The sequence below is a fragment of the Brassica napus genome, chromosome A1 (genome assembly GCF_020379485.1).
Source record: "Brassica napus cultivar Da-Ae chromosome A1, Da-Ae, whole genome shotgun sequence".
Classification (NCBI taxonomy): domain Eukaryota; kingdom Viridiplantae; phylum Streptophyta; class Magnoliopsida; order Brassicales; family Brassicaceae; genus Brassica; species Brassica napus.
The window spans coordinates 12273884-12345151 of record NC_063434.1 but is presented as its reverse complement, the minus strand read 5'-3'; the positions used below and the strand labels follow the sequence as shown (position 1 = coordinate 12345151).

General features: G+C 32.9%; 9 protein-coding genes, 1 long non-coding RNA gene and 1 pseudogene across 14 annotated transcripts in view; 6 read left to right on the top strand and 5 right to left on the bottom strand.

Annotated features, from left to right (window-relative positions):
- LOC106441832 overlaps positions 1-2213 on the top strand; it is a 2743-nt gene extending 530 nt beyond the window's left edge. Inside the window, exons 1-2 of the mRNA XM_022691352.2 lie at positions 1-1215; positions 1469-2213. The exon at positions 1-1215 is cut by the window's left edge and continues 530 nt beyond it. Coding sequence (XP_022547073.2) covers positions 751-1215; positions 1469-2065 — 1062 coding nt within the window. The 5' untranslated portion in view covers positions 1-750 and the 3' untranslated portion in view covers positions 2066-2213. The remainder of the gene's footprint in view (positions 1216-1468) is intronic.
- LOC125606993 lies at positions 2131-3860 on the top strand. Its single transcript, XM_048776375.1, has 3 exons — positions 2131-2140; positions 2218-2639; positions 3156-3860. The coding sequence occupies exons 1-3, from the start codon at positions 2131-2133 to the stop codon at positions 3858-3860; spliced, it is 1137 nt and encodes a 378-aa protein (XP_048632332.1).
- Positions 3861-17866: 14006 nt separating this feature from the next.
- Positions 17867-21893, top strand: LOC106347578 (receptor-like protein 48). Its single transcript, XM_013787148.3, has one exon. It carries the CDS (start codon positions 18942-18944, stop codon positions 21528-21530), a length of 2589 nt encoding a protein of 862 aa, XP_013642602.1. The 5' UTR covers positions 17867-18941; the 3' UTR covers positions 21531-21893.
- Positions 21894-26175: 4282 nt separating this feature from the next.
- Positions 26176-29393, top strand: LOC106347579 (receptor-like protein 48). Of its 3 annotated transcripts, XM_022690322.2 has the most exons (3): positions 26176-28289; positions 28365-28945; positions 29072-29393. In XM_022690322.2, the coding sequence occupies exons 1-2, from the start codon at positions 26297-26299 to the stop codon at positions 28865-28867; spliced, it is 2496 nt and encodes an 831-aa protein (XP_022546043.1). In that variant the 5' UTR covers positions 26176-26296; the 3' UTR covers positions 28868-28945; positions 29072-29393. The 3 variants fall into 3 exon arrangements, with proteins under 3 accessions (XP_022546043.1, XP_048631724.1, XP_013642603.1); XM_048775767.1 differs by having other exon boundaries at positions 26176-28945; XM_013787149.3 differs by lacking the exon at positions 29072-29393 and having other exon boundaries at positions 26180-26687; positions 26823-29027.
- Positions 29394-37870: 8477 nt separating this feature from the next.
- LOC111211340 lies at positions 37871-39090 on the bottom strand (annotated as a pseudogene).
- A 150-nt stretch (positions 39091-39240) lies between these two features.
- On the bottom strand, positions 39241-40943 carry LOC106350198. The gene is made up of 2 exons (XM_013790113.3): positions 40905-40943; positions 39241-40332 (listed from the first exon to the last, which is right to left on the bottom strand). The coding sequence occupies exons 1-2, from the start codon at positions 40941-40943 to the stop codon at positions 39241-39243; spliced, it is 1131 nt and encodes a 376-aa protein (XP_013645567.2).
- Positions 40944-45997: 5054 nt separating this feature from the next.
- On the bottom strand, positions 45998-47027 carry LOC106350196 (putative nuclease HARBI1). Its single transcript, XM_048775762.1, has one exon. It carries the CDS (start codon positions 46747-46749, stop codon positions 46024-46026), a length of 726 nt encoding a protein of 241 aa, XP_048631719.1. The 5' UTR covers positions 46750-47027; the 3' UTR covers positions 45998-46023.
- Positions 47028-47591: 564 nt separating this feature from the next.
- On the bottom strand, positions 47592-49132 carry LOC106350195. The gene is made up of 3 exons (XM_013790111.1): positions 48899-49132; positions 48574-48710; positions 47592-48474 (listed from the first exon to the last, which is right to left on the bottom strand). Exons 1-3 carry the CDS (start codon positions 49130-49132, stop codon positions 47592-47594), a joined length of 1254 nt encoding a protein of 417 aa, XP_013645565.1.
- A 7745-nt stretch (positions 49133-56877) lies between these two features.
- LOC106347577 (transcription termination factor MTERF5, chloroplastic) lies at positions 56878-59009 on the top strand. Of its 2 annotated transcripts, none has more exons than XM_013787146.3 (4): positions 56878-57033; positions 57150-57258; positions 57392-57441; positions 57524-59009. In XM_013787146.3, exons 2-4 carry the CDS (start codon positions 57188-57190, stop codon positions 58873-58875), a joined length of 1473 nt encoding a protein of 490 aa, XP_013642600.1. In that variant the 5' UTR covers positions 56878-57033; positions 57150-57187; the 3' UTR covers positions 58876-59009. The 2 variants fall into 2 exon arrangements, with proteins under 2 accessions (XP_013642600.1, XP_013642599.1); XM_013787145.3 differs by having other exon boundaries at positions 56879-57033; positions 57383-57441.
- A 9129-nt stretch (positions 59010-68138) lies between these two features.
- On the bottom strand, positions 68139-69805 carry LOC106347576. The gene is made up of 3 exons (XM_013787144.3): positions 69136-69805; positions 68861-69050; positions 68139-68780 (listed from the first exon to the last, which is right to left on the bottom strand). Exons 1-3 carry the CDS (start codon positions 69499-69501, stop codon positions 68272-68274), a joined length of 1065 nt encoding a protein of 354 aa, XP_013642598.2. The 5' UTR covers positions 69502-69805; the 3' UTR covers positions 68139-68271.
- Positions 69454-70582, top strand: LOC125606851. Of its 2 annotated transcripts, none has more exons than XR_007338085.1 (2): positions 69454-69683; positions 69789-70582. It is a non-coding gene; the product is annotated as an uncharacterized LOC125606851 (long non-coding RNA). The 2 variants fall into 2 exon arrangements; XR_007338089.1 differs by having other exon boundaries at positions 69560-69683; positions 69772-70582.
- The last annotated feature ends 686 nt before the right edge of the window (positions 70583-71268 follow it).

Here is a 71268-nt window from a genome sequence, read left to right as displayed (position 1 = left end):
TTGATTCTTCTTTTCCCTTCGATTTGCAGATCTGTAACGGCTTGGGGCCACATCTTCTCCGACCATATCTTCTCGGACAATATATTCTCCAACTGTAAGTCATTCGTCTTTTGTTTAAAAGATTTTGAGATTGTTGTAGTCTTTTGCTGAAAGATTACTCAGACGACTTCCCGGAAGTGAGAAGACTACTTGGACGACTTCCTGGAAGTCGTCCAAGTAGTGTTCTCACTTCCTGGAAGTCGTCTGAGTAGTCTTCTCACTTCATGGAAGCCGTCTGCAAGTCTTCTATAGCATTTAGCATAGTGCGCAACCTATGTGTTTGAGATGGTTGTTTGAGATGGTTGTTTGTGATTATTTGCAGGCCTTAAAATGGATTTACCAGAATTCCCGCCGAGGATATTTACATTAGGAGAAGAGCCTGATGCAATCAGGAGCATTTCGTATCATTCTGATGACATGAAGTTGTTTAAATCTCTATGTGATTGTCTCACAGTTGACGAATATGAGGATCTGAAGGCGTCGAAGTTAGGAGTGTTCATCAAATTCAAGGAGCTTGACTTTGGTTGGACTTCAAGGCTGGTACATTTTATGCTCTCTTTCCAGCTAGACATCAAGAAGAAGTTTGAGCTCTAGAGTCTTGTCGTTTCACAACATGTGAGGTTTTCACTAATAGAGTTTGAACACCTCACTGGGCTGAACTGCGATTACATCAAGGACCTGGAAAATCCAAGGTGTGAGGTTACGACGGAGATGGCTGCTTTCTGGGAGAAGATGCGTGTTGATATCGATACTGGGCCAAATATTGAACAGATAACAGAAGCATTTTACAACTGCGACGAGTGGTCTCGGGATGATCGCATGCGGCTGGGATACCTTGCCATCTACGCAGGGTACATCGAAGGGAAAAAGTTCTCATCCGCTACATCAGCTAGTCTTGCAAGGCTAGTGATGGATTTAGAAAAATTTGAGAATTATCCATGGGGAAGAGTGGCGTTTAAGGTGCTGATGGATTCTCTGAAGGCAAAAGACTTGACGCAAACTGGTTACACTGTTGATGGGTTCATACAAGTGCTCCAAGTGTGGGCGTACTATGCTCTGCCAGAGTTGGGTGCTAATTATGGGTCTCCCATACCAAACAGACCGTCTCCACTGTTGCTGGCTTACAAGGGTGGCAAAAGACAACGCAAATTTTTTAAGGCTGCTATCAATAAACAGGTACTTAACTTCACTCCTAAGACTTCTCAGACGACTTAAAGTTAAGTCGTGTGGAAAGTCTTCCAACACAAAACCACTCAGACGACTTACTTTTAAGTCGTCTGTGTGGTCTTTTTGTTGGAAGACTTCCAGACGACTTAACTTTAAGTCGTCTGTGAACAAAATACTTCTCAGACGACTTAACTTTAAGTAGTCTGAGAACAAAATACTTCTCAGACGACTTAACTAAGTTTATATCTTTTATTTATTGCAGACTATCGTGAAGAACTTCGTTCAGAAGGCTTTTGATGAAATGTTTCCAAAATGGGACGGAGACGTAGATGACCCTGCCGCGGATAACATAATTAAAGTCATGTTTAATGATCCTGGATGGGAGTGGACCATGGAATGCTGGCCAGTCACCGGTACTCGTAAGGTTGTGAAGATGGAAGTGAGTCCAGTGAAGAATGAAGTGAGTCCCGTGAAGTCAGAGAGTGTTGTGAAGGAAGAAAGTAGCAGACCTCGGAAGAAAGCTCGTAAAAGGTCTTCTGTTTCTGCTGAGACACCTGCGGCGGGTAGTGAAGGGATGACGCATCAGCAGATTGAAAAGTCCTTGAAAGACATATCTGATGCCATTAATCTTGGCTTTGGGACGTGCCTTAAGGAGCTCAAGTTACTGGCGGATAGGATGGTAGCTGTGGAGAAGAAGGTGGGAATCACCAACAGAGGGGGTTTATCTGATGATCGTCAACTTACAACCACTTCAAATCCACCAAAACCTGTTGAAGAACCCGGGGTTAGTACCAAAACCTCTCCCAAAATTGCAGAGAAGAGAGTCACTAGGCAAAGTGTTAGGAAGAGTCAGGACTGATGTGCTTTGTTTCTTGTGTGCTTTGATGAACATGTGTGCTTTGTTTCTAGTGTGCTTTGATGAACATGAACCACTGTATGCCTTGATTCTGAACATGTGTGCTTTGTTTCTAGTGTGAATTTGATCTTTGCTGTAAGGGCTTTTGTTAATAGTTTTTAAACACACTGTGAACTCGAAATTGCAGAGTGAAAGTGTGAATGGGGCGAAAGCAGGACAGAATGAAGCCAAAGAACCGAGTCTTACTACAGAACCGAGTTCCTCGAGAGAGCTCTGTCTTGTGAGTCCTGCAGACAACTTACCGAGTGATGATCCTAGCCTTCTTATATTGGACAAACAAGTTTCCACCGCTTCAGATTTACTCGTTGAAGAAGCTAGAAGGCAGACAAAGAAGGAGACTGCTTTTGTGAATCTCCGTAAAAAAAGTGTGCGAGAAAGGAAGCTTGCTCCCACACAGCAAACTCCTTTTAAGGGAAACAGCACTGCCAAACAGATCATTCCAAACAAACAGGTTGGCGGAGGCTATGATCCTTTTGCACCCTATGACAAGATGAAGTCGAAGGAGCTCACTGCATGGGTGCAAAAAGATCCGTAAGTTGCTGTTAAAAATATGCTTATTTATATTTGATTAAAAAAAGCTTCCATTTGATTATTTACATTTTGTGTTTGCAGTTCTTATAAACTGCCTCTGAAAAAAAAACCACGTAGATGTCCAAGTCGATTTTATCAGGTCCTCTATAATGGCTGACCGACCATGTAAGTCTTCTGCTATTTTCTTACTCTTATATAAGTCGTCTGTGAGTCGTCTGTGAGTCGTCTATAAGTCGTTTGGTAGTTATCTTACGTAAGTCGTCTGTAACTCGTCTCTAAGTCTTCTCTAAGTCGTCTCTAAGTCGTCTGTAAGTTGTCTGGTAGTTATCTTACGTAAGTCGTCTGTAAGTCGTCTCTAAGTCTTCTCTAAGTCGTCTCTAAGTCGTCTCTAAGTCGTCTCTAAGTCGTCTGTAAGTTGTCTCTAAGTCGTCTGGTAGTTATCTTACGTAAGTCGTCTGTAAGTTGTCTGGTAGTTTTTTGACTTGTATTGTTTTATATGCAGCAAATGGATGCTTTTATTAATCTACTGAGGCAACGGTACCAAAACCATCCAGAACATTTCAGGAGCGACAGAATGTGCTTTCTTGATCATGTATTTTCTCGGCAGTGGAGGGCCTCCTACCCTGATTTTAAGAGCGACGCTCCTGATGCCAACGGTTTAGGAAGAAGACTCCCTGGTGGGGCGTGGAATTATCATGCAGGCTTGATACCTTCTTTTTGCCAATCTAAGAAGGTTTGGGGGGTGGATGTGGATGATATCTATGCACCTGTGAACTTCAAGAACCAGCATTGGATTGCTATATGGATATCGATCCCTAAGAGGCACATCGTCGTCTGGGACAGCATTGTCTCTCATATTAGCCCTGAAGAACTCGATGAGGTAATGGAGCCTTTTGTCACAATGGTCCCTTATCTGCTTGTTGAGTGTGCGCTCTCTGACGAACAAAAGGTTCAATACACATTGGAGCCATACACATATGCGAGACAAACCGTTGGAGTACCTCAGTGCCGAGCTGGTGATTGTGGCACCTTCACTCTGAAGTACATCGAATGTCATGCTCTTGGGATAGAATTTCCCACCGCGTTTGACAAAAAACACGGGAAGACCATCAGGGAGAAGATGGCGCTGGATATATTTCGAGAGCTTCCTATGTGCCATGAATGGGAAAACCAAGACAATGATGAGAACCTGGCAACGTATGATTAGATATTGGATGTGTTATTGTGTGCTGTTGCGATTGTATTTGAACTTGATGCTTTTGTGTACTGTTGTTAGGTAGATTAGGGGATGTTAACAGGGTCAGGATAGGATGATGTTTTTTGTAACCTATCCTCATACCAAACTAGAATTCCTTAGGAAATTAGTTTGGTAGTGCAGTAACCTTTCGGAATATGTAATGTTTAACTTGTCTTTTTTAAATTGCACTGTTGGAATTAGTTTGGACGATTTAACATAGAAGGTCTACAAAGAAAATTTCATAAAACATATAAATTCATAACATAGAGTCTACAGAGAAGTTCATAAAACATAGAAAATCATTGTGGACGACTACAGAGAAGTTCATAAAACATAGAAAATCATTGTGGACGACTTACTTAAAGGTCTTCTGGACGACTAACCAGAAGAAAATTCTAGTTAAGACGTTGGACGACTAACCAGAAGGTCTTCTGGATGACTTACTTAAAGGTCTTCTGGACGACTAACCAGAAGTTCTTCTGGACGACTTACTTAAAGGTCTTCTGGACGACTAACCAGAAGAAAATTCTAGTTAAGACGTTGGACGACTTACTTAAAGGTCTTCTGGACGACTTACTTAAAGGTCTTCCACGTCAGTTCTTACATTGTGGACGCTTATGGCCAGTTTCTTTGCAGACTGAGCACCTATAAACCTTGTGTTGCTTCCGGGGTTTGCGTCCTCTCATCCTGGATAGCTCCAACCAAGATTGACATCTTGATTTCTTCTGTCTCCCCGGACCACGCTTTACTTCCGGAGGAAAGCATGTGCGTGCCTCAACAAGTTGTCCAACACAAGGATCTATATTCTCTGAGTATCCTGCAAACAAAGTATCCTTTGAGTAGACCGGCCACACAAGTGTGGAGACATGCACACCAGCTGCTGTTCCAGCTGCTATAGCATGAGAGCAAGGTATTTTCTCGACTTGATAGACACCACAATCACACTTTTGAAGTTCCAGATCAACATTACAGTCCCTATTGCCACCTTTCACAAAGAACTTCCATCCATCAATTTGTTGGACTCTCAGAGTATACGCGTTCTCCTCTCGGACAGCAAGCAAGTGTTCAACACCCCGACTATGTTGAGTTGTAAGACTCAAAGCATCTCCTCTCCTTTTCCAGTACCACCTTCCTAGCTTCTCCCTTATGAACTCCAGCAGGAACTGAATAGGAAATCCTCTTGCTCGCTTCAGTGCGGAGTTAATTGATTCAGCGATATTGCTCGTTTTTAAGTTGTACCTGTCTCCCTGACAATGAACCCTAGACCATAGGGTCACATCGGCTTCCTCCAGATACTCAGCAAGATCCGGATTTGCACTCCGTATCTCATCCATGTACCGATCAAAATCGTAAAGTGTATGAGCATAAGCAGCACCTTTCACCAAGTACAAGAGATGCTTCCCTTTATACTTTTTGACAATATTCTCTTGAAGGTGATAATAACATATTCCTCGGGTTGCCCAAGGAAACACCTTTTCACACGCATTTATAATGGAGGCGTGCCTGTCGGAGACTATCACCAGAGGATACTCATCAGATACACAGCTCGCCAATTTTGTGAAAAACCATTCCCAAGATTCATCATTCTCACCATCTACGATCCCAAAAGCCATTGGATATATCTGAAAATTACCGTCTTGTGCGGCTGCAACCAACATAGTACCCCCATACTTCCCCCTTAGGTGAGTCCCATCTATCACAATGACCCTTCTCTGATACTTAAATCCTCTGATCGAAGCTCCAAAAGCAAGAAATAGATACTTAAATCTATTCAGAGAATCGAGTTCTATAGCTGTAATAGAACCCGGATTTGCTGCCTTGATTTGCTCTAAATATGAAGGCAGTCGCTCATACCCGTCTTCCGCTGATCCTCTAACTGTTTCTTGCGCATATAACAATGCTCTGTATGAAGTGGTGTAATCAAGTGTCATGCCAAACATGTTCTTCATTGTATCTTTGATATGCTGCGGATTCAACCCATCAATGATTCCAACTCGATCTATGAAAAGTCGACCAATGTACTTCGGAGTACAACGTTTCCGCTGAGCGATTCTGTCTGGGATGGAACATGTATGAGTTGCCAAATACTTGGTTACCCAAAACGTTTTAGTCCCATGTTTCACACTTGCTCGGACCTTCCATTGACAACCACTAACATGACATGTTGCCACAAACAGAGTTTTCGTTGACTTGAATATTCTGAAGGAGAACCTACGCCTCACCGCTGTCAACCGCAACTCTGAAAGCAGTGCATCCTTACTAGCAAAACTCTGGTTGACATAGATTCTGTCTGCAGATGATCCTTCTCCTTCACAACCATATGCCCCTTTGTAATCATCAAAACAGATTTCATCATCTTCTTCCTCATCCTCATCTTTAACCTTTCCATACTCACTATAATCCTCAGCATCAGCAACAACAGGGATGTCAGCATCCTCCTCCCCATCATGATCCTCAGCTTCATCCCCCTCTTCAGCTTCATGCCCCTCCTCAGCTTCATCCCCCTCCTCAGCTTCATCCCCCTCTTCATCTTCATCGCTCACATCAGCTTCATCCCCCTCCTCAGCTTCATCCCCCTCCTCAGCTTCATCCCCCACATGATCTTCATCCCTTTCCTCTGAAACCGTTCTCATCTTGCTAAAGCTTGATACACAAAGACGTACTTCATGCGTTTTAGTTATCTCGAGCAAGTTCCGAACTTGTCTATCACTTTTAACATGAATAGGAGGAAGGTCTGGAGCCATCTGTTGTAATGAGTAGGTTAGCTCCACAGACTCTGTGTTCATATCCAGGTTATAATCTTCTTGAGCCATTGCAACAAGATCAGCATGTGTCGAACTTTCATTCAAAAATAACATTCTCGCTTCTTTGAAATGATCAACCACAAAATTCCAACATCCATCTTTCAACAACCATTCTCCATACACTGCATGTAACTGACGCATCATCTGAAAAAGTCAAAATAAAACACATTAGCAAACTTAGAACAAAGAAAACAAAAGTTTATTAAAGATCGAAGCTGATTACTTCAATCTAAGTTGTCTAGACGACTAAACTATACGTCGTCTGGTCAACGCATAGGTTATTTTTGCAATTGACTTTGAAATCTGTTATTTTGGACGACTGAAAGTTAAGTCGTCTACTATTGTTTGGTTAAAAGAAAACTCCAAAAAAGCTAGACGACTTACATTTCAGTCGTCAGAGGTTAGTTTTGCATTTGACTGGATTATTTCAGAAGTTTGACTTTTTGGACGACTTACATTTCAGTCGTCTAGTGAAAATTAAAATAATAATATTTTATTAAAAGTAGACGACTTACAGTTAAGTCGTCATAGGTTAGTTTTGCAATTGAAAAAAAAAACTTCAAGATTTAATTATATACAGACGGCTTATAATTCAGTCGTCCACGAGACGACTGAAATGTAAGTCGTCCAGGATTTACCAGTTTGACCAGAATCTCGGAAAAAAATCCTGGACGACTTACAATTAAGTCGTCTGGTGGACGACTGAATTATAAGTCGTCTGTGTATAATTAAATCTTGAAGTTTATTTTTTCAATTGCAAAACTAACCTATGACTACTTAATTGTAAGTCGTTTACTTTTAAAAAAATATTATTATTTTAATTTTCGCCAGACGACTAAAATGTAAGTCGTCTGGGGAAGTCAAACTTCTGAAATTATCCAGTCAAATGCAAAACTAACCTATGATGACTGAAATGTAAGTCGTCTAGGTTCTTTGGAAAAAATTTTGAAACCAAACAATAGTATATGACTTAACTTTCAGTCGTCTCAGGTTACAGATTTCAAAGTCAATTGCAAAAATAACCTCTGCGTTGACCAAACGACTTCCAGGTAAGTCGTCTACAGCCAGACGACTTCCCAAGTAAGTCGTCTGACGAACAGATCTGTAAAAAAACTCGATGTCATACCTTAAATTGGTGAGATAAGTTCCTTAGCATACATAAGGCTTCTCCAAGCACACAGAATCACAAACGAAAGTAACCCACTCAGAATCGTTAGCTTATATGACTCTATGAACCATAAAAAATTTAGAATCAAAATCTTGGTTTTTTTTAGCTCATTGTGGAGAGAAAGTGAGAGATATGTTGTGTTTAGTTCACAAGAATGGAAAAAGAAGAAGGGTAAATCGATTTTGGGAGCATTAAGAGCTTCAAATTGGTTGTTCATGGTGGTTGTGGTATTGATGACAATGGCAATCTTGTAATTACTTGAAGATGATGAGGGTGAGAGAGTAAAAATGTCATTTTCGAAAAAAAAAAGAAAATTGATGCCATTTTCGTAAATTATATGAACTTGTGGGGTGAATAGGGCAAAACCAATTTTCAAAAAAAAAAAGGAGGTTAGTTTTGTGTTTGACTTTAAGTTGTAGGTCAATTTTGCAAAAAGCCCTTAAAAATAACTATAAATATTTAAACCAGATACTATTAACTATTATTAATGAATTAACAAAAGTTATAACCAATATCAAAAAAGGTAAGTTAAAAAAAGTAAAACATTATTAATAAATTATCTTAATATAGAAAATATTTTTCGAGTTTTAACATTAAAATAAAATACATAGTAATAATTAATTAAGACTTCAAGACTTTCAAAAAATTATAAGTAAATTAATTTAATTCATGATTTTCAAAGTTAGACTATATTCTAATGAAAATCTATATTATATAAAAAAAATTGAGGCTATTAGCCATTGGAAGCGTCCATATGATTTTAAACAACTTATTAAAATACCACAAATCAAAATTTAAATTTGTTATTTCTATAGAAGTTAGTATTTCAAAAAATATTAAAAACGAAACTAATATTACATACAAAATTTAAATAAACGAAATAAATATTAACATTTGAAAACTTATTTATAAATGCTAATTATGATAGTAAAATGGAAAATAAAGAAAATCAATATTAACAAAAACATCTTCTTAGGTGTAATAAATGAAAATACATTTTATACAAAATAAAATGGTAAATTAGTTTTAAAATAGTTGTACTAAAAAATGAAATATTAACATTTAAGAACTTACTTAGAAATGCTAACTATAAAGTAAAACTAGATTTTGACCCGCGATGTTGCGCGAGATTATTTATAATTATAGTTTATGTTTATAAAATATTTTATGATTGGTTAATATTTTATAACTTTTGGTTTGAATCTAGATTGTAATTTTTTTGTTTGCAATTTCGTTTCAATTTGGTTGTGGGTTTTTGTTTTTGATTCAAAAAATAAATTAATAGCTCAGTTATTTATAAATTTGAGTTTTGGTTCGTATTTTGTTATTTTGGTTTTTGGTTGAATTCAAATAACAATGGTAATAATCTGATAGAATTTCAAATTTAATCCGAAAATGTGCGTCTGAATAGGAATATCGAATTTTCCTAGATCCGGGAATCGCGATATGCAGTTACAACTTGTGAACTCAATGGAAGTGTTGGTTGCGGATCTTGGAGCTCTTTATAATCATATTTTCTTAAGTCTACGTTTTACTCTACAACCATTAACCCAATCAAGTTTTTAAAGAAAAAAAATCTAACTTAGAATGGCGATTGAACAAATGTACCAAAGAGAGAAACACATGGCATAGCTAATCAAAACCGAAGAAGAAAGAGAGTTAACGGCAGGAAGAATGCAATTACACTTAAAAATGTGATTACACGGCTTGAAAATAGAGTAGGATTACGCTTTACTTTAGCCTATGCCACCGATAAAGCATAATTAACCACCAGTTTACCGTCAAAGCCAAAGTTCTGCAAATGCCAAACCAGCTCCATGTAAGCAACTTTAGATTCTTGGTACACAAAATGGCTGCAAAAGGAAAACACATAAATTATATAGATCGTTTACGTATTCAATAATGTAGGCATTACTTGTACACTTTACATCCATTAACCCAATCACATTTTTAAAGAATCTAATTGTCTTCCTTGCTAAATATTGAACACTGGTAAAGTTTTAGGCTTTGAACCTATAGAACCATGACCAAATCAAAAGACATCAGGACTGTCTCCACAAATTAGAAAAATAAAAGAAAAAAATGCTAATTATTAAGGTAAAAATAGAAAATTAATATGACGTATATAACCTAAACTAAAAAATAAATAATAACATTTTACAAATTACTTAAAATTCTAATTATTAAGGTAAAATGGAAAATAAAAAGAAAAACAGTAATATTAACAAAATAGATGCGCCTTCTCATGTATAATAGTGTATATGTATTGATCAACCTATATTATATTACAATTATTTACTTTATTAAAAATATAAATACATTAATTATAGTAATTTATATTTTCATAATAGAAACAAAATAAATAGATAAGTAGTAACTTTTTAAAGAACAAATGTATAAAACATTATAAATAAGAAAAACAGAAATTAATATTTCAATTGATAGTATAAACAATTGTATAAAGCAATTATATTTATTTTTGAAAAGTATTAAAAAAATAATTTCAATTATTAAAACTGACTCGCGTGTAGTGCGAGTATAAAATTTAGTATTATATAAAATACAATGTGTATCGGTGATGATTAGAGTAATTGTTTAGCGAACTAATTATAATATTTTTGTGTGTTATACACTACAATTTGGGAAATTTGGAGACATAACTATAAGACAAGGCAAAATTAAGTATGTAACCATAACATCTAAGAGGCTATGATATTTATACAATATATACTATTTTGTCTTTCATCACTTTTCTTTTTCAATTAATTTTATAAGTTTAAAAATAACTAGTTCAGATTTTTTATATATCTATAAAAAATATAGATTTTTTTTGTATATGAATTGTTTTGAATTTTGTAAAACTAATATATATTTATAAAATTGAATATTTACAGTTATACTAAAGTTATGTTCTATTCTAGTTTGAAATGTAGAATATAATTATAATTATACAATCTCATTTTCTTCCATTTCTCTGTCGTCTCTTCTCTATTTGTCTCCCTATGTCCTTCCCTCTCCGCTTGCCTCCGCTTGCCTCATTCCCTCTTTTTTTATATCTCTTTTTTTTTCTCTATAATATGTAATATTCAAATAATATATTATTGTATTCTATTTACGAAACATGGAATAAAATTATAATTATTATATTTTTTCTTTTGCTCTCTCTCTCCCTCCTCCCCCATTCCCCCTTCTATTCCTTCCCTCCCTCCCTCCCTCCCTCCCTCCCTCCCTCCCTCCCTCCCTCTCTCTCTCTCTCTCTCTCTCTCTCTCTCTCTCTCTCTCTCTCTCTCTCTCTCATATATATAGTTTTCCACATACTATACTATATGATCATCAAATATATATTAACATTTTTTTTCTAATTTGTATTATAAAAATCAAATATGCTTTTCATATGCTATAACATACATTTAAGCATATATTTTACAACAATTATGTTCTTTCATATTAGATATTGTGTTTACTTTACTAAATATCACAAATAAATAATACCCAAAAACTAAATTCTTTTCTATAGTTATATTTTTCTTTCAAATGATCTATTCTATATTGATATTGTAAATAGAATAGTATCTAACTGTTATGTGACAAACAAACGCTCACACGCTACGGAGGAGTCTAACGTCTATTTATGTGATAAATAGACACACTTCCCAAGCCATGTGTATATTCTTAATTATTTTCTCAATATGGTTATACCACAAATTCTCCCATACAATTTTCGTTTTGCCTTGTATCACTGAGGCTGTGAATGAGAAGTGCGGGAGAAGAGTAACGCATGGCGGATGAAGCAAAGTGTCACCATTCACATGATTTTATTGCTAGTGCTTTTATAAATAAAATATTATAAATTAAAAAGAAGAAACTGTAGCGGGACAACTTTTGGTCTGAACCGCAGTTGAGCTTAAAAAGAAAGAGATGAGGTGTGGTTTAGCTACTGTTTCAACCAGAATTATTTAAACGTTTGTTATCAAAAATACATTAAACCCATATATAATCACTAATATTTTGTCCATATAATATACAGAAATTGAGATGTAAATGATCTAATTAACAAAATTAAATAGCATAAATTTAAATGATAATTAGTAATAATAAATATAACACTAATAATATAGCATAATTGAATATGATTTTGTAAAGTTTTTCAGATAATTAAAATATTTTTATAAATTAAATAAGAAAATTCAGATTCTTAATTTAATATCATCTATTCTATTAAAACAGCAGTGTGACCCATTGATAAAAATTATGTCCAATTTATAATTTTAATAATACATACCACTTTAATATAAAAGCATTATAATATATATATATATATATATTTTATGTAACCACCACATAAATTGCCTACTAATCGGTAACCACTTTTTGTAACTGCATCCAAATATCTTTTTTTTTATGTAACCACCACTGTTTTTATTGTTCAAATTGGTAAAACCCGTAAAATATATTTTTATAAATAATACTTCTATAAGAATACAGATTGTCATTAACACATGACTATATCAGAAACCACCCAATTTCTGAAAATAATGTATAAAATGCAAATCAGTGGATCAAACTTTGAAGGAAGTAAAAAAAGATAGAACGTAATTGATGCTTTCAAAAAAAAAATGTAACTGTTTTTGTGAGAAACTAATAGAACGTGGTGCTTAGTGGTAAACAATAAGGATTATTTTGTTTTAATATTATTAATAATATTAATAATTGGACACAACTATTATCAATTGGGCATATTCCTAATTTAATAATATTGATCATGTATATAAAGTTATTTGACATTAGACAACACAAAATCTTATGGCTGTATGGTTTTACAAACCATTATATATGTATTTATAAAAATCTGTTCGATTAAAACAACAGTGTAACCCATTGATAAAAGGTTATGTCCAATTAAAATTTATGAATCATTAAAACTTCTAACATATACTCAATAGTTTTCCTATTTATAATTTACATTTAAAATATATTTTTCTTTAAGGGTTACATAATACTAAAAACTAAGTATTTTTTTAAAAAAAATGATCATATCTTCAAATACACATACAGATAATATATATATAAATAATATAACAAAAATATATAAATTTTTGAAAACCTGATTGAATTGGTTCGACCAGTCACCCAGTAAGCATAACGAGTCGATGTCTGGTCTGGCTTTCAAAACATTGGTTCAGTTCAGTTTTCTGGGTAATTTTGCATAATGTATGTAAAAACATCGGATAATCCATGTTTTTAGTATAAATATCGGGTTGTTTGACTAAAAATATCGAGTAATTCAAATAACTTTTAAGGTATTGGATAAAAATTATCCGAGTAATTCGGTTAATAAATAGTATTTTTAGTATATTTGATTAATTATAAATAAATATAATTAATATTTGTAGGTGTATAATTTTTTTTTCTTAAAATTCGGGTTTGAAGATTGGTTATGTGGAGAGATATATGATTTTCTTGATTATTTATGAATTTGGTTCTGATTTAGTTTTGATTCTTTGGTTTCAGATAAACATGTGTAGACCTATACAATATTTTACATAGAAATTCATATAAAATCTAGATTTTGTAGGTTACGTTTAACAATTAGGCCATGAGTCACGATTTTTTTTAATAAACACAACTGGTTTTCAACAACTAAAATTGGGTATTTTCATTTTTTAATAAAGATAAATATGATTACAAAGAAAAAAACACAAATAAAAAAATTAAATTTCTAAAAAAAATATGTAAAACAAAAAATATACTCGCCCTTTCAGGACGGGTCAGAATCTAGTTGATATCTTAAAGCTGGGTTTGCAAGGTCTTCATGAATCTATTTATGTTGATGATAAGAAGAAAAAGTTCAGATATCTTAATTTAATTTTGTCTAAAGAAAACTAGCGCAATTATTATGTTTTAAAATAAAATAATGGGCTATAAATTTTAGTAATAGTATATAAACTTTCACATTTGAGATATATAAAATAATTTTTAAAAATTATATTAGTATCACTGATTTTTTAGTTTGTAAAATATAAGAAAATTATTATTTTAACATATATTAAAAGCACATTAAATCACTATCATAAATATATTATTTCTACAATTTTTAATTTTCAAGATAATTAGTGAGTAATAAAATATCAAATTTCATATATATAATATTTTTAAACTAATATATATGTATATATATATAATAAATAATAATAGTTTTAATGATTTTTTAGTCTATAAAATATAAATATTTTATGTATCCCGCAGTTACACTATTCATTACACATGTCACCATTCACATTTTGTTTTAAACCGCTTCTTTTAGATGAACCGCACTTATCCTGCAGTATGCGTTTTTCTAACACAAACCACACTTAAACCGCACCGCACTAACCAATTTGTTTGTCCCGTCCCTGAACCCGCTGTTACCATTCGGAGCCTGAATATTTTTGTTATGTGTCAATTTTCTTTTTTCTTATTAACTTCCTATTTCTAACCGACTTTCATTTAATAAATGAACCGATTTGAATTTAAGAACGATTTTAACAAAGGTCCCAAGCCGTCTCCAAAGTGGCGTAAGAAATGTTCAGAAACTTACGTTTTTATCTTCTTATACTCTCGAGGTCAATTTCTATTTTGTTCTCTCTCGTAGTTTTATTTGCTGGTCTCAAAAGAAGTGAAAGAAGTCAGATCGCCGTGTAGATTCAACTTTTGAAGCATGAGATCAAATGCATGTTAGTCAATGTGATTCAATGCACACATTTCTCAGAATGTTACGAATTAGAAGTCGGTGAATGTGGACAGCAGGAAATGTTATTTCTCCTAAACCAACTGTTCACATTTATGTGACGACCTTTATCCAGAGACATGTGATTTTAATTTGGAGTAGTATTTAAGCTCATAGACGTACCTCCGTTTTTTCTTTTCACCATCAAGACAAATCAACGTTTTGCCCGAGACCAGTTGTCCTTGAATTATTCAAAAATTTGGTGAATCTTTCCAACGAGTTTTTAGAAAAGTTTCTAGCAGAGGTTTTCAACAAATTTCAAGTGGGTGTCCGGGCGGGTTTTACCGAATTTCCGACGAGTTTAACATTACACGTCTCCATAATACTATTTTAGGAAAGTTTTAAATTTTTTAAAAAAAGATCTTCAGAAAAATTCCATTTTTGAAAACTTTATTTCCAGAGACTTTTAATATACAATTTTAACTAGAGGTTGATACGTATATCTGCGCAGATATTGTGTTTTACTTCTTTCATTTTAATAAATTGTTTAATCTCATTTCTAAATACATAGGTTATTGGATATTTTATCATAACCGAACTTTCCCATTTCCAGGAGGATCCGACTCAAACTCCATCTATAAATTTATAATATTCAAACATAGTCTAATTCTAAAATCCAAAATACTGATACCTGAAAGAACCGATTCGTACCCGAACGGATACCTACATACTCATGCCTAACTGATTATGTAAACAAATAAAAAAAATTGTTAACCGGTTTGAATTTTTGTTACGAATGGAATCACTTAAATTAGGTAAGTAATATTTTGTACTTCAGTTTTAATAGAATAAATAGATGATATCAAATTATTATGGTAAAGACAATTAATGAAGTAGTTACGAAGAATGAAAAAATGAATGTAGAAAGTGTAATAAAACACTTAAAATAGGTAAAATTTATTTTACATATGAAAAAGAAAATAAATGAAGTGGTTATAATTAGTTTTTTAAAAAAAGGAAGAAGAAGTAAAAAATCTCTTAAAATTAGGTAAGCAATGTTTTGTGCTTCAGTTTTAATAAAATAGATAACAGATCGCAGCTGACGACATATTTTGTTACGTTGATCATTTTTAACTAGTGGTAAAGGTGAGAACTATTCTGTAAAATCTCGCACTTAGTTTAGTATTTCTATTACAAGTAGTTTAGTATCGAAATATGTTCTTTCTTTATTTATCAAGTATTCGAGTTGGAGTCTTCTGTATTTTATTGTTTTTATTATGTAAACCGGAGATAAGTATATATATATATATAAGAGATTGGGGGAAAAAGAAATGTACTTTTGTATTACACAGACACAGACTGTGTGGAGATTGCGGGGTGCATAGACGTATGTACTATCAACATTGCTTGTGTGGAGACTGTGGGTATACAAAGACGTTTGTAGTAATAATGCATAGTAGGAGACTGCGGGGGTACAAAGACGAATTTAGTACGCAAAGGAATATATGAATATTTAGAATTACATTCCTATGAGGAGAATGTGGGATGCAGAGACTACCTATGTACTACCAAAGCCATGCTTGTTTTTTTGTGGTGCACTGAGCGCCTTGTTTGTTCATGTTAAGGCTAGACTCATGTTTTGGAGTGCTATAACTGAGTCAATATTTTGAATGTTTAAAATCTTATATTTTACTGATTGACTTCCATGATACTCACCCCTCGTTTTTTTTTCCTTTTAGGTGAGTGGATGAGTAGTTGAATATGTGGACAGATTTGGTGTTTTGAGATCATCAAAGGTTTTTTCGGTTTTGTTGGACTTTTCCATTACTCGATTTTAATTTATTTTTCTTTCATAATTTTTTTTATTAAATGTCTTGATATTTATTTGGTTTTATGATTCGATTTAATTTGATAATTGAATATTAGAAGACAAACAGTTAAGTGTAAAACATGAAGGGATATTAAAAAATTTGAGAATTGGACATATGTAAGTTAATTAACACACCATTCTCAAAAGAGGATGCGATAAGTGTTACAATTTGATATCAGACCGAATTGTCGTCCCAGTTCTGACCTGGGAGACGGTTAGGAGATTCAATATTTAACAGTTTTGGGGGATTGGAGATTCTTTTAAAAAAGTGTCACCCTTCTATCCAGTATTATTCGATTAATCTTAAGCGTTTCTGAATCAATTATACTTTTTGCATGAGACGATCAATACATATTCTTTTAGTTATTAGGTTGTCGTCTAATATTTTGCTCTTTATCGTTCCAAAGGAGAGTTCAAGAAGACGTTCAAAAAATAGTTTTCTTGTTGCTTTTTTTTTTGACATGGAAAGGCCATTCTATTACTCAAGCTTGAGGTGGTTTGGGTAACCAAACCGGAATAGAACAACCAATAAAATGTAACTTTCTATGGAATGATCTAGCAGTCTTAGCTAAAAAATCTGAAATCTAATTGCGCGCTCGTGGAACATGAGTGATGTCGAAATCTGGGAAGCATATCTGTAGCGTCTATATCCTCTTTAATTCCGTCGCAAAGCTTGGCCAAGCCTGAGGTTCCTTTATCATTGCAATCAGCTCCTTACAGTCTGTCCCGAAGCTCTGGCATGTTAAATGTTGAAGCATATTCTTCATCGCCCATCGCAGTGCTTCTACTTCCAAATGCAAAGCTGATTCGCGTCGAGTGAAATTTCTTGTCCCCATAAGTTCAATGTTCCCATGACTGTCCATTCAGACCCATCCGCATCCACTAAAGTGAGCAGAGGATGTCCAAGATCCATCTAACAAACAAATATTACCCAAGCTTATGGCCTGGGGTTCATCAGTATTGTTATCTTGTATCACTGGTTGTACCACTTCGTTGGCATCAAACCAAGCTTGGCATTCACTTTCTGCGTGTCGAACTAGCTCCAAAGGATCTCTATCTATCCATCTGAAAAGTTTGTCATTCCTAACCTTCCAAATATACCATATTATTCAGGGATAAGGATCCATGTCTTGTTCTGGCTCGATATGCTGTTTTTTCTCCATAATAGGTAGTCCATATTTGTGTAGACGCTTGGTACTGGAAATATATCTGGGCTTGTTGGAGTCGATGATAATGACCAAACTTGGAGAGCAGGCGGACATTCGAATATGGCATCGGTTATAGTTTCTTATAGTTCTCCAGACCTTGGGCAGTAGTTGTCACACATCATATTGCGTCTTGTTAAGTTCTTCGTTACTGCCACATGACCAGTTAACAATTTTCATATAAGATGACATATCTTTTTAGGTGCCTTTAACTTCCAAGCAAAGGCTTCGAACTTAGTGATGTTTGGCTCCAAAACTTCATTTTCTTCCGTTGTCTTTAATAAATTCTGAGCCACCCAATATCCAGAATGGTTAAGAATTTATGGTTTATCGAAGTGTTTAACGTTTACCCAATGGTTAAGAATTTATGGTTTAAGAATTAGGATTTGGAGTTTAGAATCTAGTATTTTGCTGACGATGTTTAAAATATTTTTTTTAATCTTCTTTTTATAACTTCTACTAGTTTTTATTTATTTGTTTTTTATCTTTTTTATTTTAAAAACATAATATAATTTAAGAATAATTTATTTCTTTTTTGAAAGATATCGAATATCAAATAACACAATTCTATTGGTTGTTGAATTTAGAGGTTCACTCTAGCGGGTGAACCCAAGAATAAGAATAAGTCAAATAATATTAATAAAGTTGAGAAATGGACATGTGGAACTAACTGATGTTGAAGTTTAGTGTAAGAACTCAGACCCTTGAGGTACTTAATTGTCAACACGCATTACCGTTGAAAGAGATCATTCTTCGAAGTCCCTTATTGTATCTTTTGTGCTCTTAGTGTCTCCATCTTTGTGACTACATTTCCTGGGAGGACAATGGTCTTTTTTTTTTAATTCAATTTTCAGAAAATTCATAAATAGAGGTCCAATGATAAAGCTCCCTCTCTTTAAGCAACGGCAAAGACTTGTTCCTTGTAGAGGCCATCGTCAATTTAACTGTCACTCTCTACCATTGACCCGTTAAGGGTGGGAATAAAGAAAATTATGTTTGTGGCTGCAAAGCGTTTCAGCGAGTTACCCCCCACCCATACGGCGTGGACAATACAGTGTTTGTCGCTTTGTTTACCATGCAAGGACAAATCACTCTTGAACTTTCATTTACTTAGGCTTGGTGGACCATTCATCAATTAATTCTTCAGAGGAGACTTGATTCTACAAAAAATCTTCACAGGAGACTTGTTATATAAGTCTAGCTTTTTCTCCACTTTCACCGCCAAAACAAAAACAAAAACAAAACAAAAAACAAAGAAAAAAAAGATAAAAGAAAACCAAAGAAGAAAAAAAAACACGATGCATTCTTGTTGTGCGAGAAAGATAATAGTATGGAGCTTGTGTTTAATATTTTCTCTTTCTCACTCAATACTTGTTCGCGGTTCTTCACCTCCTAAGCACTTGTGCCGTCAAGACCAGAGGGATGCTCTTTGGGAGTTCAAGAGCGAGTTCCATCTCAGTGGGATGGCCGCTAACGAGAAGACACAGACGTGGAGAAACAACAGTGATTGCTGTTCTTGGGATGGTATCACTTGTGATCCTAAGACGGGCAATGTCCTTGACTTAAATCTCTGGAGCAGTTCTCTCAATGGCCCTTTAAGATCTAGTAGTGGTCTGTTTAAACTACAATATCTTCAGAGCCTTAATCTTGGCTCCAATAATCTTGCCGGCATTCTACCAGATTCCATCGGCAACCTCAAATATCTGAGGGTTTTGGGACTTTCTGGATGCAATTTATTTGGAAAGCTTCCTGCTTCGCTCGGAAATCTTTCTGATCTCACTGTTCTTGATCTTGATGGTAATGGTTTCACCGGTGAACTACCAGTTTCGATCGGCAACTTAAAACAACTAACAAAGTTGCTAATTGCATCGAGCAAGCTCAGTGGGAACTTTCATCAAGCGCTACTCAATTTAACCGAGCTCACTGCGATCAACCTTGTTTTCAACCAGCTTGAAGGTACACTCCCATCGGACATGAGTAGGCTCTCCAAACTAGAGTACTTTGATATTGGTTCAAATTTATTTTCTGGATCTATTCCATCGTCTCTTTTCATGATCCCTTCGTTGATCCATCTTAAACTGGAAAGGAATCACTTTAACAGTCTCCTTGAGATTGGGAATATCTCTTCACCATCAAAACTTCAAACTTTAAGCCTTGGAGGAAACAGGCTCAGTGGGCCAATCCCGGGATTTATATCAAAACTAGTCGAGCTCTCCTCTCTCGACCTCTCCTTTTGGGACACTTTGAGGGGCGATGTCGATTTCAGCATCTTCTTGCATCTCAAGTCACTTATGTCCCTTGACATCTCCACTCTTAATACAAGAAGTATTGTCGACATGAGTCTCTTCTCGCATTTCGAGTCACTTAGCATACTAAGTCTTTCACGAAATACTGTGAAGTTCAGTTCAACTCTCCATCTGGTCTCACCCATTGGATCATTGGCTGTAGCATCCTGCAATATTTCCGAGTTTCCCAAGTTTCTACGAACGCAAACCAGCTTGTTCAACTTAGATATTTCTCAGAATCAAATAAAAGGGCAAGTACCAGAGTGGTTATGGAGTCTCCCAGGATTAGAGTATGTAGACTTTTCTCTGAATTCATTTACTGGTTTTGATGGACCAGCGGATGTTTTTCAAAGAAATGAAATATCTATGCTGGATATAAGTTCAAACTCTTTCCAGGATCCATTTCCTTTGTTACCAAAATCTATGACGTTTCTTTCAGCCTCCGATAATCAGTTTTCAGGAGAGATTCCGACAACAATCTGCGAACTGGTTTCTCTTGATGTACTTGTTTTATCGAACAACAACTTCAGCGGTTCTATACCTCGGTGTTTTGAGAATTTCAATACTAAGCTTTCGATCTTGCATCTTCGAAATAACAGCCTCTCTGGAAAATTTCCGGAGGAATCTGTCAGCGTTGCCTTGATTTCACTTGATGTTGGTCGCAACCAGTTATCAGGAGAGCTTCCCAAGTCTCTGATTAATTGCACTCATCTTGAGTTTCTCAACGTTGAAGACAACAAGTTCAACGACACGTTTCCTTTCTGGTTGAGATTATTGCCTGGTTTGCAAATTCTTGTCCTTCGTTCAAACAAGTTCCATGGGTCACTATATTCTCCAAGGAGTTCTCCGAGTTTCTCCAAACTGCGAATCATTGATATTTCTAAGAATCTCTTCACTGGAGCCTTGCCATTGGATTACTTTGCTGGTTGGAGTGAAATGTCATCTGGTGTATACACGCCAGATAACAAGCAGAAAAGGTTTATAGGAATAACTTTTTTAAACTATCGTAAGTCGGTGGTTCTGGCTACCAAAGGTTCGGAGAGGGAGTTTCTTGGTAGTATTTTCAGCATCTACAAAATCATCGATGTCTCAGGAAATAGATTTGAAGGAGATATCCCAAAATCTATTTGTTTACTCAAGGAGCTGAATGTGCTCAACATGTCAAACAACGCGTTCATAGGCAGTATACCACCATCTTTTTCGAACCTGACCAATCTCCAATCACTAGATCTATCTAAAAACAGATTATCAGGCAAAATTCCAACGGCGCTCGGGAAACTAACGTTTCTGGCGTGGATGAACTTCTCTTACAACAACCTCGAAGGTCCAATACCACAAGGCACTCAAATTCAAACCCAGGATAGTTCTTCATTCCTACAGAATCCCGGGCTATGCGGTGCTCCTCTTCATAAGATCTGCAGTGGAGAAGAACAAGGCACATTAAACCAAGATAAAGAAGATGAAGAAGAAGAACAAGTATTAAGCTGGATTGCAGTTGCAATAGCCTATGTACCTGGTGTATTCTGTGGATTCACTGTCGGCCATATTCTGACTTCATACAGACATGACTGGTTCAAAAGGATCTTTCACTATTTTTCTTAACATAAGCATCCGTTTCCTAAAGATGTCTACTATATTATAATAATCATCTCTATGTCGTTTTAAATTACCATTGTAATGGCGTGAAAAGTTCTCTTCTCTTGTATTTTTTTTTTTTTTTTTTTAATCATCTCTTGTATTGTTTTGCCACTCTTATTCTGATAATCTGTGTGTTTTGGTGTAGTTAATTTCCTCTTTCCCTTTATATTTTTTTGTGTCTGAAATCTTGTCGCAGGAACACCTAATAGAACACGCCAATTGTAATGCTATGCATCTCCATTCTTGTTGCGACCCAACTCTGTGTTCAAGAACGTCAATCACTGAGCTACCCTCACTTTCCACACCTACATATGTAACTGATGATCCATCTTACAAACTGAGTCATCGACACCCTGGCTATGCTAAGTGAAACATTCGCCACAGGCCCCAAAGTTTTTGAAAGAACCTACATAAATATAAGTCCCCAAATTTGTAAAAGAAATTTTTGTTATAAAAACATTTATTTGTGGAAGCCCCATTGATCCAGTGGTTTGACCAAAGGTTCATTAATGCTTCTACACCAGCAGGTCTGGGCTTCGATTCCCGGAAAAAGTAAAATTATGCGAATTAATGGAGAAACAACTTACAAAAGATTTGCAGCATGGCACAAGGAGTACTGTCAAGGGTGGATCTGATAGGGCGACTCAGGTGATGCAGTCAAACATGTATCTTCATAAGGCATGTAGAATTGTCGGCGGTAGAATCGTCTGTAATATTTCTCCGAGTTTGTAATAGCTTAATATATCCAGTGTTTAAAAAAATTATTTAATAGAAATCTTTAATAAATCTTTATTCGTAAAAACATTTATTTAAATCTCAAGGCCGGTCCTGATTATCGTAAATCAATCTATCAAAATATCCACATAAACCTCATGACATGGCTTCATCTCCGTCGATTATATCTCTCTCAGTTTATCTATTTGTTGGAGTCTCGCACAATCAAAATTTTAATTACTTAATTTTTTAGGGAACCGAAGTTTTTTGGGTTATCACATTAATACGAAAATGACAAAATGAGAATGAGCAAAGTTAAGTGTAAGTGAGGTCAAAGTACGGAAAAATATCATGTGGTTATTGCACAATCAGTAAACAAGATTTAAACCTCCAAAAAATTAATGCACCACCTGTCGAGCGACCGAGTGGGACGGACGCTCGGTCGCTACGTAGCGACCTAGGTGGTCCATTAGCCGTGCGCAGTTGGTCGTTACAAAACACTTTCTCTAAGAGAACTAAAGTGGTGTATAGATTTAAAAGTTTTAGCTGTAAATAAATGGTGATTTTCTTCGAATACATTGTTTTGTGATTTCACATTGGGGTACCTGAAATGCCGACTTGTTTTTAGCAGAATGGACTCCAACTAGAAGTGGGTTGGGCAATCCAAATTGGACCGATTTCCTTATGTTAATGTCTACTGTCTTTGTTACTCTTCCCGCTTACACATCCCCTCCTTTCTATGTGTCTCTCATTCTCTTCCGATTGCAACATGCAAACTCTCTGCTGAAGCATATGGTCAAGTCCCACCATGGAGACCGGAGAATCAGCCCAATCGACCCTGCAAGGAAAAAAGCTGCTCCTTTACCGAAATCTCTAGAACTAGAAGTCGAGTCTCTTGCTTCATCTGAAGATGACTAAGCTGAGGATTCCAATCTGTTCCTCGAGAAAGGCCCTCAGTACAAGACAAGTCGACAAACCTTCCAATCTCTCTTCCGTGAGAATCCGGATATGTTGCGACCAAGAGTCAAACCTCTCAGCGCTCGGTTCTCTATCAAAGCTGCTGTTGAAAGGTACATGTCCATGAAATTCCGTAAGTTCCTCATTCCGCACTGTCTCCCTCTTACAGATGAGAAGCTTGTAGATGTTAAGGATGTAACCGGTGCAGCTAAATTGATATATACTTTGATCAGTGCTGATCATTCTCTCCAACCGTGATAAGAGAGTTCATTGCGAATCTTTTGGATGCTAAGGAAAGAGCTGATGGGGTCGATGTGTATTTCCTAAGCTCCTTAGTGGAGCTCTTTCCGAGTCTGATCAACTCCATGTATTGCATCTCTGACTTCGAGGACGATGTTGATTGGAGCTTTGAGAAAATTGATCGAGTGTGTGCATATCGCACTGATGATCGCGTTAAAAGTTGGGTGAAGATAAGCTCTAAGTTCTTAACCTTGACGAATCAAGTGCTCTACAAGCTTGTCTGCTCAAACTGGATCCCTACGATCAGCTACACTGCGATGAATTAAGAGCATCTCAAATTCCTCTAGATGCTTCATCAGCAGAAAATGTTCAATTTTGGGAAGTTGGTGTATGACCAAATCATGAAAATGGCTCATAAAGTTGATGATAAGCAGAGGCAAATCATCTTTCCCACTATAACAGTTTTTATATCTCCAAGGAAAAAATAGTTTTATGCCTCAGTAATTAACGAAAATTATATTTCCAAATAACATTTCTTATGATGGTTAATTAAAGAAACACTTTTAATGAATTAAAATATTATATCTAATTGACATTTTTAAATACTATTTAATAATTTATGCCAATTATTATTTTTATTTTATTTTCCTCTTTCATATTTTTCCAAATAACATTTCTGATAAGAAGAATATATTGATATAATAAAAAACAAAAATTATATCAACAAAAAGGAAAGAAACATATTTTATATATAATGTTATTTCATAAAAAGGAAAAAAAAAACAGTTTTTATGTTAAAAATAATCATCTCTTTAAAACATAATATTAAAAAAAAAATTTATCAGTCTATTCTTGCATATTATTAAAATTAATTTAAATAGCATGTACTAAAATATCCTTGATGAACTAAAAATATTTTATATTGTATTATTGAGATATTTATTCATTTTCCATAATTTTGTTTTAATTTTTAAATTGATTTACATTTCTATATATGTTTATCAAACTACATAACCAAAAATATACAAACATTAATCAAACTTAAATACCATTAAAATTTGTTCAATGCTTAATATTTTAATTTTAATTTTAAATTTATAATTTTATACAAATAGTATACCTATAATAAAAATACATAACCAATAATTTAATTATATTTTATACATCTAAATTATAAAGTTTCATCGAATTTAGAAAAAAAGAGTAAAATGTTGATATTTTTTCATGTGTTTTCAAAATTTTACCAGTAATGTTCGTTTATAAAACTTCTACTTATCATCATTTCATTTTTTTCTACTATTTTTATAAATCTACAAATATCAAATTATACATAAGAATTTACAAAATATATTTACATTTTTAGATGAAGAACTAACTAATGCAATATATAAAACAGATCAAATTTAGTTTAACAATAATCAAAAGTAAGTGTGCTTCAACTTGAAAAAATATGTGTAACTTAATATAACCCACAAAATGAGTAACTTAAACAATCTAAATTTTTTTCCCAAAATCAAAAGTTTAATGAAAAGAAAAAAAAATCAAAATTCAGTTTTTTCTGCACAAAAATATTATGGCTAAACTTAGAGAAGAAAATACAATTCAATAGACCCAAGTAATAACCAAATCGACTGGATATTATATGTCCAAATTAGCTGTCTAATTAAAATAATTTAATATTATTTAAAATAAATTATACATATAAAATACTAATAATTAAAATTAGAATTAGAGTACTAACAATTTACAAAAGATTTAATTTTTAAAATATTTATATCCGTGCATGAACACGAGAAAAATCAACTAATATATATATATGTTCAGCCTCTGGTTAGGTTTAGGGTATGGTTTTATTGAAAAAGAAACGAGTGTGGGGTTTATCTTCACTGCGTTTGCTTGAAAGATTGGTGAGTGACTTGAGAATTCAGCTCAGTTCTTGTATTTTGGGTAGATTAAGAATTGATCTATCTCAAATCATGTGTGATGTTGAGTTATTCGGATTAGACAAGTCTGTATAAAATTGTTTAAGCTATTTCTAATACACAAAATACGTGTTATTAAAGTCACAAGTGTTCACATAGTTTTGATCTCCTGTGAACTTTCAAAAAAGTAGTTAACTCGTTTGAATTAAAAAAAACGAGCTTTGGTTGTCTTGCAATATCTCTGATTCTATTGACGTTTATTTGTGTCCACTCTTCTAGCAAAACCATCAAAGGCGTTAAGAAGCTTTATGTACATTTCTGATATTAAACTGGTTGTGTTTTCGTCTCATCTGTAGGTACAACTTCAACTACAAACATTAGTTGATGAAAAGCACTTTGATGGTGTAAATATAATCTTCTTTTTTTTTTTGTCATCTATGGTGTAAATATAATCAACATGCAAAAATTGCCCTCTTTAAAAAACAGTTTTCCTAAATCCTACTGCACACTACACGTAAAAGACAGGTTTAGGAGAGGAAGGAAACTAAAACCTACAAAAATGTTTATTAACACTGTCAAAGACTTGTTTCCTTGTAGTGGTTAGCGTCGTTTGGGCAATTGATTGAACAACAACACACGGCAGAAAAATATGTTTGTGGCTGCAAAGCGTTTCAGCGCTTTACCCACACCACACGGCTTAGACAAAACTGTGTTTGTCGTTTTGGATACTTTTTAAATCCGTACTGAATTTTAATCTTATTAGACTTTTTGGACCATTCATCAATTAATTCTCCATAGAAGACTTGTTCTAAGTCTTCACGAGACTTGTTAAGTCGATATTTGATTTTCTCTCGTTTCACAGCAAAAGCAGAAAAAAAAAACACAAATAACAAAACGATGCCTTCTTGTAGTGAAAGGAAGATGATAGTATGGATCTTGTGTTTAATATTTTCTCTTTCTCATCCAATACTTATTTTCGCTTCTTTTCCTGCTAAGCACATGTGTCATGCAGACCAAAGGGATGCTCTTTGGGAGTTCAAGAGCGAGTTCCATCCCAGTGGGCTGGCTGCTAGTGAGAAGACGCAGAGGTGGAGGAACAACACTGATTGCTGTTCTTGGGATGGTATCACTTGTGATCCTAATACGGGCAATGTTGCTGGGTTAAATCTCTTGGGCAGTTCTCTCAATGGCTCTTTAAGATCAAATAGTAGTCTGTTTAGATTACAGCATCTTCAGAGCCTTGATCTTAGCTCCAGTAATCTCGCCGGTATTCTACCAGATTCTATTGGTAATCTCAAAAATTTGAGGGTTTTGAAACTTCTTGAATGCAATTTATTTGGAAAGCTTCCTTCGTCGCTTGGGAATCTTTCTTATCTCACTCATCTTGATCTTGATGGTAATGATTTCACCGGTGAACTACCAGATTTGATGGGCAACCTAAACCAACTCACAAAGTTGATACTTGCATCAAGCAAGCTCAGTGGGAACTTTCCTCATGTGCTACTCAATTTGACCGAGCTCACTACAATCAACCTTCATTTTAACCAGCTTGAAGGTACGCTCCCATCTAACATGAGTAGCCTCTCCAAACTGGAGTACTTTAATATTGGTTCAAATTCATTTTCTGGATCTATTCCGTCGTCTCTTTTCATGATTCCTTCGTTGATCCATCTTAACCTGGAAAGGAATGGCTTCAGCGGTCCTCTTGAGATTGGGAATATCTCTTCACCATCTAAACTTCAAACTTTAAGCCTTGGAGGAAACAGTCTTAATGGGCCAATCCCGGGATTTATTTCAAAACTAGCCGGACTCTTGTATTTGGACCTATCTTTTTGGAATATACGGAGAGGCGTGGTGGGTTTCAGCATCTTCTTGCATCTCAAGTCACTTACGTTCCTTGACCTGTCCCATCTGAATACAAGAAGTATGGTCGACATGAGTCTCTTCTCACATCTCATGTCACTTAGCGTACTTCACCTTTCAGGTAATAATTTGAATATCAGTTCAACTCTCAATCTTCCCTCGCCCATTGGATCACTGGCTCTAGCGTCCTGCAATATTTCTGAATTTCCAAAGTTTCTACAAACACAAACCAGTTTGTTTTACTTAGATATTTCTAACAATCAAATCAAAGGGCAAGTACCAGAGTGGTTATGGAGTCTCCCAGGGCTGGGGTATGTAGACTTTTCTCGGAATTCATTTAGTGGTTTTGATGGACCAGCGGATGTTATTCAAAGAAATGAAATATATATGCTGGATATAAGTTCAAACACTTTCAAGAATCCATTTCCTTTGTTACCAAAATCTATTATATATTTTTCAGCTTCTGATAATCAGTTTTCAGGAGAGATTCCGAAGATAATATGCGAGCTGGATTCTCTTGGTAAACTTATTTTATCCAACAACAACTTCAGCGGTTCTATACCTCGGTGTTTTGAGAATTTCAATACTAAGCTTACAGTCTTGCATCTTCAGAATAACAGCCTCTCTGGTGAATTTCCAGAAGAATCTATCAGTGTTGGCTTGGTTTCACTTGATGTTAGTCACAACCAGTTATCAGGAGAACTTCCCAAGTCTCTGATTAATTGCACTTACCTCCAGTTTGTAAACGTTGAAGACAACATGTTCAATGACATGTTTCCTTTCGGGTTGAGAGTGTTGCCTGGTTTGCAGTTTCTTGTCCTTCGTTCTAACAAGTTCCATGGGCCACTATATCCTCCAGAGGGTTCTATGAGTTTCCCAAAGCTGCGAATCTTTGACATTTCTAAAAATCTCTTCTCTGGAGCCTTGCCATCAGATTACTTTGCTGGTTGGAATGAAATGTCATCGGGTGTTTACACTGCAGATAATAGACAGCAAAGGTTTATAGGAGTTAGCTTCTCAAACTATAGTAAGTCGGTGGTTCTGACTAACAAAGGTTCAAAGATGGAATTGCTTGGTATTTACAAAACCATCGATGTCTCAGAAAACAGGTTCGAAGGAGAAATCCCCAAATCCATCAGTTTACTCAAGGAACTGATTGTGCTCAACATGTCAAACAACGCTTTCGTAGGCCATATTCCACCATCTTTGTCCAGCATGACCAATCTCCAATCACTAGATCTATCCAGAAACAGATTATCGGGAAAAATCCCACCGAAGCTCGGGAAACTTACGTTTCTGGCATGGATGAACTTCTCTTACAACATGCTCGAAGGTCCAATACCACAAGGCACTCAGATTCAAAGCCAGAATAGCTCTTCATTCGTACATAATCTCGGGCTATGCGGTGCTCCTCTCCAAAAGACCTGCAGTGGAGAAGAGGAAGAAGAAACAAGAAAGGAGGATGAAGAAAATTATCAAGTATTGAGCGGGATTGTGGCTGCAATAGCTTATGTACCTGGTGTATTCTGTGGATTGGTCATTAGCCACATTCTGATTTCATATAGACAAGACTGGTTCAAGAAGATCTCTAAATGTATTGCTTAAATATAAGCATCAGTTGTGATATGTGTGATGATATCTACTATGTTATACTCGGCTCCGTGTCGTTTTCAAATTACTATGGTAAGGTCGTAAAGGATTCTCTTTCGTTGTATTGTTTTACAACACTTATTGTGAGAATCTGTGTTATTAGTGGATTTAACTTCCTCTGCTTCGTTTTTATTTATTGTCTCTGAATTCTTGTCGCAGGGACACCGCACGTAGGAATGTCATGCATCTCTATTCCTGTAGCATCTAACTGGGCCGATTCTGGACAAAAACAAATAAAATACAGATCTTAGAGCGGTTTAAGACTCCGAATGGAGAAAGCAGATTGCGGATCTAACGGATCAAGCGGAACAAGAGTGGATCAAGCGGATCGAGCGGTACAAGTGTGGATCAAGCGGATCGAACGGATCAAAACATATGTTCGAATAGTGAAAATGAATAAAAAGTGGTTCAAAATACTGTACATATAAGAAAATAATTTATGTAAAGAATTTATTATAAATTGATTTTTTAATTCAAAGTACTTATTTTTCAAAATAATTAATAAATCTAATAAATATAATGTTTATTAGAGAAAAATATTTTAAGCATATATATACATATTGAGCTTTAAATTAAATAATAACTAATTTTAGATGACTTTAAAATAATTATATTTTTGGTAAAATAGTATAACAGTTTGAGTTTTAATATTAACTAACACATTAATTTTAGCACTTATCGCATATTATTTAAATGGTATACTAGTTTGAGCTTTAAAATTAAAATTAGTATATTATATATTATTTAAATAAAAGAACAATTTATTTTGAAGAAAAATAGAAAAGAAGAACCGCTAAGAACACTCCAAAATTGGAGAGTATCAACTGTAGATAGTGGTTCATACTTTTTTGTTCAGAAAGTTGTACCACTAGCAGTCCATTCAAAAATAAAGTGAATCAGCGTACAATAAAACATAAAATGTTAAATGACTAGTTAAGGTGCAGTTCGCCCACTCGTGTGTGTCTTCTGCTTTTTTTTATGCTCTCCATTCAAACACTAAGGTATTGAGTGGAAAGCGGTCCAAAGACGGACGGTACGCCTAAGTGTGTCGCACACATCATGTTTTCCCATTCAACATTATTTTCAATTATCACTACAAACTTTTAATAGGTTTAGAATGGGGAGTGGATATAAAGATGGTTCATACACACATAGTGGAGGAACCACATTTACTTCCCAATCACATGATTTACATTTGTTTTCTATAATAGTGAAGCGTCCGTCAAAAGTTCCACTTCGAAAAATGGAACATCACTTTCTTTTTTTTGGTCGTTGTATTGATGGATAAAACTATAGTGGAGGAAACACTCCAAAAACAAGGGGGTTCATATAAGATAGCAATTTTTATTGGTAAATATAATAAAATAATAATATATATATATTTTCTAATTACAATGTATTGTACTTCAGTACAGTTCAAAATGATATAATTAATTAAAAATTAAGGATCACCAATAATAAAACACTATTAAAATTAATATAGATAATACATTAATATTTAATATAAATGTATTACCTTTTGTTATGAATTTTATTAACTCCAAATCAATAGTAATTTGATAAATTTAACTATCAAATAATAAAAATATTAAAATATTTACGTTTAAATCCATCTTTAAATATATATATATATATATATATATATATATATATTTATAATATTTTACCCAACAATATAATTTTTTTAAATCGCTAAAAATTAGATATATTTTTTATTTTAAAGCACAAAATAATTATATATACATATTAAATTTCTATTATATTTTAATTTCATTTACAAATAATTTTATAAATAATTTTTTTTAATTATGAAAATAAATAGTATATTAATTCTTATACAAATTAATTTAAATTTGTACAGTATTTTAAACCACTTTTTATCCACTTTCACCATTCACACCTATGTTTTGTACCACTAGATCCGCTAGATCCACTTATTTTCCACTCGATCCGCTTGATCCACTCTTGTTCCGCTCAATCCGCTTAGTCAGCTAGATTCGCTACGCTTGATCCGCTTTCTCCATTCCGAGCCTTAATGTGGAAGAACCACATGTGGTTCAAAGTTGCAAACAAACACACTGAACTGCCATCTACAGTAGTTATGCTGCAATGTTGAAGTATTTTTGGTGGTTCTTTTGTGTTCCATCATTATTTAGTTTTTTTCTTTTTTTGCTCAAGAAAAAAGACAAAATAATATATGTGGATTTTAATTTTAAAATGTTTGGGTTATCTAAAATTTATAAAAAATATAATTCTATCTAGAATCAAAAGTGTAAGTATTTGAGATGAGCCAAATACGAATGGATATCCGAACGTCCACCCTTGTTCAAATGAACAATATATACTATTATCTTTCATAATACTTTATTTTCTTAATAATATATAATTTTTTAGAAAAACTTTTAAATATATTAAATTGATGTCCTAGTTAATATTAAATCTCAAAAATGTTATACCACTTTACCAAAAAAATTAAAATCATTCAAAATTGTAAAGCTCAAAATAATTATACATAATAATTATATTTCATATTATTATTTTCTAGATAAAAAATAAACAATAATAACAATACTAATTAGTATTTTCACATTTCTATAACTATGTATATTTATAAATTAAAAATAAAAAAATAAAAATGTTATAGAACATTTTAGAAAAAAAAATATATATTTTTGATTAAAAGCAATAGAAATTTAGTAATAGTTATTTAAAATATATAAATAGTAGAATTTAAGAGAAATAAAATAACATTAATTTAAAAATATTTTTAAATATCTAATATTATAAAAGTGACTAAATATAAATTTATTTAAATAACTATAAAACCTTGAATAAACTATTATAAATATGTACAGTATTTTGAACTGCTTTTTATCCGCTTTCACCATTCATACATATATTTCGGACTGCTCGTTCCGCTTGATCCACTCTTGTACCGCTAGATCCGTTCGATCTACTTTTGTTTCGCTAGATCCGCTAGATCTGTAACGCTTGGTTCGCTATTCCCATTCGAAGCCTAAATCTTAGTAGAGTACCTTAAATATTTAATATCAATATAATTTATTATCTAATTAAAATTTAAATAAAAAAGTAAATATAACCAATCATCAATCCATATTTGAAACATGGGTATCTCATGTTCAGAAAGACGCTTCTTTATAAAGAGACGACTCTCTTTTCTGGTTCTTCTTTCCTCCTTTTCTAATTCTTTAATAATTAGAACATGAAAACTGAGCGGAACAAACCACAGATGTGTGTTCTTAAACTCCCTAACTTTTTCAAGAAAACTACTAGGCCTGGGATTTTTATCCATAACCGAATATCCAAACCGAAACTGACCCGATTTTGACCCGTTCGGATCGGTTACGGTATATTCTAATTTAACCAATGGATAATATTATAAAAATCCATGGGTTGCGGGTCGGTTCGGGTTTTTATCCGAGCCAAAACGGATACCCAATTTAACCCGACTTTAATAACACGACATAGCCGTTAGGCGTGATTACCAGTCTCGATACAATCCCCAATTTCCCAAAAATATGAAATTACGAACCCTAGCTTCTCCCTTTTCGATTCGTTTTCTTATAGCATTCGAAAATCGTAAAGGTCTCTTCTCTCTACAAATAAAGCAACCGGTTTTATTAGAAAGCTTCAAAGCTGGATCCATTAGCAAGCAACGATCGTCTTTTCTCTCCACCGTCTGCATCTTCGATAATCCAGTCGGAGGTAAGCAACGGTTTCTTTTTTGATTGTTTGATTCCTTTTTTGCATTATATTGATTATGATTTCTTTTGTGATTGTTTTGATTCCTTTTTTTTCGATTGTTAATTGTTTACTTACATATGTGTATGCAGATGGGTTCTTCTCCTACCGATCAACAAGCTGAAATGAATCATGTATTAACAGATGAAGAACTATCTGCAGATGAAGAAGTACAAACACCGGGTTCGAGAGATAAAGCTGGAGGTTCTGGTGAAGGGTCAAGAAAAAGGACGAGGTCTGATGTTTGGGAGCATCTCAGCAGGCTACCAAACAACTACGACAGATGTAAATTCCGCTATTGTAGTAAAGAGATGAGTTGTCCAACCAAGTCAGGGACCACCAATCTGAGGAAGCATCTCACTAACTGTAGGTCATTCATGGCTTGGAAGGCTGCAAATAAGTCAAAAACCCAGTCCCGGGTAGCTACAGATGCAGAAGGCAACATGAGTGTTGGTAAGGTGGATGACAGAGTGTTCAAAGATGCTACTAATGAGATGATAGTCTTAGCAGAGTTACCGTTTAACTTTGTGGAAAGCTTGGCGTGGAAACACTTCTGCAACAAAGTGCAGCTGCAGCCGCCTGTTTGTAGGAAGACATGTACAAAGGAGATTGCGGCAATTTATATGAAGAGGAAAGCAGAAATGAAGAAAGTTCTTGGACAGAACAAGCAAAGACTCTCTCTGACAACAGATATATGGACTGCTCCTTACACTGCGGCTAGTTACATGGTAATTACTGCTCACTTTGTTGATTCAAACTGGAAGCTGAGAAAGATGATCATAGGGTTTAAGAATGTGGATGATCACAAAGAGTCTACAATTGCGAGAGTTCTTGTGGATTGTTTAGCAGAGTGGGATATTAAAAGAGTCTTCTGCATCACAGCTAACACAACAGCCATGAAGAAGTTCAAGGAAGAATTTATCAACCAAGGAGAAGATGCACTGGTTTTGAATGGTGAGTTCTTGCACGTTAGGTGTGCGACACATATTATTAATCTGATTGTCAAGGAAGGGTTAAATGAGGTGGATGATAGCGTCAATTCCATTCGAAATGGTATTCAGTACGTGAGGTCTTCAACCAACAGACAGAAGTCATTCGAGTTTCGGGTTGATACGGGAAAGATGACCAGAGGAAGCCTTCCATTAGATGTCAAGACAAGATGGAACTCGACGTATCTGATGCTAGACCAAGCAATCAAATTCAGGGCAGCTTTCGAGAAGATGGAGGCTGAGGACAAACCGTACAATGACTACTTCTTGGAGCTTGAAAATGGGAAAAAGAGGATTGGACCGGCTTCCACAAGAGATTGGGAAGAAGCTGAGAGGTTGCTACACTTTCTTATCATCTTTTACAATTCAACTTTGATGCTCTCGGCGACAAAGGGGATTACGTCGCACAAGATCTACAATGAGATTGTCACCATCACGAGTAATATTTGCAAGATAAGCTCTGCACCAGGTGCTGATCACACACTACAGTTGAAGGCTTTGACGATGATGGGGAAACTAAGGAAGTATTGGGATCCATTTACGGAAGTATCTGAGCCTGAGAGTAGTAACTCTAAGAAGTGTAAGATGAATAAGCTTTTGATTGTTGCCTCTGTTTTTGACCCTAGGAAGAAGATGAACTTTGCTAACCTCTGCTTTGAGAAGCTCTATGGAAAAGAAAGCGTCGAGTATACTCTGCTTTCTGAATCAATTATGGATATCTTGAAGCGCTTATATGATGAGTACAGTGTTGGATACAGCACAAGTGGTGGGGGATCAGGTGGTTCACAGTCTCAAGGAGGATCTTCTTCACAGTCGCAGTCGCAATGCAGTGGTGCTGCTGCAGTTCTCCAGAGTCAAATCATAGGCAACGGGATCGGGTATGAAAGAATGGATAATCTGTACGAGGAGCTTGTCGAAGAAACAGGTACACAAGATTCTAGTAATGAGTTAGAAGTGTATTTGAGAGAGAAAGTAGAGGTTACAAAAGGTAGTAATGGACTTGGAACCGAGTATGATGTTTTATCATGGTGGAGAAGAAACAGTGTGAAGTTCCCGATCCTGTCTCAGATAGCTGCTGATATTCTTGCGGTTCAAGCATCATCTGTAGCATCAGAAAGTGCATTTAGCACTAGTGGGAGAGTCTTAGACCCATATAGGAGCTGCTTGACACACTTTATGGTCAAGGTGTTGGTGTGCACGGAACAATGGTTGAAATCCGAGATTCACATAAATGAGAAGGGCATTGTTACAATAGAGCAGATGCTTTCAGATGTGGAGCAACAAGATGATCTTCTCAGAGGTATGATTCACTTCTTTTGAACTCTTTACAATAGATCTTGATGCTTGAAGTTTAGAACACTTATATGTTTTGTTTTGTTTTTCCCTAGAGTTTGAAACTGGATGCAATGTGGAATAAGGAATGGACTGTTGAGTATGGACGAGTGAGAGTGACTGTCTCATTTGTATGGACGAGTGAGAGTGACTGTCTCATTTTCATTTTCAGTTTGATGGTTGCAAGTTGAAACTATGTTTTATTTTCTGTTTTTCATTTTCGGTTTGGTGGTTGAAACTATGTTCTACTTTCTGTTTTTCATTATCAGTTTGTGTTCTTGTTTAATTCTTCAAGTACTTTGTCTTTGACATTTAAGTTAATGAGTTTGGTTCGAAAATCAGGTTTAGTTTGGCATTGTGATATCGGGTACCAAATTGTTTCGGTTTAGATTGCGGGTACTATTTTATGCGAACCGTTAAATAACCATATTGTTCGGATCGAATATGATTACTTTTATTGAAAAACCGATCCGACCCGGAACCGGTCGGTACCGAACCGAAACCGAACCGTAAGTCTTCCAAGTACCTATTGGATACATATTTTAAATAACCGAAATACCCATACCCGATCGGGTCCTACCCGAAACCGAACCGAATACCCGAAATCCCAGGCCTAAAAACTACATAGAGATAGACTATTTCCCAAAACAAAAAATTTATAGGTCCCCAAAATTATAAAAATAAAAAAATTAGTTAAAATCTTTATTAATTTGCCTTGGTCCTATAAATCTCGGGGCCAGCCTTCAAGAACGTCAATCACTGTCACATTGTAAAAACACGACATAACAAGCATTGATAGCAACAACTTGTAAATAAGAAATATAAAAAAGGGAAGAAGACTAAGGTTATGAATGGGAGGCAGGAGAAAGGCAGATCATCTGCTGTTGCAGGAGAACTGCACTTGAATCACCCATTCACCATTTTCTGTTTTTAAAATTTATTTGGCAGGAGAACTGCAAGCAGTTCAGAATTTTTTGTCTTTTTCTGTGAAAAAGCAGATCTCCCACATGCAGTTCTGTCCACTACTATTTGGTGATGTTCTCCCACTTTTTTTCTTTTTTGACCAATAAATTATTTTATTACAAATTATTAATATATTTAATAATCTTCTATAATCTTTTATATTTAATACTAACCATATTTAAACTACAATATTATACATTTACATAATTAAAAATTCACATATCATATAAAAAGAGAGATAAGTAGACAATGAGATGTTTTTTTAATAGAAAATAGAAATATTTGGTTAATTACTAATATTTTCATTTTTTAATTTTAAATTTTAGTAACATAACTTTAGTGAAATATTTATTGTTATTTACGTATTGTATTTGTATATTATGTATATTATTGTTATTTTTATTATTTAAATATATAATATATTTTTAAATTGCTTTTATCATTATAAATTGTAATTAATGTTTTCAAAATCGGACCAGAGACGGTAGATCAAACTGGTCAGACCGTGACTTATTTTTTCGACTTGTTTCTGGTTGTGTTAAAAACCGGATTTGAGTTATACCGGTAAATCCAAATCAAAAACCGGTCAAACATGCTAAAATCGTGATCTGATTCGATATTAAAAGCTGGTTTTTAATTAAGTTAAAAAATATAATTTTATAAAAATCATAAAAATTTCATACGTTTTCTAATAACCATTTAAATAAATTGAGTTTGTCATATTTTATATCATTTTATTTTGATATCATTTTAGATTCTAACAATGATAAAATTGCCTGAGAATAATTTTGTAGCTGTACTTATATATATATATATATACATATATATATATATAATTAATTAATTTAATGTAAAATTTAAATTTAAAATATGGTTGGACCAATTCAACCGTTGTTCTGCCTTTCTCCCACATGATCTGCTTGATCTGCATGATCTGCTCTTAATCTGCTTGATCTGCATGTTCTGCTTGATCTGCACCGCTTGAACTGCTTTTACCATTCGAACCCTAAGGCTTCGAATGGTAAAAGCAGTTCAAGCAGGACATATCAAACAGATCAAGCAGATCAAGCAGATCAAGAAGGACAAGTGCAGATCAAGCGGGACAAGTGCAGATCAAGCGGATCATGCAGGAGATAACCATATCAAATAATTTATTATAACTTATGAATGACAAAATCAGTTCAAAACTACAGATCATATATTAAAACAATAAAAATGACACTTAGATATCTAAACAAATATCTTAGATGTTATAGGATCGGCCGAAATGGCTGTAAATGTTTTAAAAGATATTTATACTTTTTTATTTTCTTATTTAAAAAAATTAAAAATTATATGACAAAAAATAATAAGTAGAGAATGATAATTTTGTATTGTTAAAGTTGTAAATAAAATAAAATAAAAATATTGTATTCATAAAAGTAGATAAATATATTTTTAAAGTTATGTGTTATAACAAAGTTATTTATTGACCAAACAAAAAAAAACAAATCAACGCCACCAAATGTTGGCGGGTGAGATTTTCATGCAGATCTCCTGCTTTTTCCACAAAAAGACAAAAATGGTTGGAATGGCATGCAAAATAAATGCAGGAGAAGATGCAGGATAACTAATATGCAGATTGTACTGCATTTGTTTGTCATGCGAACGGTAAAAGCAGATCAAGCGGTGCAGATCAAGCAGATCATGCAGATCAAGCAGGACAAGTGCAGATCAAGCGAATCATGCAGGAGAGATGCAGATCATGCAGGAGAGATACAGATCAAGCAGAACAAGTTATATTTCAAAGTTATGAATGGCAAAAGCAGTTCAAAAGTGCAGATCATATATTGAAACAATAAAAATTACACCAAAATATCAAAACACATAATAAAAAATACATTAACAAAGGTAAAATAATTTAATGATTTGCCTATAACATATCGGCAATGTTGTCTCTAATGTTTGTCATATGATCTCCATCAGCCATATTTGTTGTCTCCATGTCACTTATATCACTTTCAGAATCTTCGTTGCTGGTATTTGTATGTACCATTTCTTCAACAAAATCTTCATCAAAATAATTTGAAATTCTGATAAAATTATGCAATCCCATTGTAGCATTTACCACTCTTTTTTGAACTGCGATATCATATCTCGGAAATTCACTCAAAATCCTCCATTTCTTCTTCCAAACTCCAAATGTCCTTTCAATAACGGAACGTAGAGATGCATGACATTGATTAAACAGTTCTTGTTTATTCTTAGGAGGAGGACCATTGTTGAAATGAGACATGTGATACCTAATAACCCCATTCTGAGAAGATCTATATGGAGCCAAAAAAACCTTGCTTATTTGGATACCCAGAATCAGCTACATAATACTTGTCTCCTGGAGGCAAAGGAAAATCAGAATCACCATCTTGTGCCATCGTGAGAACTGCTGTATCGTGACATGATCCGGGTGCTCCATTCCAAACATATGTAAACAACATATTGAGATCACATATCGCCATGATGTTAAATGATGTCCTATCATGTCGATTCAAGTATATTCCTTGTAGTTCAGGCTTCACTTTAACACATACATGAACTCCATCCACAGCTCCTACAAATCCACTAAAATATGGACAATATCTTCTGTCCATTTGCAGCCTTTCAGGAATTCGAAGTAGTTTTCGTCTTGTTGGAGTCTTAACATAATCACAAGCAAGTAACTCTGTCGCCCTAAGAACTTCAAAAAAATTTCTATTCACTGTCTCTTGTGTCCGTCCAAACCGTAATCCAACATCTCTTTGAACTTCATTGTGCCCACAAATTCGCAAAAACATTGCCACACTCTCTTCAATGCTAACATTAAGAGTGGGATGTAAACCATATTTTGATTCCAATATGTCACATAAAGATCTGAAAACACCAAGAGACATTCGTAGTAACTGAAGACACGCAGCATCATCTTCTTGTAGTCGACGCCAAATATTTCTCCATCCTAAACCACCATCGGTTTGAGCTGCTCCTCTTTCAAAGAAACGATTGTAATAACTCAATGATGGTTGAATTATTAACTCTTCAAATTGCTCATTTTCTAAATTCCATAACTCAAGTCTTTCATCGTGATTTAGACTGTGGGGATTTTGTGATCGCAACTGACATATACGAAAAGCCTGAAAATTTTAACCACAAAATAAAAAACTAAATCAATGAGAAATATCCTTAATCAAAAATACAATACATAACAGACATTACAAAAGAAAATATGAAACAAAACATAACGACTACAAACAAAGCACGAATCTTATTAAGCTAGTTATCCGATGTGGAATCACTTTCTTGTGTTTCATTTAGATTTAGTCCTCGTTCAGTTCCCCAGATATTGAATAATCCTCCTCGTCTTCGTGGACGTGATGCTTTACTTGTAGAAGCATAGTTCGTGAATTCCGGTGAAACTCCTCTGATAACATTCTCGGAAACAGGAACTTTCTTTTCACGTGTTGTAGTTTGTACTTCTGTTTCTAGGGAAAATCCATGTTGAACATTTCTCGGAGGAATATATTGTGGAGCATCTTGTGATGATCCCCATTGATGAGTGGTCGGTGATGATCCCCATTGAGGAACAGCAGATGTAGGACCCCATTGTTGAGTACTTGTTGATGAACCCCATTGTTGAGAATTTTGAGGCGCACCCCATTGTGGAAAAGGTTGTGTACCCCACTGCGGAGCATTTGGCGGTGTACCCCATTGTGGAGCATTTGGCGGTGTACCCCACTGCGGAGCATTTGAAGGTGAACTCCATTGCGGCGCATTTGGCAGTGTTCCCCATTGCGGGGCACTTGGAGGTGTTCCCCATTGTTGAAAACCAGAATTCCATTGCCCACAAGTTGGACTACCAAACTTTTGTCCAGATTCTAACCGCTTTCCCACGAATTCGCCGTCCGGTGTATATCCACTAAGAGCTTGTAAAAACTTCAACTTATCTTCTATGGTTCTTTCGGCTCTGTCAATAAAGTACTTACGCCAAAATCTTTCTTCTTTAAATGCATGAATGCACGCCCAATAGAAATTGGTGTCATTTGGAAGATCCATTGATTCGAATATCTTCACCGCAGTATCGAATTCATTGTAATCATCTTCGTCAAAAGAATTTGGACGTAGTTGTTGCAGACTTTGGCGCTGAAACTCTCTAAAATCCGTCATCGTATCTGTCAAAGTTGTCTCGAATGATTGTTTTCTACGACTTCCTTGGGATCCACTCCTGGCAGCGATCCAGGAGGTTCCTGCACCTCTTTGTGAACTACTTCCACGCCTTAGTCCACTTCGTTGTTGAACTCTAGAAGTAGGAATCTGAAAATGATCAGCAGCTGGTGAAGAATTCTGACGCAAATTCTCACGGGTGAACTGATTTGAATGACGCAGGAGAGAACGAGATCAAGTGGATCATGCAGGAGAGAACGAGATCAAATAATTTATTATAACTTATGAATGACAAAATCAGTTCAAAACTATAAATCATATATTAAAATAATAAAAATGACACTTAAATATCTAAACAAATATCTTAGATGTTATAGCATCGACCGAAATACATGTAAATATTTTATAAGATACTTATACTTCTTTTATTTTCTTATTTATAAAAATTAAAAATTATATGACAAAAAATAATAAGTAGAGAATAATAATTTTGTATTGTTAAAGTTGTAAATAAAATAAAATATAAATATTGTATTCATAAAACTAGATAAATATATTTTTAAAGTTATGTGTTGTAACAAAGTTATTTATTGACCAAACAAAACAAAAAAGCAGATCAACACCACCAAATATTGGCGGGTGAGATCTGCATGCAGATCTCCTGCTTTTTCTACAAAAAGACAAAAAATATTGAACTGCATGCAGATCTCCCGCTTGAACTGCTTTTGCAAACAGAAAATGGTGAATGGTGAATGGTGAATGCAGTGCGGGAGAACTGCATGTGCAGGAGATCTGCACTTGTCCCGCTCCTCCATTCGGACACAATTAGCTTCGAATGGTAAAAGCAGTTCAAGCAGTGCAGATCAAGCGGATAATGCAGATCAAGCAGAACAAGTGCAAATCAAGCGGATCATGCAGAAGAGATGCAGATCATGCAGGAGAGATGCAGATCATGCATGAGAGATTTATATCAACCGAATTATGCGTGAGAGATACAGATCAAAGCAGATCAAGTAAATATCAAAGCATATCAAGTAATTTATTATAGTTATGAATGACAAAAACAATTCAAAAATATATAATATATATTTAAATAATAAAATTACACTAAAATACATAATGTATAAACAAATATAAACAATATCGAAAAATATTGTGTGTTTGTCGGTTATTAGACATAATATCTATAAATTAAAAACGACACAAATAATATTAGTGTGAGATAACCATTAACAAATTAGAGAAAATTATATTATTAAGTATGTTATAACAATTTTATCATATTATGTATTTACAATTTTTAATGGCAAACTTTGTGAACTATATTTATATGAATAAAGTGGAAGAAACAAAATCTATATATGTATAGTTTTTGAATATATTTATTAGAATAATTATTATATATAAGGTAAAACTACATCTATAAAAATTAGATTTATTACTTTAGTTGACTAATACAAAATCATATTAATTTTTAATTAATGAAATATATTTTATTAATATTTATTGTATATTTTTTCTTAAATAAGTATTATCATATATATATACTTTTTATTCTAATTTAATACATACATATATTAAATACGAACATATAAAGATGAGAAATGGATCCCTTTAAAAAAATAGATCCCTTTTATCATTTTGATTGACACATATTATAAGAGAGGGTATGACAAACAGCTTCAACGTGGAGTGTGCGAGAGTGAATATATTTTTAATAGTTGGTGTTATTTAATTATAGAGTTTCAATTAAACTAATTTAGAAACAAATCACCTAATGGTAAGAAAAAATAAAAATAGTTGAACAACTACAAAAGTAGAGTAAATTGCAGGACATGCAGGACAACTGCTTTTTAGCAGAAAAGGACAAAAAAAATTGGATATGTGCAGTTCTTATATCCTGCTATTTAAATTGTTATTAAAAAGATGATTGGCAATAAATTACAGAGAAAAGGCAGATGCATATGATCTGCTTTTATATTGCCTTCCCATTCACACACTTAATATGCAGTTTGAACTGCATGCAGATTACTAATGCAAAGAAATTTATTGATCTGCAAAAACTAAGCTTCGAATGGTATGCAGATCAAGAAAAGGCAAATCAAGAAAACGCAGATCAAACCCCAAACACAGATCAAGCAGAACAAATGCAGATCAAGCAGAACAAACGCAGATCAAGCAGAACAAACGCAGATCAAGCAGATCATGCAGAACAAATACAGATCTAATTCGTTAAGCTAATTTTAAAAATAATTTTATAAATTAAATATCTAAAACAAAAATACAAATTCTTATGAATTATTATTTTTATTAATTTAATAAATATAAATAAAATTTAAACATTATATAAAATGTGAACACAATTACAAAAAAAAACGAAAACAAAAAAAGTATTATGATTCTAATAAATATATTGAAACTTAAAAATTACATAAAATTCATTAAAATGGCAAAGAGTATTCCATTTCCCTTTAATTTATAGTCCAAATTAAAATCAAACTATGATCCAAAGACGTTAATTAGGGCTGGACATAAAATCCTTAACCTGAATTTCTTTCCAAACTCGAACCGAAAAAATGACTTGTATCAAGTCCAAAATGTAAAAAAATACATGAATGGGTTTTGTAGGGTATTATAAAACATATCTGAACCGAAAGTGTTATAAACTGTCCCAAACAGGTGAAAAATCTAAAAAATATCTGAAAAAATGATCTGAATAATATGTAGGAGCAAAAAATATCTAAACAAAATACAACTTACTATATATAAGTAATAAAATCAGGTATAACATACTGAAACTAAATTATAAGAAAATTATGAATATACCAAAAATATATATATTATTTACTATAGTCTGATTTATTTTATTTACTTAGTGTATTTTATTAGTATATGTGAAAATACTAAAAAACGTTATCTTTAACGAACAAAAATAATATGTAAGCGCAAAAAATATGTTTGATATTTTTCATTGTGCATGCATTCATTAAATTTCTAGTTTTAGTTTTAGTTGTTACAAGTTTTCCAATATATGTAATCAATATATGAATTATCAATAACATGCATGAATTCATTTACTGATTTAGTTTTTATACACAACCATTAATTTATTTATTTATTAATCATCAAAAATAAAAATAAAAATAATTATAAGATATATGTTTTATATTTTTCAAAACACTATATTTGATTAATTAGTGAAGTTATATATTTTTCTATTATATAAAAAATAACAGCATAAATAGTTATTATATAAAAACTATGAATATGTGATGATAATATAAATAATTGTATATGAAAATATTATAGTATATAATATATCTTTACAAAGTGAAAAGATAAACTATTAAACCATATTTGAGAATCTTTAGTTTGAAAAAACATAATAAGTAGTTAATTAATAGTAGACAAAATAAATATTTAACTAATTAAAAAAAAAGAAAATAAAAGTCAAAATAGGGATTGGTCACCTGTATCACCACCGCTCGTTTCTTCCTTGTACATGCAGGACTTGTATTAAAATGTTCTGCATACACTCCATAATTATTTTATTTTTTTTTCTTGTCCTGCCTTTAAAATAGTGAATGGATACTAAGGGTCTGACTGGTTTAAACGCAGCGGTTGCGGTTGCGGCTGCGGGCGTTTGCGGATGCGGGTGGTTGCGGTTTCTAGCGGTTTTAAGAGATTTGTACGACTGGTTCTGCGGTTAGAAATTGGTGCGTTTGCGGGATACTTATGACTGGTTAACTACCAAATACATCAGCGATTTAATAATAAATTAACAATATTTACATTTTATATAATTATAAAAATATCAAAAATCATAATATTATAATAAATATGTAAATTATATTTTCAAAGTTATAGTTTTAATTTTTTTAAATTATAGAAAATATTTTTATTTTAAAATTTTATAATATTAATTAAAATATAATAGATATATTTTAGTATTTTTATAATTCCATTTTAAAAAATTTATTTTTATTTTTATTTTTATTTTTGTATTTATATGATTTTTTAAAAAAAAAAAAAAAAAATTATCCTCCCGCAACCGCCCGCAACCGCAAACGCTAGCTGGAACCAGCTTTTGATTTTAAGAGGTTTGGAGCGGTTTGAAGCGATTTGTAGCGGTTTGTATGATTGTTTCGAAACGCTGTCAACCGCTACCAATCGCAAAAGCTACGTTTGCGGGTGGTAGCGGGAAAACCAATCAAGCTCTAATTGCAGATTGGACTGCGTAACATTTTCTCTTGCTTTTGTTCTGCTTTTTCTCTACTAATTATTTTATTATTTTTTCTTTTTCTAAGAAAAAATACTGGGATTTATGCAGATCATCTTTTTATTACTTCACTAAAAATCATGTATAGTATTTACATTGATATAAAAGCATATATACTATAGATCATATTATTTTTGTTCTTGATAATAAGTAATATACTTTAGAAAACTAATAATTGTTTATAAATCATTATTTTATTAAACTTAGTATAATATTTGGTAATTTAAAATTTATTATCAGTATTTAAGAACTTGTATTTCCAGTTTAGATATTTAATTTTTATTATTTTTATTTTTAAGAATTTAAACAAATATGATAATTTAGTAGGTTTCTTTATCAAACAAATTTAGAATTTTTTGTACAGTCTTGCTTATATGATTAGAAATCAGATTTATTAAAACATAAATATATATATATATATATATATATCTTATTTCTAACTTTTACATTTGCTTTGTATAGTTTTGTTTATATGATTAGAAATCAGGTATATTAGAACATAAATATATTTTTTTTATTCTAACTTTTAACTATAACATTTTCTCTTTTGTTTAACTATTAAAATAAAATAATAAAATAACAATATACCGTAACCATATTCATATACTGCAGTTTCTTAAAAGTTATATATATTTGGTTTGTGTATTTATATTTTTTTATAATTTTGTCGCAGTCTGTTATACATGTTACTTTTTATATAAATTAGTTTAATAAATTTGTTCATATACTTTCATATTTGATACTTCATATTTAACTGCATATAATTACTTATTCATACACTTTCATATTTGATAATTCATATTTAACTACATTTATGCATTTTTATATTTTTGAAATTTTAAATGAAGATTTTGTTGATACAATAACATATATATATATATATATATATAACCTCACAATTTCAGTTTTATAGCTGAACCAAATGGTAAAAAAAAAACTAAAAATCAAATAAAGATAAAAAAAGTAAGAACAAAACAAAAATACTCTTTATTATTTTTGTCAACATGATATTTATTGCGTATATATGATAAGTTTTACTTTTATTTAGATATTTAATTTCATGAAAAAAACAAATATTTAATTAAATACAATAATTTATTATATTAGATTGATATGCATTTGTTCTAGTTGATCTGCATGATCTGCATTGTTCTGCATGATTTGCATTTGTTCTGCGTGATCTGCATTTCTGTTTGATCTGCATTTTTTGATCTGCGTTACCCATTCGATGCCAAAATATTGAACTGCATGCAGATCTCCCGCTTGAACTGCTTTTGCAAACAGAAAATGGTGAATGGTGAATGGTGAATGCAGTGCGGGAGAACTGCCTGTGCAGGAGAACTGCACTTGTCCCGCTCCTCCATTCGGACACTAAGATTTCGAATGGTAAAAGCAGATCAAGCGGTGCAGATCAAGCAGATCATGCAGATCAAGCAGGACAAGTGCAGATCAAGCGGATCATGCAGGAGAGATGCAGATCAAGCAGGACAAGTTATTTTTCAAAGTTATGAATGGCAAAAGCAGTTCAAAAGTGCAGATCATATATTTAAACAATAAAAATTACATCAAAATATCAAAACACATAATAAAAAATACATAAACAAAGGTAAAATAATTTAATGATTTGCCCATAACATATCAGCAATGTTGTCTCTAATGTTTGTCATATGATTTCCATCAGCCATATTTGTTGTCTCCATGTCACTTATATCACTTTCAGAATCTTCGTTGCTGGTATTTGTATGTCCCATTTCTTCAACAAAATCTTCATCAAAATAATTTGAAATTCTGATAAAATTATGCAATCCCATTGTAGCAGTTACCACTCTTTTTTGAACTTCGATATCATATCTCGGAAATTCACTCAAAATCCTCCATTTCTTCTTCCAAACTCCAAATGTCCTTTCAATAACGGAACGTAGAGATGCATGACATCGATTAAACAGTTCTTCTTTATTCTTAGGAGGAGGACCATTGTTGAAATGAGACATGTGATACCTAATAACCCCATTCCGAGAAGATCTATATGGAGCCAAAAAACCTTGCTTATTTGGATACCCAGAATCAGCTACATAATACTTGTCTCCTGGAGGCAAAGGAAAGTCAGAATCACCGTCTTGTGCCATCGTGAGAACTGCTGTATCGTGACATGATCCGGGTGCTCCATTCCAAACATATGTAAACAACATATTGAGATCACATATCGCCATGATGTTAAATGATGTCCTATCATGTCGATTCCAGTACATTCCTTGTAGTTCAGGCTTCACTTTAACACATACATGAACTCCATCCACAGCTCCCACAAATCCACTAAAATATGGCCAATATCTTCTGTCCATTTGAAGCCTTTCAGGAATTCGAAGTAGTTCTCGTCTTGTTGGAGTCTTAACTTAATCACAAGCAAGTAACTCTGCCGCCCTAAGAACTTCAAAAAATTTCCTATTCACTGTCTCTTGTGTCCGTCCAAATCGTAATCCAACATCTCTTTGAACTTCATTGTGCCCACAAATTCGCAAAAACATTGCCACACTCTCTTCAATGCTAACATTAAGAGTGGGATGTAAACCATATTTTGATTCTAATATGTCACATAGAGACCTGAAAACACCAAGAGACATTCGTAGTAACTGAAGACACGCAGCAGCATCTTCTTGTAGTCGACGCCAAATATTTCTCCATCCTAAACCACCATCGGTTTGAACTGGTCCTCTTTCAAAATAACGATTGTAATAATTCAATGATGGTTGAATTATTAACTCTTCAAATTGCTCATTTTCTAAATTCCATAACTCAATTCTTTCATCGTGACTTAGACTGTGGGGATTTTGTGATCGCAACTGACATATACGAAAAGCCTGAAAATTTTAACCACAAAATAAAAACTAAATCAATGAAAAATATCATTAATCAAAAATACAATACATAACAGACATTACAAAAGAAATTGTGAAACAAAACATAACGACTACAAACAAAGCATGAATCTTATTAAGCTAGTTATCCGATGGGGAATCACTTTCTTGTGTGTTCATTTAGATTTAGTCCTCGTTCAGTTCCCCAGATATTGAATAATCCTCCTCGTCTTCGTGGACGGGATGCTTTACTTGTAGAAGCATAGTTCGTGCAACCAAATTCCGGTGATACTCCTCTGATAACGTTCTCGGAAACAGGAACTTCCTTTTCATGTGTTGTAGTTTGTACTTCTGTTTCTAGGGAAAATCCATGTTGAACATTTCTCGGAGGAATATATTGTCGAGCATCTTGTGATGATCCCCATTGATGAGTGGTCGGTGATGAGCCCCCATTGTGGAGCAGCAGATGTAGGACCCCATTGCTGAGTACTTGGTGATGAACCCCATTGTTGAGTATTTTGTGGCGCACCCCATTGTGGAACATGTTGTGTACCCCACTGCGGAACATTTGGAGATGAACTCCATTGTGGAGCTCCTGGTGGTGTACCCCATTGTGGGGCATTTGGCGGTGTACTCCACTGCGGGGCATTTGGCGGTGTACTCCACTGCGGAGCATTTGACGGTGAACTCCATTGCGGTGCATTTGGCGGTGTTCCCCATTGTTGAAAACCAGAATTCCATTGCCCACAAGTTGGACTACCAAACTTTTGCCCAGATTCTAACCGCTTTCCCACGAATTCGTTGTGTGTATATCCAGTAAGAGCTTGTAAGAACTTCAACTTATCTTCTATGGTTCTTTCAGCTCTATCCATGAAGTACTTGCGCCAAAATCGTTCTTCCTTTAATGCATGAATGCACGCCCAATAAAAATTGGTGTCATTTGGAAGCTCCATTGATTCGAATATCTTCACGGCAGTATCGAATTCATTGTAGTCATCTTCGTCAAAAGAATTTGGACGTAGTTGTTGTAAACTTTGGCGCTGAAATTCTCTAAAGCCATTCATTGTATCTGTCAGGGTTGTCTCGAATGATTGTTTCCTACGACTTCCTTGGGATCCACTTCTAGCAGAGCCCCGAGAGTTTCCTACACCTCTTTGTGAACTACTCCCCTGCCTTAGTCCACCTCGTTGTTGAACTCTCGACGTAGGAATTCGAAAAGGATCAACAGCAGGTGAAGAATTCTGGCGCAAATTCTCATGGGTGAACTGATTTGAAGGATGCATTCCATCATCAATATTTACGCGATAAACTTCTTCATTTTCTTGTGTCTCAGGAACCTCAGTGTGTTGCATATCACCACCATATGTTTCAGAGTACAAATGGTCTTCATCGTGATTTTGGCCATCATTCATCAACTCTTCTCTTCTTTGGTGCAAAGAGTATTGAGACTGTGATTGGGCGTCATATAATATGAAACATCTTTGCATCACCTCCCAAAGCTCTGGCGGCTTTCGTTTAAATCATTTTACGATCCTATCTACCTGTTAATAAGATTATGTAATTTTTAGCTTATAAATATTATAGCTATGTTATTTATTAATATATTTTGGGTGTAAGAAATATTGTATGTACTTACTTCACGATCTTTCCACCATGAATCAGACGCGGATATCACAGATGTAATGGGATCAACCGAAATGCCCGTAGAATTTTTCATAAGATGCTTGTACTTCTTGTATTTTCTTTTTAGCTGATCAAGTTTTTCTTTGAAGAACCGGTAGTTTACGTTACAATTAAACGTTTGGTTGAACTTAGCAACGAGAAACTCTCTACCAGCGGGTGTTGGATCTTTGAAACGGTAATCACCCATGGCAATTGCTCGATCGTACAACTCAATAAATACTCGTTCTCGGTTAGGATTCCATCTAAAATTTTCTTCCCTCTAAAATTTTTTTTAAAAAAATCAATTATTTTACTTTACTATTAACTATTCTACGACATTAAAAAATTTATGAACTACTTACCCGTGCCGACGTTTCTGTAGGTAAATTTGCATCATCTTCATCAGAAAATGTTGTATTTTGTCGGCGATTTGACGTCATATCTACAGTTTAAAAATGACTAATATTAGTTTCGTTGATTAAAAGTAATGAAATCTTTATTATTTGGTTGACTAAAAAAAATATAAATAGATAATGATGAGGAATTGATCTTTTTATCATTCCATTGACACATTAATTTAAATTAAAGTTTTATCCTCATTTGGTTGTTAGTTTATCTCGTGCATGTATTTTCTCTTTTCAGGTATTTAAGTTTCTTTTTCTTGTCAACAAGCTTAATATTATTGATCTCATAAGGCCATATCAACACGTTTATTGTTTTCAAACTAAAACTTGAATAAATATATAAATTCAGTTGAATTATAAAAACTATTAATAATATGTGTCTATATATCATCACAGATGATTAATACTTTAACGTTTGATTCTATTATTTTTATTATTCTATTCCGTATTTAACGATTGAACTTTAGTATTATTCTCAGATTATCAGTATTTTGAAAAGAAAGATAGAACACTGTTCAATAAAATATACTAGTCCTTTAGAAAAAAACAATAAATATACATACATAATAATTAAATCATAACTATTTCCATTTCTAGCATTTATATTAAAGAGTATACTAAGTTGCTATTAAAGGTTCAAAAAACAAAAAAATTTGAAAATATTTCAAGAATACCATAATACTTGGTTAAGATCTTTTGCATCATATTTCCTTAAGCCATTAGAAAGGTAGAGTTTGTGAATGTTCAAAAAAAAAGGTAAAGTTTGTGATGTTAATTGTTTTGGATTCAAGTAAGAATTAAAATAAAATAATATTTGTGAATCATCATAAAATTCGAATTTAAATTATGTTTATGAAGGTTATTGAATTTCAAAAATATTTTGTATATTTTATAAAACAAAACAACGTTTCAAGATATTTTTATTATTTAATATTATATATAATTGTATAGTTTGTCACAACAGTTTTATTTTCATTTTAATGGGTTTTGTTACATCTTATATCTCAAAGTTTAGTATTACGTATACTACATACTAAATTATTGGCACAATAATCCTCAACAAAATGGACAAAGTAGACAATACCATTTTAACTACTAATTGATGTTTAATAATAATGTATAAACTAAAAGAGATTGTTACCTTTTTTGGCAGAGGTGTTCTTGATGTAGAAGAACAGTGGGGAAGAATATGGATCACTTTCTGTGGAATAGTAATGATAACAGAAAAAAAGAGATGTTATTAACAGATGAAAAATAAAGTATTTTAGTTAATTTAATAAATTACAAAAACATGCTAACTGAAATATTTGACGTGCAACTATAAAAATATTTATACAATATCTAGCTCTTACTATTTTAATTATTATCTGATGTTCTACCAAGTCTAAAAATAATTTATAGTGGACACATTAATTAAAATATAAACTAAAGAAGAGTGTTAGCCCTTTGTAAACAAAAAAAAACTAGAGGAGAATGTTTACCTATTTGATATTGGTGTCGTGATTGTACTGAAAATAATAAAAACAGATGTTGTTATTTATAGATGAAAAATAAAAGTTTTCAGTTAATTTAATAAATCAGAAAAGCAAGTATTGGGTTAGAAAAAGAAGTAATCGTTGATCAGCTCCAAAAACAGAGTGAACTGCAGGACATGCAGGAGACCAGCATTTAGGCAGAAAAAGACAAAAAAAACTGTATACTTGCAGTTGTCCTGCTTTTTATGTTTGCAGTGTAAAAAAACATGATTGGCAATTAAATATCTTAAAAAAGAAGTTGCAGATGGTCTGTCTCTCTCCTGCTTCCCCATTCACACTCTAACTCTAGCAGATGCTTACGAACCACCTCAGCAATAAACAGTCACATCAACACCCCCAAAACAGACAAACAGAGAATAATGTGTGGCCTCAGAACTGACAGCCTTGAAAGATTTCTCTGAACTGCTAGTTAGACGAAGTCACGTCATTGCTAACGATGGTCCGACTATTGTTTGGTAAAAAACCTGGAAGAAGAAGCTCTGGCCGGCTCTGCCAATTCTGCCCCAGTTCCAAGACATTGCTTGCCATGACCATGTTTTGAACCTCTCGTCGACATGTCTAGGGAAAAGCATCATATCCGAGGAAGTGTTGAGCTGGTTTTGATATAAGAATTGCTCTCTCTTTTTTTTGTAAACTAAGAATTGCTCTTATTCGGTGATAATATCATGAATATGGAATCTACTCTCTTGGTATGGTCAATATACCGCATTATCCAAACATCACTCATTCTTTAATTGATTTCTTACTTCATCTTGTAGATACTTATGAATAGCCCGTCTAGAAATTATAGCAAGAAGTGTGTCATCAACAATTAAAGATATTGAGCAAAAGAGTCATTTAGTCGCTGGATATATTTTTATTGTATCCTGCTATTGCACCAGACCTGAAAAAAATGCTAGAAATTTTATTGGCATGTCATCAAAATGGTTACTGTGATTGAACCTTCTGCAGCTTAGTGTTCCTTCATAAGCAATATATATATATATATATATTTTTTTTTATTATTATATATTAAACTGGATAATTTTTTATAAATTTAAAACAGATTTTTCAATCTAAAAAATAATGATTTTAATTAATTTATATTTCTAATATTTTCAAATAACAATTTACTTTTTAAATAAATATGTATGCCAAATCATTATAATTTAAATATCTAAATATGCATTCATCATCAACATCTATATGTATGCTAAATCATTATAATTTAAGTATGTGTATATAACAATTAAAATATATAAATATCTAAAAGAAAATAAATAATTGTGTTCAATAACAAAAACAGTCAATATGGTCAATATATAACAATGTATAATAAAATTATTGTAAGGATTATATTTTATAAGTTAGCCAGTAATATTTATTTCAAAAATCCTATTCAATTATTCTGATAACATGATTAACTTCATTTTTATATATAATAATACATATAAGATTCTAACAAACATGTATATGTATACCCTTTCTCAAAAACAAAAACATGTATATGTATAAAGAGTAACAATAGTTTCATATTATGATCTATCTTAAAATATTTTTAGTTATAATGAATAATTTATTTCTTGCCCTTATTTATTTTACATCGTGAAATCATTAGTTTTTAAATGAATAAAGAAAAAAAATTATTTTTATAATTTATAATAATTATATAAAGTATATAATTTTTAAAATGAAGAGTTAAAATTGTTGTAAAAATTACGAACGTTAGTACTATTTTTAATTGAAAGTAAATTAAACATTTAAATTAAATTTGTACTATTTTTGTATCATTCGCTCGTCCGTATGGTGGGTTTACCCTAGTCTTAAAATAATGCAGCACTTAATCTTATTATGGACAAAGTCCTACATTGCAAGTTGAAAATAATCTAATATTTATCACCAATAGATCAGAACTCAATCTAACTTAATACATTAGTAAATCTTGATCTGCATGGGTTATCTTTCATATATATAAAAATATAATGTTTATATTTAAAAATTATGATTAAATTGTAGATATTTTAGTGTTATTGTCTAAATGTATAATATATGTAATGCCACATCACTTGACAAAGGATCTAAAACTCTAAATATTAGGATAAAAGTGCTGAAAAGTGTTAATGTGAGAATATGGCATTTTATAGTTTTAGTTGTAGATATATATATATATATAGTTTATTTTAAGTTTAAGAATGCATGTGCTATATATCTAGATAATTTTTAATCTATTATATTTTCTTCTATTATTCAGTTAATAGTATAGATATTGTTGTGGTATATGTTTAGAATATTTAGATAGCAAACTATTTGTTAAATCAGACTGATTGACTGTAAATAATTTCCTTGAAAACTGTAAGAACGATTTTGTATTAGATATTTTGTGATTTTGGGTGTTCTAAATATATTATGTTTTCAAAATTATTAAATGGTTCGTTCGTATTTTTCATAAGCATTATACTAAGTATAGATGATTTAATGAATATTTTTACCTCAAATATATAAAGCAAATGATCTTACGAATATCTTGATATCAATTTCATAAAAAAGTTTGTTTTTAAATTTTGATCGCCAACATACTAACCGATAAACTGGGTTCAAATATTGAATAAACCGTTTTTTTATCTATGATTACATATAACATATAAAGGGTTGTTTTTCATTAGCATCCATGAAGACAAAAGAATAATATAAAACTTATCGGATTCATGATTTTGTAATTTTTATCTCATGTGAATTATATTTTTCTCAGTTTGTTTATCATAAAATGTAACAGTCGGTTGAATTGATAATTTTTATATCTTATGTTATGTATGGTAAATGAATGTTTGAAAAGATGAAAAAATAAGTTTACAAATTAAACAAAGCAGTCGGTCTATATGTCATAAACAGAGAGTATGTTAATGAATAAAACCTTTTAAAGTATATATAACGATATTTAAGTTTTGTTGTGTAAAAACTATAATGGATAATATATTGAATAAATCTTTAAATTAATTTTATAATATTTCAAATGTAATTTTTGTATAATATCCTCATTTATATTAGGGTGAATTTGTCAAATAACCAAGTTTGCAATAGAAATTAAGCTAATAGCATTGATTTTGACATTATTAACCTAGTAACATTTTTTCCATGATTGAGTCATTTATACCCTCTCTTTTGACATGTACCTATAAAAAAAGAAGAGTGTGGATGACATCATCAATTATAGTTATGGCTAAAAATGAAACACAACTATTATAATTTCATCACGTAGTGGAAACCACACCAAACATTTATTTACCACATACTTATTTATTATAGTATGCAATTTATGATAGTCCAACTAAACTTACTTTAAACATAAATCCCTAAAGCGTGCATTTTATTATAGTGCAATCAGTCATGCACAGTAAATCGTGAATAAAATTAGAACACTTTTGCAATAAATGGTATATTTCATTACTTATTAAACAGAAGTGTTCTATTTTGTACAACAAAATAGTATAAGAGATCAACTCTATCCCAACCCCTAAATAATAAATTTTATTCCAACCTCACCTACTCCAAGCCTACCAAACCCTAAACACTAGATCTTAAATCTAAATAAAAACCCTAAACCCAAATACATAATGTGTTTCATATCACTGAGATAGTTTAGGACTCTAAGTCTCTAACTCAGCACACAACTCCTAAATGCTAAACTCAGACCCAACTTTTGAATACTAAACCCTAAACAGCTATCACTAAACTCAAACCTCAACCCGTACCTTCCAAATACTAAACCCTAAATCCTAATCACTACACCCTAAACTCAAGTAGAATAAAACAAAATATATAGTACAGTACATATTGGTGAACAAAATAACACTTCTTATTAATCATCAAATGAAACAATACATGATAGGGTCACTAAACCCAAACTTCAACCCCACTTTCTACATACTAAACCCTAAATCCAAGTATAAACCCTACACTCAAATAAAATAGAACAAAATATATAGTATAGTACATACTGATGAACAAAATAATAATTTTTTTATTAATCATCAAATGGAACAATACATGATAAAAAGATATAGTAACATACTATTTTGCATCACATAACATAAATAGCACATTCATAATACATATTACAACTCTTAAATATTAAACCAAAAACAAACTTTAAAATACTAAACTAAAATATAAACCGTAATTATCATCCCTAAATCCAATTATCAAAATCTGAAAATAGTATATAGTATTGTGTAATATTAAACTAAATCTAAACCTAATTTTTGAATAGTTTAGGCTCTAACCCAACACACAACTCATAAATGCTATTTCCATATCTAACTTTTGAATACTAAACCCTAAACTGTTATCACTAAACCCAAACCTCAAACCCTAACTTCCAAATACTAAACCCTAAATCTTATTCACTAAACCCTAAACCCAAGTATAAACCCTAAACCCAAATAGAATGAAACAAAATACATAGTATAGTACATATTGGTGAAGAAAATAACACATTCTTTATTAATCATCAAATGAAACGATACATGATAAATAAGTATAGTAACAAACTATTTCACATTACATAACATGAATAAAACATTCATAATACATATTGTTTTACATTTCTATTCCATACGCATAAAATAGAATAGAACACAATGTTACAAAAATTGTTCATCTTCTCCGATCAATTCAAGGACATTCACAGTGAGAAAGATATGTGTAACTGGCAACATCCGTGGGAATAGTACATGTAACCGCCTCGTAAACCGAAAAAATTAAGGCGATTGAAGGAAGGGTTGACGAACCTCGCGGCGGTGCCGTTTACGTTGTCGGCGACTCCATAGATTTCAGATGCGCAAAGCTTCCTGTCAGTAGCCAAGCGAGCCGTTGCAAATGGACATCTCCTAGGCAAAGCTACTCCATAAATGGTTTTGGTGGTTACACAGCAGATCAAAAATGGAGAAGAAACAACTCACGTTGTACAAGGTATGTGATTATCCAAAGGCCACGATGTATGTGTGTTAGGTAAGTATTATTAATTTAGTTTTTTTTTGTTTACAGGTTTTACCGGTTGTGTAAGAGGGCATTAATAGTATTATTATATAAAAGATGCATGGTGTATTGGTGTATTAGGATATTTAGACATAGAATGAATTATAATTTGTTTGATGGTTATACAGTCCAATTTTTCTTTATATTAAGTTCAGTTAAATAATAATTTATCTTTAGAAATAATATTAGTTAAATAAATACATACATTAAATAATTTTTAATACAATAATTGCACATGAAATAAATTATGACTTCTATTTTAATAAATAAAATAAGTCAGGATTTATGCTTTTTAAATAAAAAATCACATATAAAATAAGTAATGACTTCAATTTTAATAATATGCCAAAAAGATTTTGTTAGATTTTTTAAAAAAGTATTCATATTTATTTTTAATAAAGAGACAAAGATATTGCAAGGTATTATAACTAAATTATCTAACATTTCATAAATTTTCTAATGAATGGTCCATATAAAAAATCACACGTAAAAGAAATCATGACTTCTGTTTTAATAGTACGTAGATAAAAACTTTGATTCGTGCAATCAACCTAATATGTAATCGGTTAAGCCCAAAGCTGACACATCAATTTTTGCTTGATATCCCGAGATTGATATTCAAACAATTATCATCTCAAAGAAATGTATTAGGGACAATCAATCTTGAGTAATTTATGGAAAAAATATGTTAATTCACTTATCAACAGTTACTTTTAAATTGAAATCCTATCTAATTTAGTAGCACCAAAGCTGTTGATAGGCTGTTGAAATCCTATCTTATTTAGTAGCACCAAAGCTGTTGATAAGCTGTTGGTAAATCTGATCAGACGCTGGGCAATTCTGTTCATATAAACATTCACTAGTTTGGTCGGAGGAAAACGGTGTCGACTTTTGGGAAATGAGAGAGAGAAACGAAGCCCAAGTGAATACAATTTGGGCCTTTATGGAATGTAGAGAGGTTCACAACTTCACATTATATAAAATAAATAAAATCTTTTTTTATCTTTAAACAAAAAAATCGCAGATTTAACTCGTTCTCCAATCAAATGACATTTCTCAGTGAGGGGTTCTATCTGAATTGCATTGATATTTGTCTTCCTCCCTCGCTGTAACTTTCTCGGGAAAATTTCACACCATCCACGTTTCAACAACGAAAGGTGAGTCCTTTTTTCCTTTTTTTTGTTCTGTCTTTCTGCGATTCCTTGCTTTCTTTGTGCTTATGGCTTAAATCGTTTCTCTTTCTTTGTTCATCAAATTAATTGTTCTTTTTCAGAGTGGATTTTACCTACTAGAAGAGATATAGAACAAAGTATGCAAACATTTAGTCAGCTAGGACCGTCGGAGATTTTCTTCATCGCTAGAAGAGACAACCCCTGTACGAGGTTAGTTATTCTTACAGCTTCACTTGTTTTATAAAATAATTCAATCTGGATTAATAAAACATGAACTGTTCATCTTGTTTGATTCTTATGTATTCAAAATGTTTTCAATTGCATTTGGTTTCAGTAATTGCAGGGCGCAGCTTTGGTTCACGGGAAAACTCCATTTCCGACAAGAATCATTTGGTGAGTGAGTGGTCAAAACGATTCAATCTTATCTTTTTAAAAACAATCTGGTTCACATTTTCGATGTGTGGTGGGTTTATAGGGTTTCGCTTAAAGAACAGAGTAGAGTACAGCGCAAGACCCGTGCCTCCAAACCTGATTGCAGCAGAGAAAGAAGAAGCCAAAGCCGTTTTAACCCTCTTCTTCAAGAAGCAAGGTCTTAGCAACAGCGTCTCCGTTAGGATCATCAACAAATCCGATCTCTTCATCGACCATTTAGTCTCTAGGCTCCACTCCGTTCACAAAGCCCGTTACCTCGTAGGAAGAGAGCTTACCACACTCGAGATCCGAGACTCTCTCATCCCTTACCTCGAACAGCTCCATGAACAACACGGTGATCTTCTCTCCGACCTCGTCGTCAGCTTCCCTGATCCACCACCACCACATGCTGAAGATAGACCACCTCCAGTTCCACTAACACCACCTCGTGGTCTTACGGATTCAGCTGCAGACAGTAAGAAACTAAGAGCTGTCTCTCGCGTCAGCGAACTCGACACAGAAGGTGCGTTACGTCCGCAAACACTCTACCTTCTCGACCTCGGCTTAAACCTCGAGCAGATCAAAACCATCACCCGCAAGTTCGCAGCGTTTCCTTACTACAGCCTCGAGGGAAAGATCAAACCCGTCGTGGAGTTTCTTCTGGACCTCGGCATCCCAAAATCAGACATCCCAACAATCCTCTGCAAAAGGCCGCAGATCTGCGGGATCAGCTTAACCGATAACCTCAAGCCGACCATGGCCTTCTTGGAGACGTTAGGCATCGATAAGAACCAGTGGGCGAAGATCATTTACCGTTTCCCTGCTATCTTAACTTACAGCCGACAGAAACTTATCTCCACCGTTGACTTCCTAACTCAAACCGGTCTGTCCGAAGAACAGATTGGGAAGATCTTGACTCGGTGTCCGAACATCATGTCGTACAGCGTGGAAGACAAGCTACGTCCGACAATGGAGTATTTTAAGTCGCTTAACGTCGACGTTGCGGTTCTCCTTCATCGATGTCCACAGACGTTTGGTTTGAGCATAGAGACGAACCTCAAGCCAGTGACTGAGTTCTTCCTCGAGAAGGGTTACGGTATAGATGAGATTGGGATCATGATCTCTAGATACGGAGCTTTGTATACTTTCAGCTTGAGGGAGAATCTGATGCCGAAGTGGGATTACTTTCAGACGATGGATTATCCCAAGTCCGAGCTGGTGAAGTTTCCGCAGTTTTTCGGGTATAGTCTTCAGGAGAGGATCAAGCCGAGGTATGAGCTGGTGAAGAGAAGTGGAGTGAGGCTGTTGTTGAATCAGGTTTTGTCCTTGTCCGGAGTTGAGTTCGAGAAAGTTGTTAAGAAGAAGATGATGAAGAAACTTTTGTCTGATCATCAAAGTAGTAGCGAGCTCTTGTGAAGCCTTTTTTTAGTTTAGAGCAATAAAGAGAGTTTATGATCCTTAAGTGATAAAAACCAAATCGTAATATTTATTGTTAAGAGCCTCATTATTCAGCTGAAACTCAAGCTATGATGATGTCATTTCGATTTCAACCTGAAACTCTATCTACAATCTTATATTGATTGCAGCCCAAAGATTCATGTTATCTTCTACATAAACAATATTTAGCATAACTGCTCTTTTTTATTTTCCTGCAAAAATCAGATATGGTGGATTTAGATAAAAGTAAATAGTTATTCTTATAAAGAATAGCATGCAGGGTTAATTGTTTAGATTTGTCCATACATGTTCAGCTTTTTTAGAACCAATTCCATGGCTTGTTATTATCTCTGCAAGAATTAATTCTGAAAACCTGTTTGTAAAATGCTTGGGGAGACTTTGATTACAAAAGCTATGGCGAAGGCAATTTCACATGAGATAAACAACATATTTTCAACTAAACAAATTAGCATTTAGCAAGATATACACAGATAGGGGAACCTGTGACACCACAAAAAGTTCATTATAAAAATCTTATTATGTAAAGTTGTACACAGAACTTGTAAATCTTGGACTGAGAGATATATCCTTATAGATATATTTTTAACATGGGTCGAAGTATGAAATTAAAACATAAAATCAAACCTTGACTTAAGGGGGCTCAATGGGTTTCCATAACCTCAGAACTACAAACTGTGCTGCTGACATTTCACTGCATTCACGTGACAGCCCTCTTTACATAATAGGTCCGCTTCTGTGGTGGTTAATCCATGAATGTTTTATACCATGCTACTAGAGTCAAAATATAAAAATAGATGTCAAAAATAAAAATGGATAAGTTCAAAGTAATAGAAAGGAAAAACAAAAAATTGTGGAGTATCACTTGAACAAAGTGGTTTCATGTAGATCCACCTTTGTATAATCCTAGCGATTCTCTTGCTAACTAAGTTGCTGAAATCAAAATTCCAAAAGAAACTCCCCCCTCCCCCCCTCCCCAAAAAAATCTGGTTTCACAAGTGGACCCTTGTTAATTTTCTAGCAAAATTAAATTCCACAGCACTTCAAAATAATTTTCCCGAAATACTTAACAGCTAAATACTATACTCTTTTTAGTAAATGAATTTTCAATCATTTTTTCAAGTATTTATTGAAGTACATTTTAAACATTATATTTTCATGTTAAATAAGTTATTGATACCGAAATCTTTAACGAAACCCCAAAAATATTTATCTGGTCATTCTAGGAAATTTCAAGGGTTCCTATCAGTTCACTCACAATTGCAATAGTTCCCTAGCAAATTTCTAGCAAAACGAAGTTTCACAGCATTTAAAATATTTTCCCCAAAATACTTAACATCTAAACATTATAATCCTTTTCGTAAATGCAATTCAATAAAAAAAATCAAAGTATTTACCAAGGTACATTTTATTTTTTGGTGTTGTTAGGTAATTGCAAGTGTTCCCTAGCAATTCCCTCTCATTTGCAAAAGAATTGATAAGACTATTTTCAATGGTTTATTTTATTTTTCCTTTCAAAATAGAATAATTTATAATAAGAGTTGAAAGCTATTCCAATAACACTCTATTTTTTTACTCTATTTATAGAATAAATTTATTTTCAATCTATTATATAGTAGAAGACAGAGTACCATTAGAATACGTTTTACTCTAAAATCTATTTTAGGAAAAAAATTATAGTACCAATGGAGATATTCTAAAGAACTCTAGCAATTTTCTACCATAATCAAAATTTACAGACCTAAAAATAACTTTCAAATCGTTCAAATCGGTAGCGTTTTAGAACCTGGGTACTTACACTGCACACATCAAGTGTTTGCTTTTATTAAATGTTTTTTTAAAACCTTTTATTAAATGTTAGTATGATGTATGATGCTCGTCTACATTTCAGCTAACTAAGAAATTTTAAAATAATATTAACTGATCTAAAAGTATCATCTAAATCCATTGTACTTGCAAGATTTTTCTTTGATTCCGCATTACTTGAAGTTCTGACTTTCTTTTTTTGGGTAGGTTCTATTTATATTTTCCAAACTATTAATCCTATTAATGGTTGTCATGATCTTTTCGCAGCTGTCTCATGTCAGTACTTTTTCTTTTATTTCTGTAACGGGTCGTAGATTAGAGAAGTTAAGTCAGTACTTTTTCTTTTATTTCTGTAACGGGTCGTAGATTAGAGAAGTTAATGAAGCTTCTCAGATTTCAAAATTACCTTCTTTTTGCTCAGATTCTATTTCTAAACTACCTTTTCACTTTAGAGCACCATTATCGCAGGTGTTTACTGTGTTTCTTAATGTGAAGGGCTTACACAAGCACTAAAAACCGGTTACAAAAGCTACCAAATAAAAAATAACTTTGCAGTGTTTTTTGTACTGTTCACAGACTTCCACTGACACGTACCAGCTTACGATTGGTTTTTTTTTTATTTTTTTTAATCAGAGAAAAAAAAACTTAAGAAACCTATTTTAGGTTTTTGTGATAAAGATGCTTTTAGAATACTTGTATTGAAACATTCAATATACAAACATCAGCGGGAAGATGATTTAACCCCGAAACCATAGCTTACGGAAACAGATTTTCTCCAGACTAAACTTTAACAAAACGAAAATCTAACCAAAAACCAACATAACAATACTAAGCAATTTATATACTTATTTAATCTCTTATTATGTGATTTTTGTGAAGACGCAAATCAAAACTTGTATGTCAATAGTTTATGTGACTAATTAGGTGACGAGGTCACTGATATTCGATATATTAGTCACTAATACATAATGCATGTTGAGAGGTAGAGACCATGTGGATGCAAGATGTTTTAACTGGAGAATGAAAATCTTGAGGGTTTATGTTTTGATTTAGTCGTTGAAGTAGTTGTTGATGCAGTGTGTGTCAGAGAATGCATCATAAGACATGCAGAATGGTGGAGACCATGTGGATGCAAGATGCTGAGCTGATGTGGGATAAACTTGAAGAACAAGTTTATACCATGGAGAAAAGACAAGAAAACAAATTTGGGAGCAAGTTTATGCCTTGAAAAAAAAAATGCATTTCTAAAAAAAAAAGTGTACTTATTAATATAAAAATTGTTCATTCCATGATTCGTTGGACAAGGGTTTTGGGAACGTGTCGATCATTATAAATTGGCTATAGAGTCGTGTGTATTTCATAAGACAATAGAGCTAAATATTATAGAGAAAGGGTGAAAATCTCTTAAGAGTGTTCTTGAGTTGTGTTGAAACAGACGTCGGAATACCGATGATGGAAAGACAAGTTTGGATAGATTAAAAATCTTTCAATAGTAATAGTAGTTGTTAGGGTGTTAACAGACTGTGTAAAACTGATAAGCAAGTCTTGTAACAGATTGTTTAGGCGATTTCTAATAAAACAATAGATATTTTTTTGTATCTATTTTGTTTCTTGATTTATCTTATATATTATTCTATTTTGATTGCATATTTGGACTTCCATTTTTTCCTGTTTTATCAATTTCCGTAAGCTCTCTAATTTGAATACTTGACTATAAAGATCTGAACTCTTGAAAAAATCAAAGCAGAAATGTGGGTGTTGTTGCCTACCCAAGCGACGTTCTTTATATTTTTCTTATTAATATCTGATTCACCTAAACAACAATGTACTTTCTACGTTTCAAATTATATGATGTTGTAGAAGGTTTATGTTGTTTCAAAATATAAGATGTTTTAAAATTTTAAGGTTAATTTTTTTTTTTTTTGGAAACTGTTTAACCAATTAAATTTTACAGTTTTTTTTATAATTGGTTGAATGTTTTAAAACTATATCTTTAATTGTGATTTTCTAAAAGAATATAAATTTCTTAATTTTCGTGCGATAAGCCAAAACATCATATATTATGAAACGGATAAAATATTATATTAGTCCAGAAATTCTTTTTTCAGAAATTCTTATCTATTTAGCAACTTTCACATTTACTAAGTAAAATAATTTAAACACGCAAGTGAAAAGAAAAAGTTAAAACAAAAAGAAGCCAAAGTCAGTCTACACTGTACACCAAACACAAGTTTTGTAAAAGATCTTTAGTCTAGTAATGACTAATGAGTAATCTCGTCTTTACGTGCTGTTTCTTTCTATCATTATGAATTTAAATCAGAAACTCTGTCACAGTTCATATACTATTTCAATAAGGAAAAGAAAAAGGTACTATTGTAATTACCTTCAGAAGGAAAAATCATAATAATTAAAATAAATAATAAAAAGAAGTAATGAAACAAAAAGTAGGAAAAAGAAAATAAAAGGAAGAGGACCACATTTCACCAAATATTCGGGGTCTGATGTCAATGCGGATAAGTCTATGTATTTATGTATCCTAAAAATAGTGAGACAGACAATTTTATATGTTATCATCGTAAATTTTACTATCATCTGTAATATGAACTTTAAAACGTCTTACAGTAACATCATATAGAATTACTCATCTGTAATATGAATTTTTACCATCATCATATTTGTCATGTCATATTTCCCTCTCACGTCTTAAGTGGTGAAATGTGGTCCTCTTCCTTTATTTTTATTTTTTGTTACCCTTCTTTATACTTCCATACTTCTTTTGTAGAATCTTTTCATTATAAGTAAATATGTCAATTATATCAGAAAGTTATTTAATCAACATTTATTTTTATCGAGTAAAATTTATATAGTTTGATAACTTATAATTGAAAAACACAGTGCTCATTTTTTTCGTAAATTACTGGTGTTGGTGTATATGTATCTTGTAAAGTGTTAAATCTTAATTGTAAGATCACAATAAATCAGTGTTAAAAAAAAAGTGTTAAATCTTATTTTTCGTCGATTTAAATTTAAACTGAGAGGCATGTGAATTGTGAATAACAGAACAAGCCCATGATCATGGCCATGAGGTCCATGCGCCACACAAAGTAATCACACCATATTGGCTCTTTGTATATATTGAATTTTAGGTCAATAATGTTAGTAAGACTTTAGGCATGTCAATGTAGATGTAGATAGGTCTCTTTACCATTAGGCTCGTCATCTTGCAGGTTGGTCCCCAAACATTAACACGTTATTTAATCCCTACATGTCTTGGTTACAAATATTCTAGGAATTTTTTATAATATGTTTTTTGATCTTCAAACAAAATGTCGTCAAGAAGACTGAGAACTATTTATGATGTTAAGAGTAGCTAGTATATGTTTATCAAGCAAATAGTTATATACTTCTATGGTTAGGTTAACTGATTGGGAGAAAGTAAGACAAACAGAGTAGACATTCAGGAAAGCAATCTCCATATGCCCAACAACTAATGTATGAATATAAAAAGACATCTAAGTACTTAATTAAAACACATCCATTGTCTATAGACTATATATAATGTACAAGATAAGTCTTATTAGCAAATCAAAGAAGATCCAATAAAATAGTAACACTAACAATATCACGAGTTGGTTGTGCGTAGATCTTTATTCTTCCGATTCTCACAACGTCACAACACAAAAACTCAGCTTACTAAAAGCAATCAAACTACATGAGAAGAAACAAGGGACTAAACGGTTGTTCTTCTGGTTTAGATGACTTGAGTGTTATGGTCCTTATGGTGTATATATGAACTGGTATAGAACTGGACAGATTATGCAATAGATATATATGCGTATATATCTCTCTTTTACAACCATTTGTTGATGATACTCGTTCAGAGCTAATGATTATAATCATCACACCAATATCAAAATATTACACCAATATCAAAACATTCATTTACGTATCGATAAGTGTAGGAGGGAAATTTACTAAACTATATCATAAAGTTTAAAAGGGTAATAATGATGTTGAAACATATGATGATAATGTGAGTTTAAATATTCGATGGGAATATTTTTTTCATTTTCTACTCATATAATGGCAAATCCTGAAATCCCTGAAAAAGACTGGTATAGTATTAAGAAAAGAAAAGAGGGTCCACAGCTTCTGAAATTATTGTAACCGTTCTTACCCACTTCATGCGACCTAGAATTATTGCAATTAAATAATTTAGAGTATGTAAAATGCTTGTGTTTCCAAAAAAAAAAAAGACTTTGTATTGTAATGAGACATCGAAAATTATAAAAGTATTATATTGTCACATAATGGATTACTTGGTGCCCGCACATGAATGATTGCAATACATTTACATAACGATCGGTATGGTTTAATCGTTTGCAAGAGAACTTATTTTAGTTCACAACACCACATCTTTATGGAAACAAAGTTAGGTCCATGTAGAAAGTTGGTCTCTAGCTTCAACTAAATTTTATTTTCTAACCAAACAAGAAAGAAAAAAGAACGTAACTTAATCTTTCCATTTCAAAGATCAACAGAACATTGCATTGTGACCACAAAACAGGTTTTTGATTTTGTTTAGTCTAGTTTGATTTAGGTGATGATTGTTTCAGTAATTTTTAGTTTTAGTTTTTGGTTTTTAGATTTTAGTTTTTGGTTTTCAGATTTTGGTTTTTGGTTTTCAGCTTTTGGTTTTTGGTTTTTAGATTTAGATCTTGGTTTTTGGTTTTGCAGTATTTTTTTTATTTTTGCAAAAATTAATTAATGAGTTACTTTGAAATAATACAACAAAATAGAAATAAATATTTATATTTACAATTAAAATTATCAAAATATTGTGATAATTATTTTAAATTAAAATATAATAACATATTTTAATTATTATAGTTTTATTAAAAATTATATTATAATAAAATATTTATCATAAAATTTATATAAATTGCAAAAAAATAAAAATATTTAAAAGTTTGAAACTACTTCGAAATTTTTCTTATATAAATTATTTTTAATTTTATAAACTTATATAGCAATATTTTTTAAAAATATTATAAATTATATAAAAATAAAAATACTTAAAATTTTGAAACTAATTATAAAATTTCTCATATAAATTATTTATATTTTCTTAAAATTGAATGGCTATTTTTATTTTTCATGACTAATACAATATATTGTATTACTAAAACATATTATGTTTTTATAATTTTAGTTATTTTTAATGTGACTAGTAATTATTAAAATTATTCTATTATTTTATATAGAGAAATTAATAACTAAGTTTTAAAATTAATTAATATTATTTATAAACTATATAAATTTATTTTGCAGATATTAAACACAAATAAGTTATATCACATTATTGTTTAAATTATAGCTAATGTACCAAAAATTGTATGATTATTTATCTTTATGAAAATGTTATTTATTAATTATTAATTAATTAAATGTTGTAGTTTCTATCCCAAAAAAATCAAAATTCGTTTTTCCTTTTAAAAGCTCACAAAAGTTGGTTTTTAGTTTTTCTTCACAAATTGGTTAAACTTTTCAAATACTAGTTTCCCTAAATTTTAGAGAATCTATTTATTAGAAATCTTGATTGGCAAATCAAATGGTTTCTACAAAAACAAAAACTAAAAACTAAAACTTGATTGGATGAAAAATGGTTTTTGCAAAAACAAAAACCAAAAACTAAAGCAAAAACAAACTTTCAGCGTAAATACTGAAAAAACATTTTTCAACTGGAAATATATATTGAAGAAACATGTATATAAAGTTTAAGAACGAATAGAGACAAAAATAACATGCTTCAGTAGGAAATCATAAATCAATTAAAAGATTATGAAACTAGAGATTTGGCAGCACTATTTAGGAAATCGAAATGGAAAATGCATGGACATAGTTTTTCAGAAGAAAAAAATGCATGGACATATATTCTTACGAATATTGGGTCATTCTTTTTTATTTCTTTTACGGGGTTTAAGTCGAAATTTAAGTTTGGATCTTTTTATTTTTGCTTAATTTTGTTTGTATCGACATCATATCTGCTCTATTTATTTATATATAAGCAAATCAAACATGATGCAGCAGAAGAATTTATATCACTGACATAAGAAATTATATTATGACTACAAGAACAAGTAGATAATCTAAAAAAGTAATAAGAACAAAAGAAAATACAGTAAGGGAATATCACACTGTTGAAACGAACAGCTCTTGCACTCCACGGCTATCAAGAAAAGAAAAACACTATCTTCTTCTTTCTTCCCCAATGCTGCCGTCATCGTAAAATAATACTAGTATATAAATTCTGATAACCTGTACTGTGTTTTATTTTATTGTTTCTGACACTGATAAATGCTTTGTTTTCTTATTCCACTAATAAATTTGATTACAGTGTTCATGAAAATATGTGATTAGAGTTGTCATAAATCTTCTGTTCCTTTTGCACCAACATGTTCTTAAACAAAGGCCACATATTATTTCCTAAAAGGTTAAAACAATTTCAAGAACCTAAAAAGCAAAATGTTTAACTGCACTTGTCTTAATCGTTTGAAGTTTCCCAGTTACAATTTAACAACATAATAATTGTATTTTAAAATGATTATTTGTGGCAGCCTTTCAAAGATATTAACAATCAAGTGTATTAACAACATAATAACCTTATGTTTTTACTCTTTCTTGAGATTTATATCTCTTACTAGTTTTCTATTTTTCAATCCCAAACGAAACTTACGTGTTGATTGCTGATCTTGTAAATCTCCTACTTTCTCCCTCCATCTAAAACTGTGATACATGCACCATTGAAGACTAGTTGATTTTCAGAGGTAAAATACAAAATACATTGGCCAAAATATTCCAAAACGACTAAAACAAGCAACAGATGTTCGACCATTGCATCTATTCCGCCAATGTTTGGTTGGTTACATAGGATGAATCAATTAACAATACCGAAGTTTTGTACTTCGATGAACATGTAATGTTTTCAGATTGGATGGACACATATAATACTGAATCTTACTATAAAAAAGGGTAAGATATTTCTCCAAAACGGTAAGATAGATATATACGTATGGTGTTGCCGATTCAAGCTTTCTTGTTACAAGTGCTACTCCAGCTTTCCATTACTTATGGTGTTGATAAATCTATGTTCTTGAAGAGTGTTTTTCTTTTCTTCTGGTTGCAAATAGTAGTTCATTACAATTTTACAAAAGGCATTTAATACTTAATCGTTAAAATCATATTAGAACAAAATCGATAGCGGATAAAAAACACACACAAATATAATTATTTGTTTGAGTAAATGTATAATCGCTTTTTATCTGTTAAATCACAAATATAATTCATAATTCAGTAAAAATGTATATCTCGTAATAACCCCCCTTGAAAATGGAAAAGAGAGTTTTAAGAGGTCAAAAAGAAACAAAAAAGATATTCTATGTTATATTTTTATATGATTTTCTCTTCTTTTTTTCTTTTTCTTTATTTGGCAACTTTTCTCGTGGTTCTTAACTAGGAAATTAGGAAAATTAGAAAAATTCAAAATCTTTTCTAGGGATTCTCCTTGAACAGTGAAGCTAATCCCGTGACGACCTTGGCTTCTCTCTCCACCGCCTCTGCCACGTCATCATTTCCGGCAACCGACTTAAGAGGAGAGGAAGAAGAATTCACCGACGCCAAAAATTTCTCCTCGAAACTCAGCTCAATCTCCGAACAATCTATCCCCGTTTCAGCCACGACGGCGGACGAAACCATCGGCTCCGGGACGTTATCGCCGGAGTTCCGCGTGTACGAAGACAGCCACTTAGCTCGCATGTAATCAGCTTTCCTCCACGGTGGAAAATGCATACCTTTCTTCTTCAAGCTCTGCCTCGCCGCCTCCGAAACCATCGAAACGATCTGACTGATCCGGTCAGACTTCCCGACGAAAACGAACGGTAGAGACTGAAGCAACGCCTTATAAGCATTCGTCTGCCGCGCGATCTCGAACTCCGATCGAAAATCCACATCTATCAACACCCTTTCACCGTTTACAATCACGTCGATGTACTCGTACTCGCCTGAAATTTAGAAAAATCAAATTTCATGAGAATCATCAACAAGTTAGTAGACGAAGCAAACCGGTTTATAGAGATTGTACCGGCCGGTATAGAGCGAGTTTTATCCCATTTCGATTTACAGATTGAGGAATCATAACCAAGAGCTGAGAGTCCATCAACGACAAGCTTCCTCAGATCATCTTTTCGTTTGACTGATTTGTTCTTCTCCAGAATCTTCGCCGCATCAGCTGATAGATTCCTCTCCATGAGGCTCGCGCATGGTATCAAACTCTGTCAAGATCCATGGACGATTCGTTAAACGTAGAACTAAGTGTAGGTTGCAAAGATCGAGAAGAGAGAGAGAGGTTTACGTTACCTTGAAATGGTCATAAGCGTCGTTGAAAGACTCGACGGAGCAACCGAACAAATCGAATTCATCGTCGGAGCTATCGTCGTTGTTCCCGTTGAAACAATTGCAGCGATTGCGTCCGTTTTTAGCTTGCCTCTCGTTGCTATCCTCCATGTAGTTCTGAACCATCTTCGCTAAAACGACGGAGCTCGGCTCGAACTCTGAGACGACCTCTCGGCCGTGTTGAGCTTCGATGAGTGGTTTATCTGGGTTTGAGCTTCTCAGAACATTTGTAAACGGTCGATCTAAGAGACGCTTGAGGCGAGACTTGAGCACTGGTTTAGCTGAGTCTCTACTCGCCGGAAAATCTGTTTCAGTCGGTTGGATCTTCATCGGAAACGTATAGATCGAATCAAAGCTTAGGGAGACTGTTTAATTCTAAAATTTCTAGAAGAAGACGAAACGAAGCAAAAATAAATCTAAGAGACGGAAACGGAGTTTCTTAACAGCGACGAGTTTCACGGAACACATGACGGCGAGTGTCGGAGACAGCGATACTATGAACGGTCACAGAGGTAAAAGTAACCGGAATATTCATTTCTCCGGCGAGAATCAATTCCCCGACTATAGTAATAATTTTTCTTCTGTTTACGGTAAAGCCAGATTGGTTGATTATATAGGTGCACAGAGATAGACGAAGCTGAAGAGTCCAAAGAAGAAAAGGTGTGACTAGACGCGATGATGCCACGTCATATTTAATTACGTGATATCTTTTCGTCAAAATTATTATTACGTGATACATGTACATTTACCGTTTAACCCTCTTAGTGGGACGGTGTGGTTTGTTTTTTACTGATCTTTAGTAATTGCGGTAGATCCTTTTTAGGGAAAAACTGTCAGTAAGTAAAATCGTAATGATGGGATTACGATTTTATCCTCGCCAGTCTTCCACTACTGTGGCGTGGAATATCGGGCATATCCCTCTCACAGTCATCTTCGGGATTTTCGGGAAATGTTAATTTTAAAAATAATTTGTAATTAATTAAAATATTTAATATATTCCACAGCTATTTTGCAGGAAAATTAGATGACACTTAGCCAGTATAAGCGTACCACGTAGCGGAAGACGCTCTTTTACTCCTCTGTTCTTGAACTGCAAACATAAAGTGCTTTTAATAAGCTGTTTGGACGATCCACTAATGCCAAAATGAATAAAGACTTGCACGGTCCACTTATTAGTTTCATGCGTTTGTCAACATGGGAATTGGATGGTTATTTTCATTTTCTTTAAAGACTTCTTTCTTAATTTCAGAAATAATTTAAACGTAATTATTAAAATGTCAAACGAGCAAGAAAGAGTTATTTGTATAAAAATGATAGAAAGTTCAAATTTTTTAAGTATTTGAGTGGAAGATATGATGAGTTTACTTTTCAGTTTTAAAAAGAAAACCCATTATCTTTAATAGTAACTATACTTAATGGATATACGATAAATTGTTATTTTAGTATTAAACAACAAAAGAAAATAACTTATCAAGAAGTTGTACAACTAATTAATCTTAAAGAACTACAAATATTTTAATTATCTAGATATGAATAAAAATTACTCTATTTTAAAACCATTTTATTACAAATTTAGATATATATTTCTAAGAGAAAATTAATTTTCAAGTTTCTTATTACATTGTCGGATGCATTATGCTATTGAGATAGATTTGCCATAATTTAAAGGAACAAAATCTGAACATATCCTCCTTATAACACTATTTCATTTAGTTAAAAATAACTAAATTTAGATAACAATATGTGATAGTCATCGTATTTCTTCAAAAAATTCTATATTTTTTGTTTATAGAATATATCTATTATTTACGATAATTTTAGTAGATCTAAAATATCTTGATTGTCAGTTTTAACCAAAATGATACTATATTGAACTTTATAAAACCTTATGAATTTCAACTTATGTCTTATAAAAAATACTAATAACATTATTGTAATTTGACTGAGACTTGTAGTTTAACACATATAAATTTCGTTTGGCTTGTTTAACTGTTTTAAAACGTTTTGTTCAACAGAAAACTCTAAAAATATGCACACATTGAAATATGCGTTGAAATGAAGATCATTAATTTCATAAACTCCATCTGAACCGTAAAG

Excerpts from the sequence above, each read along its gene's own strand:
- LOC125606993 (XM_048776375.1), top strand. Across the intron at positions 2,640-3,155 it reads CGAAGGAGCTCACTGCATGG|CAAATGGATGCTTTTATTAA; the intron begins GTGCAAAAAGAT and ends TTTTATATGCAG.
- LOC106347578 (XM_013787148.3), top strand. The coding sequence starts at position 18,942 with ATGCATTCTTGTTGTGCGAGAAAGATAATAGTATGGAGCTTGTGTTTA.
- LOC106347579 (XM_048775767.1), top strand. The coding sequence starts at position 26,297 with ATGCCTTCTTGTAGTGAAAGGAAGATGATAGTATGGATCTTGTGTTTA.
- LOC106350198 (XM_013790113.3), bottom strand. The coding sequence starts at position 40,943 with ATGGAGGAGCGGGACAAGTGCAGATCTCCTGCACATGCA. Across the intron at positions 40,333-40,904 it reads GCAGATCTCCTGCACATGCA|TTCACCCGTGAGAATTTGCG; the intron begins GTTCTCCCGCAC and ends CATTCAAATCAG.
- LOC106350196 (XM_048775762.1), bottom strand. The coding sequence starts at position 46,749 with ATGGACAGAAGATATTGGCCATATTTTAGTGGATTTGTGGGAGCTGTG.
- LOC106350195 (XM_013790111.1), bottom strand. The coding sequence starts at position 49,132 with ATGGGTGATTACCGTTTCAAAGATCCAACACCCGCTGGTAGAGAGTTT. Across the intron at positions 48,711-48,898 it reads CATGGTGGAAAGATCGTGAA|TCTCAATACTCTTTGCACCA; the intron begins GTAAGTACATAC and ends GCCCAATCACAG. Across the intron at positions 48,475-48,573 it reads GAGACACAAGAAAATGAAGA|AATTCCTACGTCGAGAGTTC; the intron begins AGTTTATCGCGT and ends TGATCCTTTTCG.
- LOC106347577 (XM_013787145.3), top strand. The coding sequence starts at position 57,188 with ATGCAAACATTTAGTCAGCTAGGACCGTCGGAGATTTTCTTCATCGCT. Across the intron at positions 57,259-57,382 it reads AGAGACAACCCCTGTACGAG|TAATTGCAGGGCGCAGCTTT; the intron begins GTTAGTTATTCT and ends ATTTGGTTTCAG. Across the intron at positions 57,442-57,523 it reads TTTCCGACAAGAATCATTTG|GGTTTCGCTTAAAGAACAGA; the intron begins GTGAGTGAGTGG and ends GTGGGTTTATAG.
- LOC106347576 (XM_013787144.3), bottom strand. The coding sequence starts at position 69,501 with ATGAAGATCCAACCGACTGAAACAGATTTTCCGGCGAGTAGAGACTCA. Across the intron at positions 69,051-69,135 it reads ACGCTTATGACCATTTCAAG|AGTTTGATACCATGCGCGAG; the intron begins GTAACGTAAACC and ends GGATCTTGACAG. Across the intron at positions 68,781-68,860 it reads AACTCGCTCTATACCGGCCG|GCGAGTACGAGTACATCGAC; the intron begins GTACAATCTCTA and ends TCTAAATTTCAG.